The sequence below is a fragment of the Malaclemys terrapin genome, chromosome 4 (assembly GCF_027887155.1).
Source record: "Malaclemys terrapin pileata isolate rMalTer1 chromosome 4, rMalTer1.hap1, whole genome shotgun sequence".
Classification (NCBI taxonomy): Eukaryota; Metazoa; Chordata; order Testudines; family Emydidae; genus Malaclemys; species Malaclemys terrapin.
This window is the reverse complement of record NC_071508.1, coordinates 82,997,492-83,069,580: the sequence shown is the minus strand read 5'-3', so window position 1 is coordinate 83,069,580 and position 72,089 is coordinate 82,997,492.

The window sequence follows — 72,089 nt, the reverse complement described above, 5'->3', positions numbered from 1 at the left end:
GTCCCCTTTAACTCACTCTAGAGCAGAGTTGTGTTTTTATAGGAACTTTGTTCCCAGCAAGTTTCTCTGAATCTAACTCTTTACATTTGGCAGACACTAGCAGCTGCATCCGTATGGTGGCCATTTTGTAACTGCTACTGCATTCTCTTACCAGCTGATTAAGTATTCTTAATTCCTTTTATTCCCTTTCCACTTTTCCCATAGGAGATTTCACATTCGCACCTTGGTTATATACTTGGACAGAGCAAGCCCCAAGTGAATTTTGCAATATTCATTTGAATCAAGGATGTGAGAGCACTGTAATGGTATTTGTGCCTCCTTTTCATTTGATTCTGGAAGTATTTATACAAGTGAATTTGTGTTCACTGGTATGTTTGGGGGGAAAAGAGACATCACATGTACTTGTGCTATGTATCTGCTATCTTGAAAAACTGTTGTGAGTTGGAGTCATCCAATCAGGGAACAAAAACAGTTTCATGGGATGTATTGATTTAGGGCTTGTCTTCACTATAGTGTTAACTTAAGGTAGATCTCAAAGTTTTCCCCTAACCCAACTCCCATCCACACACACAAATCTCTAGGTCGAGGTAAGAGGCACTTTAAGCTCAAGGTCGCTGGACCGTCTGCTAGCTTGAGTGGCATAACTTGAGTTAACTCTTACAACAAAGGCAATACCATAGAACAGGGATAATCAATTATTTTTTGTCAAAATCCAAATTTCTTGGTCAAGGTCCAGACTCCAGCGGAAATAAAATAATGATAATAAGTAAATTAAAAGATTTAAGGGGGAGGGATAGCTCAGTGGTTTGAGCATTGGCCTGCTAAACCCAGGGTTGTGAGTTCAATCCTTGAGGAGGCCATTTAGGGATTTGGGGCAAAAAATCATAGAATACCAGGGTCCATTCAAAAGTGGTCCACCTATTGACTACCCTACCTTAGCGTGTAAGCACTTCAGGGCTGGTACTGTCTCTTTCCATGCATCTGCACCATGCGCAGCAGATTTTGGACATACAACAGTATGAATAAAATAAAGAATAAACAACTTAAGACTCTAATCACACAAAGAAAAGAAGAAGTTGCACATAGGGAATGCTTAAAGCAGTAGTGACCGTAAATAGTTTGTGATTAGTCAATAGGCAGATTGTCAAATAGTTCAGATAACAAACAAGGAAATACATATATATTTGTCAAATAAATTGCTTGCTGTGAACAATTCACCCAGATCTAGAAAAGGAACTTAGGGAGCTTTAGTCAGTTTGATTCAGACCTTCAGCAACTGTCAGATGTATATAAAAATACTACAGGTTCTCCACTTTTGTCAGGATTTGTAATAAGTATATTAATATAGATGAAATTAAGAAAGGAGAATTTAAGATGAACATCAGGCAAAACATCCTAAAAGTGATATCTATTCAGCTGTAGAATAATCTCCTGAGGGAAGCACTAAAATCCCCATCATTTGATTCTTTAATATTAGATTGGCCAAGCCCTGGAGAATACATTAGAGAGAAAAATCCTGCACTGAACTCCAGGAATGGAATTGATGTGACTTACTACTGGGTACAGCTTTTCCATCTGTAACTTGAATAATTCTCTGATGATAAGGTACCTTGATAATAAAACAGTGATAACAATGTAGGCATATAATGGGTACAGAAATTAAACACACAAGGAAGACCATGGAAGACTGTTTTTTAACTAAAACAACAAGGAGTCTGGTGGCACCTTAAAGACTAACAGATTTATTTGGGCATAAGCTTTCGTGAGTAAAAACCTCACTTCTTCGGATGCATAGCATTTTTAACTGAATATCATTCTTGATGGTCAGCTCTTCTGCAACATTTGTTAAATGAGCTCATTTTGATCATAAGGGAATGTACTGAACACTCAGGAGCTCATTAACTCATTACTTAATAAATGATAGATATCATCCAGAGTTCGGGGGGTTGGGGTGGGGAACTCACTTTATCCACACACAGATACACACACTAAAAGATGCCGTCTTCAGCCTTTATGAGTAATTCCACGAGTGCTCAAGTTGCAGGGACTGAAATCATAAGGTCCAAGATTTTTAAAAATAAGAAACTGTCGGTTCTTAAATACCTATGTAGGCAGTTATAGAAGTAGCCTGATTTTCTAAAGTGCAAAGCACTCAGTAGCTGCTGCTGAGGCAGATTTAGAAGCCTATCTTTAGGGACCCATGGGGGGAACTGGAAATCTTGGCCTAGGTCTACTTGGAAAGTGCCAGAGGTGTTTGTCTACAAAAACAAAACAAAGTAAAATGATTGCTCCTAAAATTCACTGTAGTATTCAGTGTAAAGTTTTGGGTGGAAAAAAGGAAGATTCTTGGCATGCTGACTGAAAATCTGGGAGAGATTGTGTGAAAATGTCTGTTTGTACCAACCGATTATTTAAAAGATACCTAGAAATGACAGGCAGTCAAGAGAGCTGAGTTCTGGTTCCGACTCTGCCAAAGACTTGTTGCATAACCTGTGGTTAATCATTTGGCTTTTCTGTGACTCAGTATCCTCATTTGTAAAATGGGGATAACATGTATCCAGGAGGGACATTCTGAGAGGCTAATTTTCATGGAAGAAGTGAAAAACATTGTTACTCTTCAAAGGATAATGGTAGATGATTTATGGTTACATGTGATTTTGTGTTTATCAATAGGAAATGAGCTGTTATATAATTTTATGGTTTATAAATGTGTGTGGTTTTGAGGTAGTGTAATGGGTAGTGATTCTATCTGAAAAATGACAGATCGTTTGTGCTAACAGTGGTCCCCCAAAAATGTAACCAAGTGGTTCCATGCCTCACAATAAATTTACTGGGACATGATTGGGCTTTCTAGTGACCCTCCCTGTTGCTTTAAACAAATCCATATAACCTTTTTCCAGCCATCTTGAGCGAGAATCATTCCTTTTACCAGTGCACCAACTGGAGTGAACCTTAGGATACTACCGAGGTAGTACACTACCGAGGTAAGTTGACCTACGCTACGCAACTCCAGCTACGTGAATAAAGTAGCTGGAGTTGACCCCGTGGTAACTCAACCTATTTCCTCCTTAGTCTTGTTATATCTGTTTGCGCTGACGTAGGCTACATCTACACTACAGCTGGGTTCGATGCTCCGTCTAGTGAAGACCCAAATCAACAACAGGTCGCTCTCCAGTTGACCCCTGTACTCCACCTCCGACGAGAAGAGTAAGGCAAGTCAATGGGAGAGTTTCTCCCGTCGACCCCCCTCGGTGTAGACCCCGCAGTAAGTTGACCTAAGGTACGTCAACTCCAGCTACATTATTCACATAGCTGGAGTTGCATAGCGTAGGTCGACTTACTGCGATAGTGTAGACACAGCCTAAGTCAGCACAAACAGATATAACAAGACTAAGGAGGAAATAGTGCATGAAATAGGCAGTGTGGGGCACAGCAAAGAAACTGTTAATTGGCAGGAAGGTCGCAAAGTTAGATGTATTGCCTAGAACAGGACCAAAGACTTGTGGGAATAACTTATGGCAGTGTTTTTCTTTCTTTATTTAGCATTTAAACAAAATTATGCATTATAAGTTGTTGTTTTTTAAAAAAAACTTTGATATTAAACCAACAACAAAAAAGGGGGAAAATGTAACTATAAACAATCAAGTAGTAGTAAAATTTATAGCGTTTTTACATGTGACGTTGAAAAATACCAGGACATCACACTACCGATAATCATTGATCATTAGACTCTGGAAACCTGAATAAAAATTGCACTGGTAGCGTTTCATTTGATGGTAACCTAGAGCAGCAGAGACATGCATAACATACTGAGAGTCTGATCCAACAACCATTAATGCCTCCAGAAAGGCTCCCACTAATTTCAACAGAGCTAGATCAGGCCCTTAGAGAAGAATATAGTATAAACAGTGTAGTATAAAGCTACAACCAGCACCTCTCATTCTTATTTTGCAATAAAGAAAAGAGCAGCAATGATAAGTCTGAGTTGAAATTTTGTCATTAAAAACACAACCCACAGATCTGGGGGTTTAATTCTGGCCCCACTGATGTTAGTGTGAAAACTCCCATTGACTTCAATGCGTCCAAAATTGCAACTCTTATTTCTTACTTTTTTCTCCCTTGTGCAGAATATAAATTCCCCTTTCAAGATCTAGATTAAGTTGCTTTGTAAATAGTTGCCTCTGCAGGTGAGCATGTGGATTTAGAGTCAGGACAATTCAGTACAATGTGAGAGATGAAAGTTCACCAGTGATTTAGCCAGAAAAATTCCATTAGCCTCTTCCTCCCATTATGGAATTTACAAATTTAAAAGTTAACATCGATAGCAAAGACACTTCAGCTGCTTTGTGCCTCTCCTGCAATGAAAACAGCTATAAACTAGCCATTTATAACAGGATTATGGCTGTTTTGCATCACTGCAGCTGCACAAAGCAACTAAAGTACATTGGTGATTCTTAATCGCCAGGAGAGGAAAGGATTCAAGGAGGGTGCACTCTCTGCTCCAGTACACCATAGGGCTTGCCCATCACCCTTTGCACCTTGCCGGGGAGCAAAGTACCTTGAGGCATTCAAAGGATTAAAGGATAAACAGAGCTGGCTTTGGAAAGAAGCTGTGATTAAAAACAAACATATATATAATCACCCACGTTCAGTAGCTACTCAGGCTACCTGAAGAAACAACAGACCTCAGAAACACCTCATATTCCATGCAGCTGGAGTGAGCTAGCACTCCTCTGGTAGTCTTCCTATTAGCAGGGTGGCTCTATGTTTTTTGTCGCCCCAAGCATGGCAGTCAGGCGGCCTTCGGCGGCATGCCTGCGGGCGGTCCACTGGTCACGCAGATTCAGCAGTGTGTCTGCGGATAATCTGCCAGTCCCGCACCTTTGGCGTACCTGCTGCCGAATTGCTGCTGAAGCCGTGGGACTGGCAGACCTCCCACAGGCATGCTGCAGAAGGCTGCCTGACTGCCGCCCTCATGGCAACCAGCACGCCACCCCCCAAGGCTTGCCACCCCAGGCACACACTTGCTGTGCTGGTGCCTGGAGCCGCCCCTGCCTATTAGTTAATTGCAGAGTGCTAGCAAGATGGGTACACCCACAGCTGGTGCTGTCTCCTGGTCTTGAATTGGAGGATTGTAGCAATGAGGAAGCAGAGAGAAGTTAATGTGACTAAGCATGAGAAGCAGATATAGAGGTTGGCAGGTCCCAAAAAGGCTGCAAAAGGCAGGTTATCTTTTCTTCATTAAAGTCCAGTTTTCCAAGGTACCAGCACACCTGCCACTGCAGGGGCATGGTGAGCAGTTTTCACCCTCTGCACCTAAAGTCTTAATCTGGCCCCTCGATTTTGAATTGTGCAGGCTGGCTCTTTTCTCTCTCTCATCAAGGCACTCACTGCATTTTTTGTTGTATTGCTTTTTGGAGGGGGGATATTGATCTGCTGGTATTTGTAGATTTATCTTTCCATGCAGCCTGGAGGAGATTTCCCTGCAATTTAAATGCATATTGCTTTTGTTTTAAATGATCTCATGTGAGATACACATTTCCTTCTGCAGCTTGTTTTTAAGATTATACTGTTCTGCTTTCTGATCAATATTTTTTAAAGGTGACATGAAAACCTTTGTACTTTCCAGACCCAAACTCTACATTCTCCCTTGAGTTGAGGACCTCACTTGCCCCTAAAGCAGAGCCCTGCTGGTCTAGAATGATGTGAGACGGTTTACTATGAAAAAGGTAGAGGAGATAAACTAAAAGAAAATCAAAGTGCTCAGCGACTGATGATTGTTTTAAGAGTAAAACATAAACTGACCAAGGACAGCAGAACAAAACTAGGTATTGCCCAGTGGCAGATATGGAGTCACACAGAGATGATATTTCAGGCCTCACAAGTATTACACCACTTCAGTGGAGTTACCAAAGTAAAAAAAAAAGGGATAGAAGATAAGACGGAGAATATCTTATTGCCCTTATATAAATCCATGGTACGCCCACATCTTGAACACTGCATACAGATGTGGTCTCATCTCAAAAAAGATATACTGGTATTAGAAAAGGTTCAGAGAAGAGCAACTAAAATGATTAGGGGTTTGGAACAGGTCCCATATGAGGAGAGATTAAAGAGGTTAGGACTTTTCAGCTTGGAAAAGAGGAGACTAAGGAGGGATATGATAGAGATATATAAAATCATAAGTGGTGTGGAGAAAGTGAATAAGGAAAAGTTATTTACTTGTTCCCATAATATAAGAACTAGGGGCCACCAAATGAAATTAATGGGCAGTAGGTTTAAGACAAATAGAAGGAAGTTCTTCTTCACACAGCGCACAGTCAACCTGTGGAACTCCTTGCCTGAAGAGGTTGTGAAGGCTAGGACTATAACAGAGTTTAAAAGAGAACTAGATAAATTCATGGACTTTAAGTCCATTAATGGCTACTAGCCAGGATGGGTAAGGAATGGTATCCCTAGCCTCTGTTTGTCAGAGGGTGGAGATGGATGGCAGGAGAGAGGTCACTTGATCATTACCTGTTAGGTTCACTCCCTCTGGTGCACCTGGCATTGGCCACTGTCGGCAGACAGGATGCTGGGCTGGATGGACCCTTGGTCTGACTCAGTATGGCCATTCTTATGTTCTTATGCTAAATCAATATTAGGAGGTGGAGAATTAGGCCCTGTGGACTAGAGCTTCGCTGGTTGTTTTGTAATGCTCCAGTGGTGCTAAACAGAAAGTCAGATCTACCCACCACCACCCTAATCTGAGCTCTGGTATGTGGGAAGGGGGAGTGTTGAGAGAAAAGGGACATGACTATCTTCTAATGATCCCTAGCAGCTTCAATGGCTCTTGAGTAGCTGTTGCCAATATGTGAAACTTGGAAAAGCACCAAGGCTGCTGTAAGATGGAGTGGGGGCTAAGTCCTCCTCCAGTCAGCCCTAGAGTCAGGGAGCTGTAAGAATGACATAAATCATTCTTGTGCAACCTGCCCCCCACAAGTTTGTCAGATGCAGCACCAGTGCAATCGAGGGTTTGGGAAACAACGGGCCTGATTCTCCATTGCCTTGCACCTTGTGACATGTGTGAAAAGAGAGAATAAAATGCTACCAGATCTGAATGGGTGTGTGTTTTTTCTCGCTTTTCACAGTACTTTGCACTTTTATGTGAGAACTGAAGATTTTTTTTTTTTTTTAGATGAAAGCTGAGGCTCTGGAGAATAATTGTCTGTTCACACTGTCCCCTGGCTAGACCTTCCCTTTCTCCCCTTTGCCCCTTGGATCCTACCTGATGCTTTGGAACACACTGCCTGGAACAAAGATTTGGGTCCTCTGGATCCAAAGAGTTGCAGATATGCTGACCCCTCTCCAACCTGCCCCAAAGCTTCCACACATACCAGCGCAGATTTTCACTCTCTATGACTGATTTACTCAAAATCCAACCCACATGGGGTAGAGGGCTTTGTGCTGGCTTTCTACACCATAGGTAAATTTCATCTTTCCTAACTTATTTACTGTATTTATGGCATTTGAAGTGCTCTCTTTCCTTAATATTTTAGAATTGTTAATTGTTTCCCACTAGTTCTTGGTTGAACAAAGGCTAGGGGAGAAAACCCTGAACCGAATCATTGTGAAGAAAATGTCAGGAGGTTGGCACTGCAACTCAGCTGGCCGCATTTCCTGAAACTGTGCTGCTTCCAAATGTCTTGGTTTCCAAGCATTTGGGCCTAGTCAGTACCACCAATAGGGATGTTTTGGTCCTAGGAAATCTACCATCTTTGACCAAAGAGCTGCAGAAGCTTGACGTAGACATAGCTACTCTCTTAGAAACCAGACTAGCTGACACAGACTCTGTATGTGAGATATATTGATTACACCTTTTTGGGGCATGGAAGAAGCAAACAAGGCTGTCATGAACATGGGGTGAGTTCTGCAGTCAAAAATTCATTACCACCCTGTAAAGGGAACATTCACCACCAGTACTGCCTAATGGTGAGGCAGGGATGCAGTAGGTTGTCACCCTTCCTGATGTCTCCCCTTTTCAGTTATAGTCCTGTCTTGTTAGATCTGTTCCTTCTTTTGTGGCTCAGCTACCCCCACCCCCAGCTGGATCACCCATTTCAATCCACCTATTTTGGGGTATACCAAAAGAAAACCTGATCACAGAGAAGTCTTTCAGTGCCCACAAAGGCTTCAGGGCTTTCACCTTTCTTCAGGGACTCCAGGTCTGGGCCCTTGAACTCCAGCTGGAGTGTGCACTGAGGTAAAGACTCATATTATTGTCCTATCTTTTGGAGTTGGTAGGGGAGGCCAGGCCCACAGTCTCCACTGGGCTCAAATCCATGGGCCCAATCATGGACAAGTTCTGCGCCTTAGGACACTAAGCATCTATCTCCCTCGATCAAGTCTCCCTGCAGTACCCTTTTTTCCCGTGGTACATTAAAGAACTGCAACATCAGTCACCAGTCTCTCCTTTGCAGAATTAATTAGGTCTCTGTTGCCAGGACTCAGGCAACAAGAGCTCCTGATTCCTATGGATAGGGCCCCACGCTCAAGAGTTAGGCTTCCTATATAGGGTACTTGGAGCTAGGATTAGGGTTCCTATGGGTAGAGCTCCCTGCCCTAGGATTAGGGTTCCTATGATTATGGTACTTGGAGCTGGTGTTGGGGTTCCTATGGGTAGGGCTCCCCGCCCTAAGGTTAGGGTTCCTATGATTAGAGTACTTGGTGCTAGGGTTAGGTATCCAATAAGGTTCCCTGCCCTAAAGATAGGGTTCCTGTAGGTAGGGCTTCCAGATATAAGGTTATGGTTTCTATGGGTAGGACTTCAAGCCCTAGGGCTAGGGCTCCTATGGGCAACATACTTAGAGCTAGGGTTAGGGTTCCTATGTTAAGACTTCTCCACCCTAGGATTAGGTTTCTACATATTAGAATTCCCACCCTAGGCTTCAGGTTCCTATGAGTATGGCACTTGAAGCTAGGGTTAGGATTCCTATGGGTACAGCTATGAGCCCTAAAGTTAGGGTTCCTATAGTTAGGGGTCCATGTCCTAGGACTTCATTCCCATAGGTTGGTTCTTGGAGCTAGAGTTATAGTTCCTATGGGTAGGCTCCCCGCCCTAGGGGTAACATTCCCATGGGTAGCCAACTTGGAGTTTGAGTCAGGGATCCAATGGGTAGGCCACTTGGAGTTTCAGGGTTCTCATGGGTAGGCAAGCCTGCCTTGGTGTCAGGGTTCCCATAGGTAGGGCTGTCCGCTCTAGAGTCAGGGTTCCTATGGGTAAGGCTGCCCACCCTAGTGTTACAGTTCCTAGGAGTAGGGCTCCCCACCCAAAGGTTAGGTTTCCTGCGCATAGGGCTCTCCATCATAGGGTTAGGGTTCCAGTGGGTAGAGAACTTAGAGTTAGGGTTAGGGTTCATATGGGTAGGGCTCATCGCCCTAGGATTAGGGTTCCTATGGGTAGGCCACTTGGAGTTAGGGTGAGGGTCCCTATGGGTAGGGCTCCCTGTCCTAGGGTTAGGGTTCCTGTGGATAGGTCTCCCTGCCCTAAGGTTTGGGTTCCTTTATGGAGGGCTCCCTGCCTTCAGGTTAGGAGTCCTATGGATAGGCACATCTAGTTAGAGTTAGGGTTCCTACGGGTAGGGCACGTGGTGTGAGGATTAGGGTTCCTACGGGTAAGGCTGCCGCTCTATGGTTTGGGTTCCTATGGGTGGGGCTCCACACCCTAGGGTTAGGGTTCTTATGGGTAGGATTTAGGGTTCCTATCGGTAGGATACTTGGAGTTAGGGGTATGGTTCCTATGGGTATGGCTCCCCGTCCTAGGGTTAGAGTTCCAATGGGTAGGGCTCCCCACAGTAGGGTGGAGGCTCCTATAGGTAGGGCTCCCCAACCTAGGGTTCCTATGGGTAGGGGAGCCCATCCTAGTGTTAGGGTTCTGATGGGTAGGGCACATGGATTTAGAGTTAGGGAGTCTATGGGTAGGGCCCCCCACCCTAGGTTTCCTATGGGTAGGCCCCTTGGAGTTAGGGAAGGATACCTATGGGTACGGCTCATCACCATAGATTTAGGGATCCCATAGGTAGGACTCTCCACTCTAGGGTTAGTGTTCAAATGAGTAAGGCTCCCTGCCATAGGGTTAGGGTTCAATCATCACATGTGGCAACTATGCATTGGCCACATGTGATGAAAAATGGGAGCGGGAAAAATGAATGACAGTGGGCAAAAACTGTTGGAGCTCTGAACCCACCAAGGATGGTGCATTACTAACACCAACTTCCAAGGCCGTCATCACTGGAAGGTCTCTTATCTGGACACTGGGACCATCTGGATTTAACTATCACGCACAGAAAACATCTAGAGGATGTTCCCCATACTTGCAGTTTTCACGGTTCAGACTTTGACAAAGACCATGTGCTTGTATGCAGGAAAATACACCGGGGTCATTGTCAAATACAGCAAGTTCTCGCTGAACATGTGTATCCATAGAATCAGTGTAGCTTCTGTGCCAGTAGATCAACCATTGACATGGTCTTTGTACTAAGGCAAACGCAAGAAAAGTGTTAAGAAAAAGGAAAAAAAATCTATACAGCCTTCATAGATCCTACAAAGACTTTTGATCTGGTCAGCAGAAAGGGCCTTTTCCAATTGGTAGAGAGAATTGGTTAACCCCCAGTTCCCCTCAATCTGATTTAATTCTTCCATGATGGCATGAAGGCTACAGTACAACATGGTGATGATCACTCTGACAGCTTTGAAATTGACAGTGGTGTCTCACAGGGATGTGATTTGGCACCAACATTCTTTGGTATATTCCTCCCTCTATTGCTTCATCGTGCTTTCCCAACTAGTACCAAAGATGTACATCTTCATACAAGATCAGATGGAAAACTTTTCAACATTGCATGTCTAAGAGCAAAAAGCAAAGTCAAATATTTACTGATAAGAGAACTTTTTGCCAATGACACAGTGCTTATCGAAGAGGAGCTCCAGCACCTTTGCAATAGATTTGTGCTAGCTTTAGATGAATTTCAACTAACCATCAGTTTAAAGAAGACAATGATAATGGGCAAGGTGTGTGGATTGCACCAGAAGTTTTAATAGCTAGCACCATGCTAGAGTTTTGCACAAGTTCTGCTATCTAGATCAACTGTATCAGTTAATGTCTCTATAGATGATGAGCTTAATTCTCTGATCAGAAAGGCAGCCAGCCACCTTCAGCCAACTGACCAAGCATGTGTGGAATAATAGGAAACTGATACTGAACACCAAGATAATAGAGGTCTACAAGACGGGTGTTTTGAACATGCTGTTGTATGATGCCAAGATTGGACCACCTACAGCAGGCGTAAGAGAAGGCTAAACACCTTCCATACCCACTGAATTCCAATGATCAAGTGGGAAAACAAAGTTCCTGATACCAAAGTCCATGAGAAAGCAAAATTACTAAATTAATCACTATTCTCAAACACAGACATCTCCATTGACTTGGTCATGTGCACCAGATAGATGACTGATGCATTCCAAAGGATCTCCCATTTGGAGAACTTGCGAATGCTCCAAGGCCTCTTGTCCAGCCTAGGCTCATGTTCAAGGACATTTGCAAGAGACACTAGAGGACTTTCAACATGGACTCTGCAAGCTGGGAAGATGCAGCTAGCAACAGGCTATCTTGGAGGGCTGTGCTGCACCAGGAAGTCAAAGAGGCTGAAGAGAGGTGGTTAAGAAAGAGGAAAGTGAAAAGGAAAATGCAGCAAGCCTCAAGTGTTAGTGCACCAGCTTTATCCTCTGGCCCTGTGCCTTATGCCTGCATTATAAGGACAAGGACAGTTGCGAGAGAACTGGACTTTTTAGCTACTCATGGTGCTGTAGCATGCCACACACAGTAACTGAACTGCTTCGGTGCCTACTCCATCATCTGTCCAGATGCATGTTTGCCATTCATTTAAAATACATAAGTAATTTTCAAAAATTGTGTATAATTCTTAAACATAAATATACGTGTTTTGGGGGACTTTGTTTTTTATCAGTTAAAAAAAAAAGTTTCAAATTTATCCTCTGTTTGAGGGACCAACATTTAGCACTGAACTAAAATAAGAGCCATTTGGAAAATGTTATTCTTAAAGCGTTTAATACTGTGTGTGTCCAGGTTCCGTTATCTCTCATGGAAAACCAGAAATGCTCAAAGGCTATTTCCTGTTTGCAAAGGCTTTAATGGTAAATAAAATACTTAATCCAATTCATTCCAGGCATCCTTCTCTCTCCTTCCAGTTATAACACAAACTCTAGGGAACTCCCCAGTAGGGAAATAACACTTAAAGAAACAGAATTAAAGGGAATTTTTAACTTCCCTGATTTACATAATTGTCTGATAGTATTTAAGTGTCTTCGGCTGTACTTACCTTTCCTCTCCCGATGTCTTTGCTTTCAAACTCCCAGCTCAGGTAAAGTAACTATTGCTAGTTTCTTACTCATTCTCACACTGGATTCTCATCTTTTAGAACTCAACATTAACATTCAATATCTGAATTTTGGACCCACCTGGTATTTGGCTTCTACATGTTGCCACAGTGCATGGTTCCTCATCCTGGCCCTCCTTCCCCATGTGAACAGGAACTTGAGGAGAGAGAGACAGCAGCAACTTCCTTTCTTCACACTTTCCCTAGTAGCTGCGGGTAAAGCGTAGAGGGGCTGTGTATTTCTCTCCATCTTCATAGAACTAAGGTACTGTCTCTGACCTGAAGTGGTTTCCATCATATACAGGGTTTACAGTTTGGTTCAATGACTCTGTCCCCCCACTATAAAAATTGTTCCAGCATTTCTGTCCATCCTCCTCCAATATGTATCAATAGCGGGGTGACTGATGAACACTTTTCCCTTTCCTTTCCCAGCGAAGGAACTAGGGGATTCTTCTCTCCTCTCCCCACAGAGATCAAGAGACAAGGCTATCTTCTCCCCCATCCCCACAAAGTTGTCTGAAATAGCCTCTAGGGCTTTTCTCCTCCCAACCAGTGGCGCCAACTTTCTCCGGCGCCGGTGGGTGCCCGCCCCGCCCCTTTCTCCACTCCTGACCCCATCCCAACTCCACCCCCATCGCCAAAGTCCCCGCCCTAACCCCACCCCTTCCTGCCCCTATTGGATCCCTTCCCCAAATCCCCACCCTAGCCCCACCTCTTCCCCCAGTGTGTGGCATTCCCCCTCCTCCCCTCTCCCTCCCTGCCCCACGAATCAGCTGTGTTGTGGTGCAAGGGCTGGGAAGGAGGAGAAGCAGGACGCTGTGGCGCACTCGAGGGGGAGGTGAGTTGGAGCAGGGAGGCAGGGCGGGGCCACAGGGAGCTGCCGGTGGGTGCTCAGCACCCACCAATTTTTTTCTGTGCCCACAGAGTCGGCACCTATGCTCCCAACAAAGGCTGGGGGAAGCCTGACTTGGGATGTTCTTCACCTTTCCCAGGCAGTGGGGCCTTCTTTTTGCTCCTCTTACATGGCAGGGAGCAGGGAGAGTGTGACCACCTCCAAGTGTGATGTCCCAGATATCGAATGCAGGCTGGGGAGCCCCCAGAGAGCTGCCACATCCTGGCCTCCACCCAATGGCTACTGAAACTGGGTGGGCTGAGAAGTTACTTGAGCTATAGTGCCAGCCAAGGCACCACCCATGGGAGCTCTGATTGGAGGATCACCTGGCTCCACCTATTGGTCCAAATATACTATTTAAGCCAGGAGGAGGAACCGGAAGTTTGTCTGAGCAACAGGGTGGGTTCCTGTTGTAGCTGCATTGGTTTTTCTTGTGCCTGCCCAAGGCCTAAATTCACCCGGAGCCCACCAGAGCAGAGCTCCGGTAAATATTTTCAAACCGACAGGAGCCCTGGCCCCTCAGAATTTTCTCAAACAAATGTCATAGCAATATTATTCTGGCTATTCATGGGAACATGAATATCACTGAAGTTTATGATTCAGTATGTAGGAAACACATTCAGTTCAGTCTCACTTGCCAACACCTATCACCAGTCAGTTTTACACTCTACATGTTGCTCTAAACACAACTGCAGTACTAGCCCCAGTTTTTTAATCGGGAGGTTTTCCTGGATTCTCCCCTGAAAGCATTTTACCAAGAAGAGACAATGTGTTGATTGATTGCTACGGTGATAGTCAAGTCTCACTATTGCATTGCTTTCAAACAATTCTTGCAAAAATGCTGTTTTCTAATAGAATCTGGGCATTCTGAGCTGATGCTAGCAGTCATACTTGTTATAGGTCACAAATGTCATCTTTCTTAAACTTGGTCGGACTTGGCTACTTTGCCCTGTGATTATAGCAGCTCAATAAAATAATTTGAAAGGAACCTCCAACTGTCTCTGAAGTTTAATTGGGACAACACCCAGCAGGGCATTCAGTATATTACCTCTTGGCCATTGTGAATTTGAAGTGTATTTGGTTCAGAAAAGAGCACTGTGGACAGACAGGAGGCTTTTTCTTATCCTTTCATTTTAGAAGAAAGAAATCTGAAACCTGCTGCACAGTTGGGACTGATGAAGGCAGAAGAAACGTGGTCAATCTGTTACTGTGCAGAGAACTGAAGCCACCGCAAAGGTTCTGCTGAATACTGTGACAGTCACTATGCAGGCTGGGGGAGCAAGTGATGTTTTGGCACACACAGACAGCTTCCAAAGGATGCGCTTCCTCTCATATCGGGAGAACCACTGGTGAGGAAGTTGGGGGCTATGTCTGTTCTTCCCGCCTCTTGGAGTGAAGGAAGCTATGAACATAACTGCAACACCAGCAACAGGAAGTGATCTACCTGTCCTCTCCTCTAGTAGTAAAAAGTCATGGTTCTTTGGTTTAATGAATTTGTGCCTGCTGTCATTCCCTGGATCAGGGCTGAACCAATAATCCAGCTCACTGCTAAGGAGAGCTGTGCTACTTGAGATGCCATCCATTAGATAAAAAATACTAGTAGTCAGGATCTTAACACATACAACCGTATAATGGTGAGAGCAAATGTGCGTTCTCAGTGTTCTGGGGAGCAGTGTCACAGCTCAGTCTCTCCAATTCCCCACTGCAAACAGGAGCCCTACACCTCCTTTCCCTCTCTCACAAAATGAGACCCTGTCCTGTAAGGATAGGTGTCATGTTGCTAATATGGGAGTGATTATGCCAATATCTGTGGTAAGCTTCTGAGCAATTTCAATGTGATCAATAGCTTGTCCATCTTTAGCCCACCCTATACCCCCATTAATGCTGGTAGAAGCTTTATCCCACTCCAGGAGCCCCAGAACTTCCTGCTCCCCACCTGCCATGCAAAGCCAGTGGCCCTACGTCCTTGCCCTGGCATGCTACTAACTCTGTATTGTTTAACCGTAACCCCAATCTGATCTGATGTGCCAGCATGACATGACTAACTTCCAGCTACTGGTGTGTGGCCTGGGGACTAGTAGGGCATGTGGAGCACATCAGGAGCAAGAGTGGAGAGGTAGGTGGGAACTTGCTGTACCTTACACTACTGCTCAACCCTGCTTCCAAAACGTCCCTACACCTCCCCAGGACAGAAACCACCAAACACTCTGAAATTTCCCAGAACCCAATGTTATAAACATGCAGATTTTCATGGCATTTTTCTCAACCCTACAGCTGTTAACCCAGTGATTTAGCCAAATGCTGTTACACTTGCTCCCTTGAATCCCCCTATGTTTTAATTTGTAGAGTGAATTCTCCTTCATTTCCTGTCCTAATTTTGTTAAACAGCTGTGGTGGCACTTGGCAGTGGTGGCTCCATTTGTGTAGGTTTAGTGAGTCCAGTGTGCATCATTTTTTAAAGGGATTTTAGGATGAATGACATATAAATTTAAGACACTAAACTATTATCATTAACCTGTGGTCAACAAACAGCATTTCAGGGTTGCTTTTATAGGGGGGTGAGCCAGATTCCCTTAAACCATCTGAATTTTCATTTCCCTCCTTCAGTTCTCAGAGCAACATTACAACAACCCTCCTTCTATAATTAGTGGAAATCATTAAAGGTGCTAGAATGACAGCAGGACATAAAACCAACAAGCTGTACACTGGCCTTGCAAAAGTTGAATATCCTCCCTCTGTAGTGACCATGGACCCAAGGAGTGAGGGATGATCTTATGACCTCCCTTTGCCATGCCTCTCCAAGACACAGTCTGCTTCTGCTAGCTTGCTGACCAGTCCTTAAATATATTTGTTGAACAGACCTATTCCATTAGGGAACTGACATCTCTTGCTTGAGAGTTTGCCTCACCAAAGGCCATATATCATTGTCCCCATTTTAATAGCAGCGGCTCTAACAAGTGCCAACCTAACGTTAACCCACACTGAGATTTTAAGACATTATGATTCATTAATTTAGGGCTAAATATTGGCTTCTTCCAATCCAAGTGCTGTCCTATATCCTTAGTAAAGGCAAAACAGTGAGCTATAATATTTAACCATGCCATCCCAGGCAAAAAATGTTTGCACAAAGATTTTATCACATAACCATCTCCAACTGCAACAATTAAGAAACAAGAGAGCCATAAACAGCAGGGTAGGTTATTAATGTGATCTACATATGCAAAGCCTGTCAGGCAGGCCCTGTTCATCCACAACCTTCCAAGAATTATTGCTGGATTTCTAGTAACTACCAGTTTTTGCTATACTTTCTGCTTCCCCCCTTCTTGTCAGTGTTCCTCCTGCACCAGGAAATTAACCAGGTACACTGCCTCCTCCCCCAAAAGAAGTGAAATTACAGAAAATATGAAATGCACAAATGTAACAAAGATTCAATTTAATGCAGGTCAACAAATGCAATAACCTTAGCTGAACCTCTCTGGAAAGTAGCTTTCAGAGAAGGCAGATGAGCTTGCAGTTAAAACTGCTTGGAGAAATTTCAACAGAACCATATTCTATTGGAAAATGTGGTTCTGTCAATGTCAAAAATGTTTCACAGAACCATACTGATTTCACTGCAATTTCATTTTGGAAGAAAAGCAGAAAAAAAAAGTTCAGACAACGTTGAAAAGTCCCATTTTTGACATTTTCAGAACAAAACAGTCCGATGTTTTTAGTCTAAAGTGACTTTTTGTTTTGGTTGTTGTTTATTTTCTATAATAATAAAATACAAAATTTAAAAAGACTAAATCAAAACAAAACATTTAGATTTACCTGAAATGAAAAAAATTGGGATTTTTTTTTTTTTTGTGTGGAGAATTTTGAAATTTGGGGGGATTGTTCCAATTTGGAATTAAGCCATATTGTGAAATCTCCTAATCCTTTACAAAACAGACCTTTGGTCCTCCACAGAGCTCTGCCTGGGGTTAAGAAAAAGAGTGGGAGTTAAAAGACCCTCCCTCCCCCATATGCCCAGGCAGGGCTGACCCAAGAGCACAACAGGTATGTTCATGGCTCAGCTCATTCCTAGTCCTAAACCCCAAGTACAGAAACTGTGCTGCGGGTCCTTTGGACTGTATGAATGGGAGCCCTGGTTGGTTTGTTTTTTTTCTTAAGGATGAGTAAGGTACTGTGAAGTATTGAGTCTCTCTTTAAGAGGCAGAGTAAAGATTGTACAGTTGTCTTAAGTATCACCTTCTCTCTCCATTTCCCAGTTGTGTAAAGTTTGTGTTTTCCATTTTATTGTAGTGTTAATGCTCTTTTACAGCATCTTAACTCTGTATGTACTGGTTTTCCAGTGGTTGAGTTTTGGGAATGGTATTCTCACATTCCGGAAGCACCAAGTATTATTGTGTGGCAGTGACCTTAACTCCACATTAACAAAGATTTTTTTGCATGTGACTTAAGCATTAACGATGGAGTTTCAAATCTCAGAGGTCTGGGTCATGATCCCAAAATTTAAATGCTTATCTGAAACTTGGACGAACTTTTTGAGCTTGCCTCTCTTCTCTGCATCCAGGAGTAGTTATTAAAGCATAAAAGAAAAACATCTTTTCTTTGCAATGTAACTTTAAAATGTATTTTGTATTTAAATAAATCACTGAATTATTAATATGTGAATTATGCCAGCCACAGAAAACTAAAGGAAGCAGTTTGATTTTAAGGAATGATTTTACTCAAGATTTACATGTGAAAAAATGAATGGTTCTGTAGAACATTAATATAACCATATAATATTTATAAAGTTCCTACTCTACTCAAAATGTGTCTTAAAGTTACTACTCAATGGATCAATAAAATCTGCTGTTTAATGGCAATGGTTTTCTTGTAATGGGGGGGGGCAGAACTGTACTGAATACATTTTGGAGAAGTTGTTAGGATAGAGAGTTGCCTAATAAGGAGGGACTCCAGTACAGGTTTCATTGCATTTGCTACTAGTTTTCCTGTTGTTCATATTGTCTCCTGGTCTGCTTTAATTTTATAGCTGTAAATGAATAATGTATAAAGTTACAAGCTTATTCTTCCAGAAAATGGAAATCACAGTTGTGGCCGTATCAGTAATTAAAAGCAGGTAAAGCAGATCTACTAAAAGAGACATTTAACAAAAACTAACAGACCATACCAAATCACTGGCCACCTAGCACTTCACAGCTGTCCTGTGCTGTACACCACAGCCACTTGGGATGCCACAAGGGGAGCAGGGATATAACTCAGATCTTCCTGCATGAAAGGTATAGGCCCTTCCTAGTTGAGCTAAAGGAAAGTCTCTGTCAGCTGTCTAGGGATAATGATGGAGTGAACTAGTGGAGTTCAGTAGTGTAACACACACAAACCCAGTGTAAACAAGGACTAAGTAATTGGGGTTAGAAAAACTCTCTCCCATACTTGGTTTGTGCAGGGTTTCTTGCACCTTCCTCTGAAGCTGGCCACTGTCAGAGATGGGATACTGGACTTTGGGGTTGATCCAGTCATGTAATTCTTGTCTCCTTAAACAAATGTATGATTTTAAAAAAGAATGGTCAGCCTAGTTCATAAACGCACAGCAGAACTTCCTGTGGAAGGCGGAACGACTGGAAATGCATTTAATTAAACTTTGTGTATAACATTAACACTGTTTTTATTGGTACTTTTAAGTAATTTTATTTTTAAAAGTAATTTCTCTAGTGACTAACCTGATAGAAATTAAGAGCTAGTGTCTGTATGTCTCTGGGCGGATGTGCAAAAAGAAAACGTATAGAGTGCCCCCTTCTGTGTCTTCCATTCCCACACAGGGTGCATGCACTCCCTGAATGTCAGGGAAACGTGGGTTAGTGCAAAAAGAGGCACTCCACATTCCAAAGGGGCATGGCAGGGTGGAGTTGGCATGGCCAGCACACTGGGCAATGATTAAAAGCTGGTTCAAAGGGATCAGATACTACTCCTCTCTAAAGGAGGCATAAAAAGCTACTTCCAGGGATAGTTGTCACAGCACATGTGGAATCATTCCAATAGTTTATTTCACTGTTTGATGATAATATTGAGATACAATTGCTGGCGCTTTATATTTCTTAGTTTAAAAGACATTGAAGCCTGCCCTGAAATATTTATTCCAGGCAAGGATTTATTAATTGTGTAAATTTTGTTTCTTATCATACTGTAGACAAATGAGCACAGATTTCACCCACATAGTGCTCCCACTGCTCCTTAATCCTGACCCACAATATCTCCTGGCCACATAGAGATCCATCAACGCATTTCAGTCTGGACATGCTTCCTATCTTGCTATACAAGTTTTGGATCCTGTTTCCTCACCCAGTATTCTACTAATTGTCCGTAATCCTGCCATTTCCACCTCTTGTTTATTCCAGTGCAGGGACCCTTAAATACAGCCACATGTAAATTTATACATCTAAGACCAAAGATTGTAAGCGGCACTTAAAGAATGGGGGACTCTATCCTGAGAAGCTGCGAATCTGAAAATGATTTGTGGGGTCCTGGTGGATAAGCAGCTGAACATGAACTTCCAGTGCAACACTGTGGCCAAAAGACTAATCCCATCCCTGGATGCATAAAGAGGAGAATCTCAAGTAAAAGTAGAGAAGTTAGTTTACCTCTGTATTTGGCTCTGCTGTGATCACTGCTAGAATACTGTGGTCAAGTTCTGGTGTCCACAATTCAAGAACAATGTTGATAAATTGAAGAGGGTTCAGAGATGAGCAATGAGAATAATTTAAAGGATTAGAAAACATGCCTTATAGTGATAGACTCACAGAGCTCCATCTATTTAGATTAATGAACAGAAGGTTCAGGGATTACTTGATTACAGTTTATTAAGTACCTGCATGGAGTATAAATGATCCAATGGCTGGAATTTGAAGCTAGGAAAATGCAGATTGGAAATAAGGCATACTTAACAGTGAGGGTAATTAACCAGTGGAACAATTTACCAAGGTTCGTGGCTGATTCTCCATCATTGGCAATTTTTAAATTAAGACTGGATGTTTTTCCAAAAGCTCTGGTCTAGTAATTTTGGGGGAGAAGTTCTATGGCCTGTGTTGTACTGACCAGACTAAATGATCACAATGGTCCCTTCTGGCCTTGGGATCTGTGTGCATCTGCTAGTGCACTTCAGTCATGACCTGCAACACTCCCTGCTATTGTAGTGCTAATCGATCCTCTATTGAATAGAAACTGCCAAACTTTTTGATGTAGATAAGTGGGGAGTATAATGAAATCGCCAATGCTCACTTCGATGGTCACTGCAGAAAATCTGTCTCCCTGGGTGGAAAAATAAATAACACCCTGTGCACAAGCCAAGATCAAAGACCCTCACCAAGGAATCCCATCTCAGCAGGCATGTTCTTTTCCAAATATTTTTACCACTAATGCCCAGAAACTAAAAAGTAGCAATATTGTGGCAAGGGAGCATCTCACTGGAATGAGGTAAGGACAGATTTTGACCCAGAACCTACAACTGAACCATGCACATAGGAATTCTTGATAATGCAAACTCAATCTTAGGTAGACTGGATGCATAACACACAGACTATCCATAGAAGTTAGTCATCTAGATGGCAAGGAAATGGTGGGACTGCAGCTTTGGGAAGACCTAAAGCTGGTATCAAGTAATCCTCAAGAATGACCGGGGAAGTAGTTGATTCAGAGGAAGGTGAATTAGAGTGCAAAAATGCATCATTTTAGATTTCTACTTGAGGTCCCTCGATGTCACAAGAACCAGGGCCGGCTCCAGCATTTCTGCTGCCCCAAGCAAAAAAAAAAAAAAAAAAAGCCGCGGCAGGTCCTTCGCTCCTAGCGGGAGTGAGGGACCTGCCGCCCCAGAATTGCCGCAGGTGCCGCCCCTCTCCCTTAGCTGCCCCAAGCACCTGCTTGTTAAGCTGGTGCCTGGAGCCGGCCCTGACAAGAACTTGCTGTAATTGTCTTATGAGTAGGCAGCCAATAGATAAGTAGGCAGTCAGTAAGCAGACTTTCTCTGCAACATGTTAGACATGTCGCAGAGAAAGTCTGACATAAGTATGATCTGGGCCTGTTGCAATCAATGGGAGTTTTGCTGATGACATGAACATCTGGCTCAAGTGCCACAGAAGGCTGTGACTGAAGAGGTTTTTCTTTATGAAGGTCTGACAGGTTTGGGGGAGCCTTGTTATACTTTACGGATAATACTGCTAGGTTGGCCTGCTTATTGGGATGTTTAGTATTTGAATGTTTGTTTAGCTCAACAGGAGTCAGTCAGGAAAAACAGGCAGGAAGGAAAAGAATGCCTCGAGATAGCCACCTCGCTACAAACACTTAAGGGACAATGCCAGAATTAAATAACTTCAATGATTTTGCTTCTTCTCCAGCCAGCCTACAAAACTGATTTTGACCAGAAGGGTCAGCCCAGAAACTCAGAAGAACAAAACAATTACAGCCGGCTTACCAAGGACCCTCTCTCAAAAGAGGGGCAGTAGTTGTTTGGTGTAGGGGGGAGGCACCAGACTGAAGACTCCGTGGGAGTGGCTGAAGAAGTTAGGCCTGCCTAGGTTACCATCAGGGAATGGTAAGCCACTAGGTAAAGTAGACATTTGTGTCGATTTTTGTTTTAAAATCTTTTTTCTCAACAAGCTCTGTTTCTATCATGAAAATAAACAATACTTTTGTTTTAAGAAAACTGTTTTGTCACTCTATTCACCACTGGCCACAGACTCCCAAAGGGAAGAACCACAGGTGCCTGAACTCAGTTAGGCCTGCAGGGTGGATACACAGGGTACTGTAGCCCAAGGCCAAATTTCAAAGTGTGAGAATTCCTAATTCCACCCCAGGAGATATACAGGCATGGTGGTGTGCACTCAGAGGGACCCAAAGGGGGATAGAGGTGCAGCTAGCCTGTAATCATAACAGAAGGCTACCTCGTTAATGGGAGTATTGGCCATTTACTCTATATCTAAGTCTTCTTCTCAGACCTAGTGGAAATAGGAGGAACAGCCTTTAATATCTATATACTATTTTGTCAATTTTGCATTGCCTGGAGTTGTATTTGTTTTACCTGGATTTCAGGTGATCCCTTTAACAAATCCCTTCCCATCACATGATCCAGGTGTGCATAATCTCCCTCTTTACATGTCTCTGAAATACTGTGGATGAAAATACTTATCTCACCTGTAGCTTCCTTGCAAGCACCCAAACATCTTCCTTCTCAGATGCTTACCTTCTCACTCCTACTTCCCTGCACTTGCCACACACCCTAACCACCTTCCCAGCTGCTTAAGCTTCCCCCTACATTCTGCTTCCCCCTTGTTAAGTAACTTCCCCAACCTCCCCATCACTTTCAGCTACCTGAGTGCCCTACCACTTCCTTCACATTATAAGATTTGTCTCTTCTCCCAGCTGCTTGCAAACTCCAACCATCATCCCAAAGCAATAACCCTGCTCAGCTCTGGTGAAGTTGCACGTTACTTCAGTTGCCACCACCAAACAATATTTTTTCTGGCTCCTAATCCCCCTACATCAAGTGCAACAAAATCTGAGCAATTTCTGCAAACCCCCCTGCATTTGGCACCCACTAGTCACAGCAGTTACTGAGCTGGCTGTAACACCTTAAGACCAGTGAGCCCACTATTCATCCACCAGCACAGTGGAATTTTGAGGTTTGGTTTTTGTTTTATTTTGGTTAAGCGTTGTTTTTTTAAATGTAAAGATGATTAATGATCAAATTTCAGCCACAAAAATGCTCCAGCTGGTTTGTGCTGATTTTTGTCAGACATAGGCTGGAGAATCCCCTGGATTATTCAGGTTTACTGGATGTTTTTGCTGCAAATAAGATGCAAAGAGTTTTATACATCTAGAGTCTAAAAGGTTAATTGCTTAGATACCATCTTCACTGGCAATACTAACAGAGCACGCAATACAAGTTTCTACTCATCCTTCCCTGAAAAGGCTACAAGAAGAAGAATAGCTGGCCCAGGGCATTGGAAGTAGGATATGGAACCTTTTTAACTCTACCTCACTGGCTCAAAGCCTGACCAGTTTGGTAAGAACTGAACATTACTACCACCCTGGTTTTGTTCATATAAAACCTCAACAATGAAGCCTCAGGCATTCTTTGCCTTTAATTTCTTTCTTTTTTTAAATGCTAAGGAATTACTATCTTGCATCCCTATCACACCTTCTATCCAAGGATTGCAAAGTGCTGTGCAACTATGAATGAATGAAGCCTCACATTGTCCCTGGGAGGTAGGTATTGCTAAAACTAAAGCAAAGAGAAGGTAAAGTGATTTTCCCATAGTTACAAAGGGTGGTTGTAGCAGAGTTAGGAACAGCACTTAGATTTCTTGACTCTTAGTCCTCTGCTTTAGTAACAAGGCCATCCTGACTCTGGAATTAGGCTTGCTGTGATTGTGTGTGTTCTGGAACTACATCCCACCCAGAAGTGCACTTTTCCACAGAGAGAGTAAAAAAAACCCAACCCTTAAAATAGGCAATATCAAGCTCTAGCAAAAAAGCCACTAGTTCAGCAGGTCTCCTTCCATAGCTGTTTGCCATTCTCACCCAGACACTTAAGGTGGTATTAGAAGGGCCCAGTAGTTCTTACAAACCTTTCTGCTGGTTTCTAGCACTGAGCATTTCAAATGTTGCTTGCTCTAGAATGCCCAGTGCATTCTTAGGTGCACGCTTCCCAGATTCCCAAAGTTTGACGTGAATAAGCAAACTAAAGATAGACAAGAGGCAGTAAGTCAGAGCTTGTGAGATATTACTAAAACAACACTGGGAACTCAAATAATCTGGGGAAAAAATTCAAAAACGCAAGAGTAAAAGTGGAGTAATGAGAAACGGGAATGTAAAATGAAGGCTTAGAAGACTAGGTTTTTCTCCCGTTTTTCTTACTCTGGATTCTAATGTACACAAGAAGCACAGATTGAATTGCTGGGACACTGTTCTCATAGTAGACAATTTAAACAGATCAACTTTTCACTAACAAGTACCAGTGTAGCCTCATTTGAGCAAAGTTGGTGTGGCCTGGACTTGATCCCCCAAGTCAGTGTGTTGGTCACCTACAATGTATATTTTTCAGATCACAGAATTTGTCTTCTTGTGCTTGTCGGTACAGCTCTGTGAACACACATGATGTTATAGAATAATAAATAATCATTTTCCAACCTTGTGATCATGTCATTACTAACAGAGATCTGCTGCCTGCACACTAATCACTGACCACTTACTCCCTCTGTGATGGAACATTAAGCTGGCAATGTCCAGTATCACCTCCGTGATTGTTATCCAGCTGCCGTCCTTGCAAGAGGAAATGTTTGCAATCTGCCTCTCAGGACAGCTCAGCAGAATACAGAATCACGCTGACAGTGTACAGATCAGGATCCTGCAGCAGCTGCTTGCAGACGTTTACAAAAGCATACTCGTTTTAAAACTGGTGCTCGGTAATTTTCATGTTGCATCTAAACTTCTGGGAAATTCATGTTGGAATCATAAATTCTATCCATCACCAGTGAGATTGTTCCTGAAACTGAAATGGTCCTTTAATAGCTCATTTCTAGAAACTCCTAAAGAAAAATGGCAAATAAAACAAGCAAATCTACAGGCTCTGCTTTCTTCTGCTCTGAGAAAGCATGCACAGAGCAGTTAGGGGAGGAAAAATAGAGGGGAGGAAGGAAACAGAAGAGACAGGAAAGGAAGGGGAGAGAGAGAGAAAAATTATACAGGGAGGAGAAGAATTACAGCTAGGGTGATGGAAGTGGCTGGGAAAGAAAAGAATAGAAGATAAAGAAAAGTTCCTTTTGGAAAAAAATCGCATCCCATGAAACAACTATCCCTCTTGAAGAAAGTGGCAGTGGTGTAGATGAAGCTGCCCTGTGAATGGTTGCATGCTCTTTTGACATCCCAGAGCCTAACCCGTAAAATAGGCAGAGTGTGTCCCAAAAACCAGAGAGCATGAAAGAATCATTAGAACTTGTTGCATCCTCAAGGGCATATTTGATGGAGAATTTTAACCAACCTTTGTGTCCCAAGAAGAACTGTTCAAAAATGTCAAAAATTGTCAGAAAATATTGATTTATCAAAAAGCTAAATGTTCTGTGGGAATGTGTAAATCCTGACAAAATTTTGTTTTGAAAAAAATAAAATAAAAATGAAGTATTTTGATAAGGTTGAAATGTTCCATCTAGCCTTTCACGCCAATGCAGGCATCTCCATTGCCTCCCTGTGTGATTCCATTTTCTCTTGAAAACCTCTATGAGGAGGTTTCAGCAGAGCTCAGGAACATTTGCTTTCCCCAATGTTTTTTTTTTCCATCTCCTTCTTTTGAAGCATCAGAAATGGCCATGGCTGGAGATAGGATGCTAGTCAGAGTGGGCCGGTGTGCTGCAGTTACTGATAATTCTCTTCTCAGGTGGGTCTTGCACCCATGCTCAAGATTTAACAGATTGCCACATTCAGGGTATGGAAGGAATTTTCCCTCAGGTCAGATTGGCAGGCACCTTAGGTATTTTTGTTTGTTTGTTTGACTCTGCAGCGTGCGGTATGGTTAACTTGTTGGGATTAACTGAATATCTCTCACTAAATTAATCCCCAACAATTGAAGGGGGCTTGGGCATTGGCACTCGGCCCCTTCTAGTCCCTGTCTGTGGCACGTAATAGTTTAGTCTTCTGACGGCTGTAATATGTTGGTCTAATTCTAGTTGTTGGTTTGGTAGTGGGTGGCTGGGTGGTATTTAGCGGCCTCTGAAATACTGGAGGTTGCACTAAATGATCTCATGGTCCCCTCTGGCCTTAAACTCTATGAGGCTTTGCCTGCCTCCTTTGATAGATTGTTTCGGTGTGTGGAATTCATTCATTCAAGTCATTTTCACTAATACTGTAAGAAATCTTGACAGGGAGCAATGGTCTGATCATCTATGACAAAAAGAGGTATGTGGAAGAGCTGTCTGAAATGTTCAAGAAGCACTTTATAAACACTTATTAGTGAAGCCTCACAAATCCACTGTGAGGCAAATAGGGTCACACAGAAATTGAGTTACTTGCATAAGGTTATGCAGTGAGTCAGTTGTAGAGTGGGAATAGAACTGCAGGCACCCCAGCTCCTAGTCCCTAACTCTCACCATTAGACAATATTTCTTGTATCTCAACCTTGGCATAATTTGAGTATCCTGCAAGTTCCAAAATTAAATGAATAGCTGAATTGTTATTCCATTAAAAAAAAGGCAGAGAGGAGGGCTGAACCTCCTTAAGTCAGTTCTGGTTGCTCTCTGGTGTACGTATACAGGCTGGACTGTAATAGGCAGAGCAGGTATTTCAGTACATATGATTGATATCCAATTTTAAACAACAGTCTTTCTTGAATCTCTGACAAAGCCCATGCATCATGATGAGTTGCTTCTTGTCATACAGCCTGACCGAAGCCAATCCAGTGCATTGCTCCATATCAGAAATGTAAGCCATACAGAGTCCTTTTCAGGGTGTGGAAGTAGGGGAGAATTTTTCCTCTCCTTGTGGGGACTTTCAGTGCAGTTTGAAATTTGTATTGTTGTTATATCATGAGACATGATCCCCTGACACAGCTGGGATTGCATAGGCAAAAACTGAAAGACAAACACCGCTTTGATTCACATATGATGAAATAGCTCTAATTTATGTTCCTTACTTGGTGGAAGTACATAACTATAATTAAACAATTCAGGATGACTACACAGAAAATATTTTTACACTGTTGTCTACTGCTGTCCTACCACATGATATAATGTAATAATAATACTTTATGCTGATGTCACTTTTCATCTACAGAGCTGAAAGCACTTTACAGGTGTGAGCATCTGTTTATATATGAAAACTAACACACATTGTGTCATACTGGGTGGAATCAGTCATGTGTATATGAGGCAGAGGTGACCATGTTGTTCAGCACACAGCACACCAGGAATATCCTGCTAATGTTTTTGGGTGCGTAGCATATTTTGTACCATCAGTTTGGCAAAAACTCTGGAATCTCATTTTTAGAGGGCCACATGCCTCCTCAGTTACTTAAAGTGCCACCAATATGCATGTCACACAGCAGTACTTATCCTTCATCACATATGAACATACCACTAGCACCAGGATGGTCCAGTGTTTGGATGAGATTACTACATGGAAGAAGAACAACTGGTTAAGCAGAACCTGATCAAGAAGGAGATGATGATGCTTAGCAGAAGACAAGGACTTTGCATTGTAGTTGCAAACTCTTCAATCTCCTTTGGTTTAAAGCATACACCTACTTTTGGTCAAATTCAGCCCATAGTTTAGGAGTACTCCTGGATTCCTTGATAATGTAAACTCTTGGATGGCATAATCTGCTAGTAATGTTTTCTACCATCTCCAGTTGGCTATGATACTCTCCTATGTTGGTGTGATTATCTGTCTGTAATTGTACATTACTGTCATCTCCCATCTGGGCTACAACAATGTAATATACCTGGCTATGAAACCTTTAGCCCGTAGCAAATTCCACCTACTACAGAATGCTACAGCGCATTTCCTCATAGTCACATGGACTGGCCCTTTATCTTGTGCAAAAATCTGGAGTTTAGTAGCACCTCTCTCTGTGGCATTGATGGCATACAAGATAATTTTAGTGTCAGCCTCCTCATAGGAACTATAAAGAAATGCCACAGAAAGTGTGAGCAGCTACTTCATTTTGCCATGCAACAATGAAATTCTTCAAGCAATTCTTTGCTGGAATATTTTTCCTGAAAAGCATTTGGTTATCTCATCCTTTGTGCAAGGATGAGACAGTAGCTTTTTCATTGTGACACTGGAGATGTTCATGGAGTCATTGATTTTTGTATTTGACAGGTGCAATATCATGGAGTCTCTTCTTTCTGGTAATATTTTTAATTGATTCGTTGGCATATATGTCAGACATGATGTGGACTTCATCTTAGGTGAAGTATTTTCTCTGTAGCCTTGTAATGAAGTGTTCAGTCAAATCTCGGCCAGTGTTAACAGTTTCTGGTTTGTCGAGAGCTTGTACCTCAGCCATATCATCTATAATCGATACGCTGAAAAGCCTCTGCTGCATAAGGTTCTGATAATGTGGGTGCTGGCTAAGAAGAACATGCAAGATATGCATTCATTTGCTTTTTGCCTGGCACATATGCATTGTTTCAATGCATTCGAACATCCACCGTGGTACCGTGGAGAACTTGTACTTTCCCAAAGTCTCACATAGATTAACATGATAATCAGATATGGACATGACCAGGAGATGAGCTAACAATGATCTGCATGTAGTTAGCTCTGTAATAATTGTTGGCACCTTCACTCTGATTTTCTTCTTTGCATTTAAGCACAAATTTAGTCTATTCTTGATTAGAGCCCACATATTGACAGAGCCTTGGATAATTCTTTGGACTTTGAAGGCTTCATACAAGTCATGACCCAAAGTATCCATTTGACTGATATATTTAGCTATCACATCACTGAAGAATGCTTTAGTCATGATATTAATGAGCTCTGGTCTGTCATATGCAAATAGGTTGCCAGTGTGAGCAAGCTCATCTTGTAGCTTTAAAATTGCCCCTTCTTGGCATTTAACAGCACCCAATGAGTCTAAATGGTGCTTGGTTACTTCTGAGGAAGTCATCCCAGCCATCCTTAATGTTTTGTTCAAAATTCAACAAAATTCTGGGGTTGCCAGGAAAGAGCATTGGGATGCCATGTTATGCCCACTAACCCCCAACAACTTTATTGCTCTGTTTTTGTGTTCTAGGGCTTTGTCCGAAACAAGTACACAGAAGGGAACTGCAGAAAGAACAGGAGTACTTGTGGCACCTTAGAGACTAACAAATTTATTAGAGCATAAGCTTTCGTGGGCTACTGCCCACTTCTTCGGATGCATATAGAGTGGAACATATATTGAGGAGATATATACACACACATACAGAAAGCATGAACAGGTGGGAGTTGTCTTACCAACTCTGAGAGGCCAATTAAGTAAGAGAAAAAAAATTTTTTTGAAGTGATAATCAAGCTAGCCCAGTACAGACAGTTTGATAAGAAGTGTGAGAATACTTACAAGGGGAGATAGATTCAATGTTTGTAATGGCTCAGCCATTCCCAGTCCTTATTCAATCCTGAGTTGATTGTATCTAGTTTGCATATCAATTCCAGCTCAGCAGTCTCTCCTTGGAGTCTGTTTTTGAAGTTTTTCTGTTGTAAGATAGCCACTCGCAGGTCTGTCATTGAATGGCCAGACAGGTTAAAGTGTTCTCCCACTGGTTTTTGAGTATTATGATTCCTGATGTCAGATTTGTGTCCATTAATTCTTTTGCGTAGAGACTGTCCGGTTTGGCCAATGTACATGGCAGAGGGGCATTGTTGGCACATGATGGCATATATCACATTGGTAGATATGCAGGTGAACGAACCCCTGATGGTATGGCTGATGTGATTAGGTCCTATGATGATGTCATTTGAATAGATATGTGGACAGAGTTGGCATCGGGCTTTGTTACAAGAAGGGAACTGGTGACCTTTTAACAACTCAATTTCCTTTTCAAAATTCTTCCCATATGTCAGGGTCAAATTTTTCTGCACTGCTGATTTCAGCGAGGTATAGGGCAATCATGGCAGAATAGTTGGTTAAATCTAAAGCAAAAAAGTATTTCACGAAGTCATTCAGTACTGTGAGGTGCAAATTCCAATTAGCAGTCCGGACAAATTGAATAAAGAGTAGCAAAAACTCAACCATCTTCATGAATTACCGTACCATCCCATGTGTTTCTCACCAATTCAACCTCATCAAATTGCTTGATCCAGTCTGTGATATTGCAGCTCTCCATTGTGCGCAGTAGGTTATTAAGAGCTACTAGTTGGTACTCTTCATCTCGCCATTAATGCCTAAAAATGATCAAGACCAAAGTAAAACAAGGTTTTTATAATAAATAACTTTGGGATTGTACTAAATTATGTCATGTTATGATGTGCATACTATTTATGGATGGATTCCAGTAATTTGAGGTTGGATACTGATGTCTTAACCAGTGCCCGTAACAACTCTTTCGGCATAATGAACAAAGCTGAGAATCAATATCACTGAACTGTTTCTTTTTTTGCCAGTGATGGCAAATCAACTTGAAGCATTCCTTGCATTGATAGTAATGTATACCATTAAAAAATGAATCAGGTATCATTTTCTGAGAATTAACTGATACCACAGTACTGTCAGTCAAGAGCCACGATTTAACTTTGTGAGGGCTGAATGCTTGACATGCCTGTGTTAAAGTATAAAGTATAGTTAAAGTTTTCAAAAAATATTTACTTAACTATATAGCTACATAATTGTTGTAGGTTTGTCATGTGTGGTACCATTGTGTTCATGGGAGTAAGGACTCTCACATGACACCCAACTTAACCCATTTCCGACAAAACTGTATTTTCAAAATTTCCACCAACCCGAGGATCCAGAGGGGCAGCAAGTCCCCACCTGCCATGTGCAGAGGGTGACAAATTGAAATTAAGATTCTGTTGATTTTTACAAATCAGTGACACCTCCCTTATTTTTCTATCATTAACTTGCCAACAAAATCACACATGCTCCCAGATGGTCAGTGGAAAAGCAGAGCCTAAAATTCAGCAATCCTGAATTTCAGTTCCCTGTGTCAAGCAGCACAGTATGCTACTTCCCTATCGTGATCAAACTTGGAGCAGATTTATTGTGGTGGGGTGAATTATAGGTTACCATACTATGTTAAAGTCCTAAACAATTCTACTTTCAGAGAATGTTGTGCACCAAATTGCTGTCCTCATTGATAGATCCTGGTCTGGTCACCAACCTATTACCTACCTAATGTATTAATAACATGCCAATTACCTTGGCATTATAATGGGGAAGCCAAGATATCAATAAGCAACTATTTATATCTCCATATCACAGCAGCCCGATAAAATAGGGAAACAATCCTGCAGAGACTAAATATCAATGTTAAAATATAATATAAGCATTTGAACTTTGACAACAGAACATCTGGCAGACAAGGTGAGGAAGCATGTTTTAGCTTTTCCATTCCTGAATCACGTGGTTCACCCTCAGGCACCTATTTTACTTTTCATAATAGAGGATATCTGGAGATTAATAGACTACTTTCAAGGTTGTTCATTTTGGACTATAATAAAAAAATGCCACAGTCCCATGGCCAGAAGTATCAAACTCTCAAATCTCTCAAAGGAAGCAGTAGAAATCCTGTCACTTGAGTTATTGAAAGCTAGATTGACAAAACACTGGAGAACACACTGTAGGGAACAAATCTTTCAGAAGCTCCTAAAGGTTGGATGGGGGCTAGGTCTTTTTCTGCCCTGCTGAGTATGATTTTGCGATCCTACAGTAATACGATGCTCTATGTGAGCAAACATGGAACGATGTCAGAAGAAAACCCATTTCTTGTCACATAATAGCAGATGCATAATCACAGCATACACTCAAACAGAGGGAAGATTCACTATGTGTGCACTCATACTTTCTGTTCGGGCTCCTCCTTCCCTCTCTCCCCCCACCTTCTTTTTTTCTTTGAGTCAAAGTATGAAGGCTTTGAATGCTGTAGTCTCCTAGAGATAATAGTAAATTGTTACCTGAATAGTTTCCCATCACTTTAAGTTATGGACACCACCCGGTCTGGAGTTCCCAATAGTGGCAGTTTCTAATTATTGGGAAACCTTTTCTTCTAAGGATGAGGATCATTATCTGTTATTATACAATGGAAACAGCTGATGAGAAGAATATGATTAATCAGGAAAAGGCTCGAGAAGTTAGACTCTTGGTGACAGGCTCATAATAAGAATATGCACTAAAGCAATTGTCTGATTAGTATTTTTCTGAACAGTTCTGCATACAAAGCAAAATGTTGGGGATGAACGGGAGGACAAAAGGATAGAAATTCTTCTTTTCACAACCTTACTAACATCATTCCATCTTAATAGAAACAAAACTCTAATCTCCTCCCTGCCTTCATCCAATGGAAATGCCAAATACTACACAATAGTGAACTTCCCTTTCTCTCTCTGCTGAACTACTGACAGCTCCGATTTGCTCAGTGCACTCTGCTGCTGTACCAATCGGATAGGTGTTTGTGGGAGAACACACACTCTCTCTTGCTTAAAGAAGTTGAGAGTGTTTCAGAGGCACTCTCCAGTCACCTTATCTGACTGATGTTCAATGCTAAATTCCAGCAAGAAGAGGTGGTTTATGGAACTTTGAGAGGCATGGCAATAGTATATGATTACTGCACCTTTTGTCATCCTGAACATATGGTGCAGCAGAGTTCTAAAGCTTTGTTTGTCAGCAGTCAGTTACAGCTAGAGCTAGGCTGGAGACTGAACCTAAGAACAGATTAGATGAAACTTGCAAAAAAGATCCTCATCGTTTTAACTTGATTACTTTGCTGTTATTTTATTTTAGTTATTCAGTTGTTGTGGTTAATTAAGAAGGCATATCTGTCTTACTGGACTTCAGGAAACACAACAAAGGGTCACAATGAAGTGGTGTTTCTAGAGACTTATCAAAGGCTAGGTCTACACTGGGGGGGGATCGATTTAAGATACGCAAATTCAGCTACGCGAATAGAGTAGCTGAATTCGATGTATCTGATCTGACTTACCCCACTGTGAGGATGGCGGCAAATCGACTGCTGCGGCTCCCCCGTCGACGGCGCTTACTCCTACCTGGGCTGATGGAGTACGTGCGTCGATTCGGGGCTCGATTGTCGCATTCCGACGAGACGCAATAATTCGATCCCCGAGAGATCGATTTCTACCCGCCGATCCAGGCGGGTAGTGAAGACAAGCCCAAAGAGGGGCATCCTGAAAGATCTCCAGAAGACAAACATTATTGGTGTTTCAGCTTCCAGAGACTCCTGTCATAAAGGAAGGAAATGTATCCATGTGCAGACAAACTAAAAGTCAGCAGTTATGAGTTCTACCAATTGCTCATGGGGCCTCCCACAAGTTTTCGAACTCCTCATTTTCAGTAAAACTAGGATACACAGTGTTGTAGCACAAGTGGCAAAAACATGAAACCAGTAAAGCTATTGACATAAATATCTGATAAGGGAACCTACAGAAATGGCCACTACAAATGCCTTCACTCAAGGATCAATAGTTCTGTGCTTAAAAACAGCTGGTTTGAAAACTCTTTGGGTCAGATTCTTTATTGTCCTGTACAATTTATCCTGGTGCAGAGTGGGTGTAAAATGCCATTAAACCAGAACAGTAGAATTTTAGCCTCACTTTTCCCTGGCATAAATGACTAACAAGGTAAAGAGCAATGGATAATCTGGCCCTTTATAAATATTAATTCATGAAGCCTCACAATGCTCCTTTGTGGTAGCTGAGTATTATCTGCCGCATTCTACAGATAGTGTAGTGGGCAGCGAGCAAGGTTAGTCTACTATAATCATCTCATTTTTGTTTGAATTACTTTGCTTGTCCCCCAAAACAGCTAAAGTGACACAATGTTGTTATCTCTTCACCTGGGGAAAATGAGGCCCCTGAGTTCCAGATTCCCTGCGGCAAAAAGCTGTCAATGTCACAGCACAGCATGATCAGCCAGGGAAGGTTTCCCTTGGGATAAGAAGCATGACAGCCAACAAGCTAAACCAGAAGCTCTGGGGGGGATTGTTGATGAAAGGTTAGTTTAAAAATAAACATTGTTATGTTAATCGTGACATTTCAATTGAATCCCCAGAATTAAAAAACATAAAAATGCAAGTCAGTAACTGAGTGAGAACTATTATAAGTTGCTGACAAATCTTAAAAGGTTCAGAGGTTTGGTTAAGCACTAAAGTCTGGATACTTTGCTGAATCTTAGCTAGACTTTTGAGGTTTGCAAAATTGGGCTGAATGGATACCTCATGAGAACATGCCTGATCTCTGCGCCTTCCTATTTCCAGCCTGGCCAAAAAAACCACACGAACAGGCTCTCTCATGTTATTGGGTACTATGTCTCATCTAGATGCCAAATGAGAAGGGGGGAGACAAAAATGAAAAGTAATAGGACAAAATGAAATGACCTGAGCATTTTGAACATCTCCTCAACCCCTCACCCACCAAAAAAAAATTGATTACCATTTTGGTGAAGATTTGGGCCAGTTTTTATTTTTTCTGCACTGGTTGACCCAGACCTACTGGCTAAAATTCAATCACCATTGAGCAGCGCTAGCTGGAAAAGCAAAAGCAGAGTAGACTGGTGGCACAGGTGTTACCCGAGGCTTTGCTGAACCCAAAGCTCTTGGTGAATTAACTCTTTGCAAGGCGATGGCAGGAAATAGATCAATAGGGACATGCCATCTGGCCAACTGTTGATGCAAGCAGGCAAACAAAAGTGCTTTCACTAAAGGCTTCCACGTTATTTAGTATCCGGCTCTTACACACGTCCGTAACCAGTTAGTACAGAACCCCAAATTAACCTCGGATTAATATTTACCCAAGGTCTTGAGGAGGTCTTGAGTGGATTTCTGTAGATGTCCAGTGGCCAGCCTTCCATCTGCAGGGGAACTTGAGAGGTGTTCAAGTGTCCACTGAGCTCAGATTTCTTCCTGTTTTTATACCCAGTTTGTTAGTATTGCATAGCTTGTTCATCAAAAAAACTGCGGAGCAGAAGCTAAGTAAGTGTGGAGCTTTACAGCCTGTAGTGTGGAGTTTTACAGCCTGTCAGGCAGCGAATTTTCCATCAGTTAACCAGATGTATTTCACATAGCCATAGTTCACTATTGTCAGACTCTCCATCTTGCAAAACCACATTCTCCAACTAAAAGCTCAAGGCAGGAGGGCACAGGGTCATGTTTAGTCCTCATGGTCACTCACTTGCCCCCTTTCCTCCTGGTCTGTTAGTTGTGCTAAGGCCTCAGAAATGGCCTTTCTGGCTGCTTTCATCAATGAGTAGGGCCCTACCAAATTCACAGCCATGAAAAACACGCCATGGACCATGAAATCTGGTGGTTGATTTCAGTTTGATGAAGAAGCCTGAAAGCTCTGAAGGAAGGAAGACACAATCCACATTCAAATCCAGAAGAACTGCCATTGCTCTGGAGTAAGCCTCGTGTCTCTGTTCTGAAGGTGTGTAGTGACCTAAAATAATTGTCTTCTGGTGGCTCTGAGGTGATTGAAGTGAAATGAGTTTGATAATTTCAGTCTAGTTGGCCACATCCTAACCACCACCAGCACAGCTGACACTAACAGCTCCTTTAGGACAATCTCAGTAGAGAAGCCAAGAGCAGAATGGGCTGCTGAGATTGAGTTCCTTTCTCACCCTAGAGGTGGCCAGTCTAGAGTAACATATTTATTAGCATGCAAGTATGAGGATGCTCTCTTAGCTCCTCCTCCAGCTGTGAACCAAAACGAGGGCTTCAGTCTAACGTCTTTCACTAAAGTTACATGTATTAGGGAAAATTTGTTTTTCTTGGTACATTTATTGCTCCAGTCTCTTCTAGGATATTTCAGCATGAAGAAACTGTAAAATGGATCTGAAAATACAGTTCTGAATTATCATTGGTACTTGGTGCTACCAGCTGGTGGTAGCCACCTTGTTAAAAATTGATATGGGCAATCAAACGTCAAAGACTACAATCTCAAACCTCAAATGCACCAGAGCTTCACTTGGCACACTGGGAATGGCTTGGGGCAGGAGGGAGAGAAAGATGGCTTTACACCACCTTTCCAACCATCTCCACAGCAGACCAAACACCAGAATGGCCCTTGGCACAACTTAGAGTAGCCTCAAGTAATGGTGACTTGCAGTAGCCTCATAGAAACCTTTACACTAGCTTGGGATTGCTGGAGCTCAGCATCCATCCATGCCCCACCCATCCTGGGCTCACCCTTTGTATCAGAAGAATCCTCAGCTGCTTTAACCTATGCTAGGGACAACTCTAGTGCCCCGCTGGCCACAAAATCTGAGAGATGCAAAGGTAGGATAATGACAATTTTTCTCCCCAACCCCAGTATTCCTATACTGAGCTAGTCTTGGCCTGGAACAGAAAACTGGGTCCTCAGCATTTCGTGGATTTGTGCTGGCACGAAGAGCCTAATTCAGCTCCTTGTGAAATAACTGAGGGTCTTTCAACTGGTTTCAGATGGTATTGAATCAGTCACTGACCTTCTAACTGAAAGTGTCTTTTGCGAGACATTGAGCTGTAGTCAGAGACTTGGTGGACTTTTGGTTCTACAGATATGCTTGTTATTTGAACTAGTTACATTTGCCTGAATACACAGTAAACAAAAACAAAAAAACACAATAATAGAGTTCCTGCCTGAGACTATTTCTTTGGAAACCACAGACAAGTCTTCAGAGGGGCTGTGTAGTTGTTTCATGACAATGTTCAGAAGTTAAACATCTGTTGAAATATTAACATATTGTCGATAATAGTTAAAGACAGCTTTGGGGAAGGATGGAAAGTGGTGTACAATCCCAGACAGCTTTTACTTGTAAGATTCATAAAATGAGTCAATACACATTCATCTGAAAAGCAGTTTGTGGCACACTGAAGTCTTTCCTAGACAGAGTTCTTAACACAAACAGAAAAAATAGCAAGAAAGATTAAGTTTATGCAATGCAAGCTAATTCTCAAAGAAATATACACGTCCCCAACTTTTGTCCTGTGCCTCCAATGTTTGCTTTATCCAGGTGATTGAACATTGGCTCTCCCAATATACCATATTCAATATTGACCTAAAGTAACCCCTACTATTTAATTCCTGCATCTCACGTCTGACAACATAAAAGTACAATAATTTCATTTTGTGAAGTATCTTCCGGCTTTCAGACAAAACAGCTGCAGAATTTAAAAATAAATTATAACCCAGGGAGAAAGATAAGAAAGGTTTGCTTTACTATGAAAAGTGATTCTAAAAATAGCCTGGTGGGGTTGCATTTTTACTGCATCTCAATGACTCTACATCAAATGTGCTCAGTTTACCAGGAAAAAAGTTGCTCTTTTCTAATTGACATCACTACCCCTAATAAAGGTGTCAAAGGACCTAACCAATAATCATCACTATAAAACTAGTTTGTAACAAGCTCTAGAATGTATATGCATATACACGAAAGAATCCTGAGCTAGTGAATGGGGAATTAATGAGGTAGGACTTTAGGGCCGCTGTGAGTTTATCCTGGCTGCCTATGGCCTCAAAGCTAGCTCTGGAAGTCAGGGAGTGCAAAGGCACTTTGCCCATGCTGCGGACCAGGAGTGGGGATGCCACACAATCACTATGCCAGCTCTATGAAACCCAGGGATTACTCTGATGCCAGCACACTGCACAATAGTGGGAGTGGATAAGAAATTTTGGCAAAGGGTACCAGGGCTAACTCCCACAGTTGCAATAAGTGCGAGGAGATTTTTAGTGCCTATTCAGAGCAGACAGTGCATCCAATTTTAAAGTTTCATCTGAAAGAAACTGGAAACTCATGGAGCTCTATTTATCTACTTCAGAAAAATGAAGGACTAAGTAATCTCTTCTAGGATTTGAATCAGTGGTACTACAAAATTTAGGTATTTCAAGGCAGAGATTTCAAGCCAGAGACTGGGGCCACTAAGGGTTACTTACCTATAGTGGTCACCAGTGAAGTAAACATTTACCTATAGTTACCATACAAAGACCTCTAATGTGGACCTTTCCACCTTTCCCTTGGCCTGCCTTCCCATTCCCCTGCCTCACTACAAACTATCTCCTCCTTTTTTTGTCACAGGTGCAGAAGTTTCTTGTCTGTGCTTCTCACTTGCCTGAGTGACCCCATCTCATTCATCTGATTTCCCTGGCATCCATGCTCAACTCCACCCTTACTCTTCTCCTTAAACTTACTTCCTTCAGACTTTTCCCCTCACAATAAAGAATAATAAAGTTAATAATTAATACCACCTCAGTCTTATATAGCGCTTTACATCCACAATATAAGCATCTCTGTCATCTTAAAAAAAGATAACATCACTTGCCTCTCCAACTACCACTCCATCTCCCCCGTCTCCCTTACATCTCTAAGCTCACTGAATGCACTGTTTACAATCACTGTCTGGAGTTTCTCTCCTCCATACCATCTAGGTCCTCTCTATTTAAGCATCTGTCTCTTGCACTCAACGGAAAATGCTCTCACCAAAGTCTGTAATTACCTTTTCCTGGCCAAAGCTCAAAACCAGCATTCTGTCCTCATCCTCCTTGACCTGTCAGCCACCTTTGACATCATCGACCATGCTCTTTTGTTTGGAAGCCAAGGGAGGAAAAGATTTTGAGGCACCTGGTTATCCTCCTCTCTCTCTAATTTCTCCTTCAGCTTGTCCTTTGGAGGCTCCTCCTCATCTCCCCTTCACCTTTTTGTGGAGGTTCTGTTCTGTCCTTGGTCCCCTTATCTTCTCCTTTTATACATTGTCTCTGGGTAATCTCCTCTGCAAACACAAATTCAACTACCAGCTCCGTGAGGATGATTCACAGATCTACCTCTCTACTCCAGACCGGTTTCATTCTGTCCAAATTACAATCTTATCCTGTCTCTTTGACATCTCCTTGTGGGTGCGTAGCCATCAGCTCAAGCTCAACATGGCTAAAACAGAGCTCTTAATCTTTCCCCCAAACCTTCCCCTTCTCATGCAATCACTCTGGACAACACCACCAACCTGTCTGCCACTCACGTCCATAACCTTTGTGTCGTCTTCAACTCAGACCTCTCTCTAGGTCTTCACATTCATGCTATGTCTAAAGCTTGCAAATTCTTTCTGCATAACATCTCTAAAATACAGCCTTTCCTATCCATGTACACAGCTAAGACTCTTGTCCAGGCTCTCATCTTCTCAATTACTGAAATATCCTTTTCTCAGGCCTTGACAAATGCAATCTTGCTCCACTTATATCTATTCAGAATGTTGTTGCAAAGATCATTTTCCTAGCTGTCATTTTGACCATGTCACTTCTTTCTTTGCATCTCTCCACTGGCTTCCCCTCCTCCAACATATCTAACATAAGCTACTTGTCTTCAAGCCCTTTCACAGTCTATCCCCACCCTACCTATCATATCTCATTCACTAGTGAGATATTGACTCCCATCTTAAATAGTCCCGGGATGCCAGCCACCATCACCCACTTGTTAAATTTTCCAACAAGCACCTCTGTGCTTTCTTCCATGCTGCCACTCATGGTTGGAAGAAGCTCCCCATAAACATCTGCAAAACTAGCTCATTATCCTCCTCCAAACCCTCCTTTGCCATGATGCCTACAAAAACTTGACAACAGTTAGACTGGTTTCATATTGTCTCCTTGTTTCCTTGTACTCCCCTGTACATCTGTATCCATCTGTTGTCTCTTGTCTTATACTTAGATTGTAAACCCTTAGGGCGGGGGCTTTCTTTTTGTTCTGTGTTTTTACAGTACCTAGCACAATGGGGTAATGTGTCAATCTCCCCACAAATCGGGTCCTGGTCCAGGACTAGGGTTCCTAGGTGCTACAGTAATACTAAAATAAAATAGTAAGTTCTGGGGTTGGAAGGGGCTGGATACGTACAAGGGGTATTATTGGAACGGGGGGGAGATGAAGAGAGATGGAATTATTTGTTTTATATTTTACACCCAAACACTTCTGTCTTGTCTTGTTTTGAGTTTGAAAGTAAAAAGTTATGATTCATTCTTGACAAGTAGTAAAGTTATATAAGATGTGGAAATTAGTTTGTGTGGTAAACAGTTTGACACACAATTCACATCTATATATTATTTCTACCCATTTAAAATTACTTTTACTGCAAAAATGTTCAGCGAATGGAGCCTATTGGGAGCTAAATGTCAGGAGAAGGAAGCTCTTTGTAGGTTCTGTAGGTACCAGATAATTCAAAGTTTCCACCATAGTTCAAACATTGCACAGATGCAGCTGACCTATAGGAAATTCAGTGCAATCCTTGTGATCTCATGATGTTACAATATCAAAGTGTCATCACTCTAAAGCTATTAGTGCTAGATGACACCATTGCCCCTGTGATGTCAGATAAATACATCAAAATGCCATCACTTTTCAATATATTGCCTAATGGGGTACGGGTCTCTAGTCACTTGGTCCCCAAGGCTGGTTTTGTCTAGCTAAATCCCAGCACCCCACTCTGAAAACATCCCGTTAGTGTTCACCTAAAGCATCTTTACTGGAGTGGTTGTTTTTGGATTGGATTGTACCGAGACAAGTGTTTGGCTAATGACAACAGTCTGAAGGCAAGAAGCAATGACATGTGCCCCAGTGATGCAGAGAAGATTCCACATATGAATCAGACCTGGTTGTGAATCAACGTGCAACTTTCCTGACAATTGTTCATCTCCTGAGGGTAATATATTCCCCAGAAAACGCACATCTCAGCACATTCAGAGAGCTCTGTGCATGGTGAGGAATTGGGACTGTCAACTTCTCAAATTCTATAAATTCCTGCTAGTGAGTTGGGAAGTGCAAAATCTGATGGCTCTTACAGGACGCTAACTGGACAAAGCCCTGGGGACAATTATTAACTTGTATGCAGGATTTCTCTCTTTTTTTAATGCAGACATTAAAAAGTGCACACTGGCCGCAGACCCACTTTCATGTTTAAAAAATTTTTTTTGCCTTAGCGCAGAAGCAGGCAGATGGTACCCTTGTATTAATATCTCTCAGCATAGGCAAAATTCCTACTGGCACAGAGGGAGCCCTGAGATTGCAAAGAGCACACAGGATTTCATAAAGAAGTACAATTCAGAACATCCTACCAATGCATTCTTCAGAGACACTAGCAAGGAATATTTCAACCTGGCCTTAATTCTCTGGACTCAATGAAAAAGTCTCTCTCTCTCCCCCTCTCAGTTTCTGTCTCTATCTTTTTCTCTCATTCAGAACCTTGGCGAATAGCTGGCAGCAGGTGCATTCTGAGACTCAAGCCCAATTGAACAGCTTTACGCTAGCATTTGGTCCAAGAATAAATTGCTAGGCCTGTGGTTCTTGCAATGCAGCTTAATGTTTTTTGGAAAAGCCGAGATGGGAAACACAACAATCAATGCTGAGAATTAAAATTAAAATGCTAAACCAACCGTGCATATGACTGTCAGCACCGTAAAAATGGCAAACACGTTTAAAGAGACAGCATCAGCTCCTTACAAATTAATTCTCTTTCCCATTATTGTCCATTATTGAAACCAGCAAGCTCCCTACACTGTAAACATTTTTAATATTTACTGGATTGTGGTAGGGTCCACTTAAGAATCTCTTCCCATCATGAGACAAATAATCTTGTCTACTATGTTCCCCATTCTTGAGTCCTGTATCACACTGACCCAGTATTGCAAACCCCAAGCATTCAAATATCATGAGTCAAACCCCAAAAGATCATGAGATTGGTTTCAAAATAATGAGATTGTAAAAAATAATAAATGTAGGTGGCTTGTAATTTGCCTTCTTGTGGTGGGACATTTAGGATTCATGTTTTCAGGCTTTTCTCTGCAGCCACGAGGGCTAGAAACTTTTTTTTTTTTTTAATGAAATCTGAGATTCTCAGGAAATAACCTGATTCCAGCAGCAGGGGCTCTAACAAAAAAATCAAATATTGTGAGGACTCGCAATAAAATCACACAAGTTGGCAATCACAAGACTCCTACCCCACACAGTGTCTTAGCAATAATCCCAACCTCATTTCTCCTCTAGCACATTCTACCCACTTCCTTGCTGACCCTCCCTTCCACAGAGAAAGACTGCACATGGTTCTCCCCTAGGTCCACCAGTAACATTCCCAAGATTTCCAGAAGAGCAGCTGCTAAGTGATGCAGGGTCAATGGAGACCACTAAACTCCTTTGGCTTGAGAAGCAAGGCCTTTTGAAATAAAATTAACTCAGTACCTACAGCTGCAGCCATACCTAATGGAGCTGTGAATCCATCAGATCTCAAAATCCCACCCCACAGAGTGTCTTAGCAGTAGTCCCAACCTCACTCCTCCTCTTGCAGCGTAGAGTGTCTAACACATTCTACCCACCTCCCTCCTCCCCAGCTTTCCCAGTCAGTTTGTTGTCCAGGGTTGGAGGAGTCCAAGGATTCTGGCAGGACAGTGCCCGGCTCCTAAGGGAAGTGCTGCCTGGGCTGCTCCATGGCTTTACTACCTGGCCCAACAGAAGTGATTTTAGCTTATATTGCTAAGTACAGAAGCCCACATTGGAGTCTCTCAAGTAGGCTGCTGCTACCAGTGGCTTCACCTTAAGCCTTCTCAGTGCCATCCACCACCCCAAAGCCACCTCAGCTCAGCTTTGTCTGCTGCCCTGAAGCGACTTCAGCTCACCTCAGCTCCATCCACCACCCTAGAGACACTTCAGCTCAGGTCCATCCACTGCCCTGCAGCCACCTCAGCTCAGCTCCATCTGCTGCTTCGAAGCCATCCACTATCTTGAAGTTACCTGTGTTCTGAGTCTTTAGAGAGGAATCAGTGGTATATAGACCCCTTAACAGGATCACTTATAATCAGAGAGGCACTCCCAGCAGAAGTTAGGAGCCCCTCCCCTTACCTTCCTTTTTCCCTGTCCAGGCTCCCTTACCCAATTGTACATGACTGAAACCTTGGTCAGGGTGACTCTTCACCCCAGGCACATTTGGTGCAGTTCTCTTGTCCTTGCATTTCCCAACACAAATAGTAGCATTTTATTGCTCCCAAACTCAAAACTTAAGTGTATTTTATGCAAAATGCCCCCAAACTGTCACATAACAGAAACACAAATGAGGCCTGGGCCATCAGTCATTTCCTCTTGCTCACCAACAGGTGCTGACAGAGAATACCCTCCCCTATGGAGCCCCTGCCCACCTGGAGTTCTCAAGCAGCTCTGGGCTGCTTGTCTCCCTATTCATCAACAGGTATCAATAGTGAGGTCCCTACTCTTCAGGCCAGAGCTTACACAGATGAGATTAAAATTGATGGTCACTAGAGATCCACTGGCATTTTGTCAAGACTAGAGGAATTAGCCCTAGTTTCCAGGCTAAATTCCAATTTAGGTAACTATATTCTGTATTTTTAGTTGGATTTAGTTTTCTTCTTTACTTCCTGTCTAAACTTATGTAGCATTGATATGAGTTGTTATCCAGCTGTCCTGTTCCATCCCAGGGTAGCTGTATTTTAGAGGTGGGTGAAGTGAGGTGTGTGTGTGTGTGTGTGTGTGTGTGTGTGTGTGTGTGTGTGTGTGTGTGTGTGTGTGTGTGGTTTGTAAAGTACTTTGGGGTTTCTCTGGATGAAAGTTGCTATAGAAATGTAATAATCCAATCCAAAACAGAAGAATTGTCCTATGGGTGTCTACTGGAACGTTCTCCAGACAGCAGCAGTGATAACCCCAGCAAGAACATACTTAACGGCAAAGCAGAGCCTTTTGAAAGGATCCTGTGCTGTACAGACTCTAACTAACTAATTGCATGTTGATGCAGTTCAGAAGTAGCGTATGAGTAAGAGGAAATGGGGGCTGGAGGAATTCTTCCATTGCACCTCCTGATATGCTAGTAATTAGAAACAGCAATCTTTACCTTGTTGCAGTTCCCAAAGCACCAGGACCAGATGCTCTGAACACATGTAGCTCTGAGACCCCCTGCCAAGGAAAGAATAGAACTATCATTTGCTGAATATGGTTAGGGTTCACTGATAGGATGCGCTGCTGCATAACAAGTGGCTGTACCACCTTCCTCAAAGCTCTAAATAATTTCTTAATTAAAAACACTATTACTTTTTCATGCAGATTGTCCCACTTGTATGTGATAGTGCAAAGCTGTGAATGCTAAGAGCTGGTAAGAAGGAAACAGAGCCAAGCAGCAGGAACTGGACTGATTTGGAGAAAAAAAATCTAGTCTAGCCATGAGTGGTAAAAAAATGGAGGTTACTTACCTGTAACTAGAGGGAATAAGTGGGCAGTGTGGACCAATGCTTTCCTGTATCTTACTATGAATCAGATAAGATCCAAAGCAGAGGGGAAGAAGGGTGGGTAGTGGAATATGGATAGGGACCACACATCTCAAAGAACCTCCTGTTACAGGTAAGTAACCTCCATTTCATCTTGAGTGCTGATCTTTGTGCGTATTCCACACATGAGTGATTAACAAGCAGTATTTAAACAGGCGTGGGGTGGGAGGATGCAGTTGGTATAGATGCTTGTAGTACTGCAGTAACAACAGCAGAATCTTCAGAGGAGGTTTCAACTACTGCATAATGCTTCATGATTGTATGGATGGAGCTCCAGGTAGCTGCCCTAAAGATTTCTAGTATAGGTACCTGTCAAAGAGATGCTGTTGAGATGGCTTGCACCCTAGTGGAATGGGCTCTCACCCCATCCGGGGGAGGAATATGCACCAGTTGGTAACACACGATGATGCAGCCATAGATTCACGTGCGGAGTCTTTGAGCAGATAAATGTTTGTCCTTTGGACTGTTCCGTTATAGTCTTGGTGATTGTCTAATTGGTTTTGTCCCATGCAGGTAGAACACCAGAGCTTGTCTGATGTCCAGAGAGTCTGACATCCTCTCCTGATTGGAAGCATGAGGTTTTCGGGAAGAAAACTGGTAAGTGGATAGATTGATTGTTGTGAAACTCAGAAATTACTTTCGTGATGAATTTTGGGTGAAGGTGAAGAGAAACCTTTTCCTTATGAAAAATATTGTATGGCAAGTCAGCCACAAGTACTCCCAGTTCACTTACCTTTCTGGCCAATGCAACGGCAATGAAAATGGGAACTTTTATGGAAAGGTGGAACATAGAACATGTGACCAGTGTTTCAAATGTTGATCAGGTAAGTACTGACAGTATGAGATTGAGGTCCCCTTGTGGTGAAGATTTCATCACCAATGGGAATATCCTAACTAGACCCGTCAGGAATCTAACTATTGTTGGGTGAGTAAAAACGGAGTGTACCTCTATCAGAGCATGGATGACACTGATCGCTGCTAGATGGACCCACAAGGAATCAATGGAAAGCTCTGAAGCCTTCAAGACAGAGGTAATCTAAAATCTGTAGATTCTGGAGATGACTGATTACTGATGGAGAAATGCCTTTGTTACACTGTCATGAGTGGCTCACAACTGTGAGTGCCTACCTCAGGGCAGACTGTCAAAAACAGGGCAGACACCACAAACTGGTGGTATTTTCTATAATTAGAAATATAATATAATATGATTTTCTATAATTAGTTTCTCCAAGCCAGCAACAAATCTGAACTCCTGGATCACTATAACAGTCTTACCATGGACAGTCCCCTTACACTCTCTAGTCTATCTTGCCACCCAGGCAAGCTGGACTGAATGTAAATGGTCACTTACATTAAAAAAAAATAATCACGAAATATTCAGATTGCTTTCAAGAGACCAGTCAGTACCCCAGATCAATAGGTACCCTAGATCTTACATCAAAGACCATGTCTGTAGCCAATCTTGTATTAAACTATCTAGAGGTTTATTAATTAGGAAAGAGAGAGTTATTTACAGGTTAAAGCAAGAAAATCTATGCACATATGTGTTGCAATCTAAATCCCAAGAGTGACAGAGTTGTAGTAATCTGTCAATTCAAAGTGTCTTTCAGGCCAGACCAAGGAGGTAACCTCTGGAGATCACTGGGTTCAGTTTAGTGTCTCTGGCCCTGAGAGAGTTCAAACAGCAAAGAGATGGGAAATTTTCCTGTGTCTGTTTTATTTTCTTCATTCAGGCTCCAAATCCATAGGATGAGCTTCCTTGCATGTAGCATTTCCAAGGCATGATATGGCCATTTGTCATCCTTTGTATTGCAATGTTCCTTAATAGTCCATCTGATTCTGATAGTTCTTCTGGATGGATGAAGGGACACACTCTTTCCATCTGAGTTCACAAGTTTAGAGCAAATGTTTTCAAAGTCACAAAGCAAAACTTACATATTTTCTTATAGCATGGAATACAGGCGTTACAAATAAGATGAATGCATGAAGGACTTATAAAAATTCTAGAGTCTAACCACTAAACACATTCTTATAAGACTAATACCTATTTTGAGCAAAACTAATACATAAGTGAACTGGTCTGGTTGGCAAAGCTGCGCTGGACCAGTAAAAGGTGAATCTCTTGTTCATTTGGAGGATGCAAACAGATCCCAGTGTTCCCCACTGAGTAAAGATCTCATTCAGGACAGAACTGTGCATCTCCCACTTATGGTCTGTGAAGAAGTGCCTGCTGAGATTAGCCATTAAAGAATTCTGGGCACCTGGTAGGTATGTAGCTGAGACCATTATGTGGTTTCTGATGCACAAGTTCCATAAATTGATGGCTTCCATACAGAGAGGAAGGGATTTTGCTCCACCCTGTTTATGTAAATGGCAGTGGTCATGTTGTCTGGCTGATTTGGTATTGAATAAGTGGGAGAAAAGCATTGCAGGCTATATGGACTGCTCTCAGTTCTACTCGGTGTGCATTCTGTTTTCATGAGAAGGCCAAGTGCCTTGTGTGGTGTCTACAGGGACTCCCCATCCAGTAAGGAATACATCTGTGACAATGGTTGCATCAGGTGTGGGAATGATGAAAGGAACTCGGATGCACACTTGTTCTGGGTCCGTCCACCAGTTGAGAGAAGCAATGACCCTGATGGGAATTGTCACTCTGGTATTTATGTGGTCTCTGTCTGGTGAGTAAGTGGACTGGAGCCAGGTTTGCAGGCAATGTAGGTGAAGTCTGGTGAATGATGTTACATAAGTACATGATGCTCTATGGCCTAGTAGGGGAAGGAAGACCCTTACATTGGTTCATGGATTGAAATCTTATCAGAATGCTCATGGCCTGAAATCTTTCCTTAGGGAGGTAGTCCCTGCTGAGATCAAACCTAGGGTCACTCCTATAAAGTCTATAGTCCTTGTGAGACTCAAAATGGACTTTGTTTACACAGATTTCCAAAGCTTCCAGAAGATGGAAGAACAGAGTCACCAACTGGGTATCCTGGACCTCCTCTGGAGGTCATTGACACTCTTTGCAGAAGCTCCTGATGTTGCCTGTGGTCACCAGACAGCGACAGCAAAGACGGGCCAATTGCCTCATCTGGTGAGGAAGATGAAACACCTGTTGGCACTGCTGGTACCCGGAGATCCAGCTCAATCTTCTCTTTCTCATGCTCCAGAGCTGGTATGTGTCACATGGGAGAGATGCATTGGACTCATGGAAAGATCCAGAACATCTGCTGTAGGGATCCCATGAGGCCCAATAGGGCCAAGATGAAGGGTCAACCATTTGAGGGGGACCCTCTGGCATCAGGTACCATTGGTCCCTGGGGTAGTCATATCTGGGTGGAGGACAGGCTCTAGATCTTCTTGAGTCTCTGTCTGAACTCACCTCCCCCTACACAGGGATGAGGAATTGTCTGGAGCCTCCCACTTCTCTGAAGAGATGATCAGTTCCTGTTCCACCAGTAGTGCCATTGGTACTGATGATTGAATGTTCATGCCTAAAGGCTGAGGAGGGAAACATTTCCATTTCCTCAAAGTAGCTTCCATTCCTGAGCTCATGATTGGAGGGGTGCTGCTCATTGGTTGAGGCTGGTGTACGGTCTCCCTATCCTGGATCATATTGATGTCCTTCACCATCAGATGTTTTCTCAGCCAGGACTCATGAGCCTCATGGGATCATGGGGGAAATAAGTGGCAAATGCTGAACTTAGCTGAGATATGCGTCTCCCCTCGACAATAGAGGCAGCGCTGTACTCATCACTCATGGATAAGGAGTGGGGGGCAGAAGACAGTTCTTAAAGTCTGGTGCTCTGGCTATAGTCTTTGTCCACAGAGAGAAATCCCCTGAGACAATGAGAAAACTAAATGATACTAACTATGCTAAGACTAAAACTTTAACTACACTAAAATAGTAAAAACTAGTTATAATATATTTACAGGTTTGTTAAGAGAAAGAAGCACAGAGAAATTCATGGACACAGAGAATTCCGATTCAGGCCAAGCAGTGGTAAGGAGAAACTGAAGAGGTGTCAATTTGCACCGTCCCTTATACCCTCAGGTCAGAGCACAAGGAGAACAACTGCACATGTGCAGACCAGTGAACACTACTTGCTGGAAATCTTCAAACTCAGGTGCATGGTATAAATGTGGAATACGTATAGGCACCAACAGTTGAAGAAAAACCTCTCTTTATAACATCACCTCCCATGTTTGCATGAGAAACACCCGGTCACCATGAGGGCAGCAGTCTGGCTGCGTTTGGCGGCATACCTGCGGGAGGTCCGCCAGTCCCGTGGCTTCGGCGGCAATTCGGTGGTGGGACACCGATGGCACAGCACCGTTGGACCTCCTGCAGACATGCCGCCAAATCCATGTGACCAGTGGACCGCCCGCAGGCGCGCTGCCGAAAGCCGCCTGCCTGCCGTGCTTGGGGCAACAAAAAACATAGAGCCGCCCCTGCCTGCCAGACTTTATGGAGGAAGAAGTTCTCCTATCTCCACCCATCCCCACATTCACTTCCCCCCACCATGCCCCTTCCTGCCCAACCCCACAGATAAAGGTGAAACATTACAATTTCTACAGAAGCTGAATCTCCAAATGCTTTACAGAGTTAAATATATAGGCCCAGAGTAGAATAAATTATGGAGATATACCTATCTCATAGAACTGGAAGGGACCCTAAAGGGTCATTGAGTCCAGCCCCCTGCTTTCACTAGCAGGACCAAGTACTGATTTTTCCCCCAGATCCCTAAGTGACCCCCCCTCAAGGATTGAACGCACAACCCTGGGTTTAGCAGGCCAATGCTCAAACCACTGAGCTATCTCTCCCCTTTCTATGAGGAAGAGAAATTCCGAAGCCAGGGCAAAGGAGAAAAGAACTTTTCTGAAGAGATGTGAATTGAGATGGATAGTCAACGAAGCAGAAGAAAGCACAGGGATACTGACTACAGCTCTAACACAGTGTTGAGACATTGTGAAGGGACAGAGATGATGCAGGTTCTATCTGAGAGGAAGCACTGGTGGAATGGAAATAAAAACCTGTTTCCAGGAAATCATCAAAAACAAACAATAATTCCATGCTGCCACCATGACTCCAAAGACTGCCAGAAACACCCAACAAAGATCAGCCCTGAGAGGCCCATCATATCAGAGTCTCAAACAGAAACTCACCATGCTGCTAACAAGCCAGCACAAATATTTGCGAGGCCAGCAAAGGACTCCCAAGATTTTGTAGATTATGTAAATACCCTCACCATGGAGCCACCCAATTATTGAATAACTTTAGCATTATTCTGAAAACTCTGAATTCAAGACAGTTGGATATTTTGCTAGACTATGCCAAAATCAACAATGAAAAAACATTATGCGTAGGTTCAATGGCTATAGATTCTTTTATCCTCAGCAGGCAATCAAGTAGGAATTCTCTGCCCCCCTGGACATACTGGTAGAATCCATCTCACTGGGATTCAAGGGGAGGAAATGGACAATTGCTTGGAAATGAGTCGTATCCAGAGGATATGAAGGTTACTTACGTGTAACTGGAGTTCTTTGAGATAATTCTGAATGTGCTCACTTATCAGTAATGTGCCGACCAGTGCAGACCAGTGGTAGAACCCTCTCCAAACAGGGCCCATTAGAGCACACATACGCCCCCTCCCTGCAGCACCTCTGAACATTCTGAGGGCAGGGCTATATGAGGCGGCTCTGCACTCCGCTGCCTCAGTTCCTTCCACTGCTGATCCAGAGATATCAGAATAAGACTCTGAGAAAGAGGGGAAGGAGGGCAGGGAGTATGAGTATGCAGAGTCATCTTAAAGAACACCGGCTACAAGTTTGTTCTTTGAGTTGGTCTGTGTATTCCTACTTATGGGTAGTTTGGTAAGCAGACCTGAAAACTCAAAAGGAGGTAACAGAGTTCTAATTAAATAACAACTGAAGCTCCACTTTACCAAATCAAGCTCCACTCTCAAAGCCAAATCCAAAGTATAATGTTTAGTAAACATATGGATTGACTTCCAAGTAGCAGCCTTACAGATTTCCCCAATAGAAACCTGTTTATGACAAGGAAAAAATGCTGGCACCATATCCTAGTGGAATGAGATCTCACAACAGTAGGCTCAGAGACTGGTACTAATTTGTAACATTCAAGGATCATTGTTTAACCCATCTGGAAATAGTGTGAGAAGATGCACTATAACTAAGCCTACAATTTAGTCACGGGTATTTTATATTATGAATACCCCTGACTAAATCTTTGGGGGGGGGAGGATGTTGCTGCTTGGAGGGACCAGGGGAGCCGCTGCTGTGGGGGGGGTGCCCCGGTGTGCCACTGCTGGGCGAACTGCTGGGAGGGGCCAGTGGCACAAGTTGCCAGGGCCACCAAGCAGCGGCTGCTCTGGTCGCCCAGGGACTGCTGCGGGGGCCTCCAACAGTGGCTGCTTCAGCTGCCAAAGAGACCACTGCTTAGGCATTCCCAGGGCCAGCCACACCGCCCGCTGCTCAGGTGGGCCTGGGGCCAGCTGCCTGGGGACCGCTTGAGCAAAAGCTGGTGTGGCTGGCCCCAGGGCTGCTCCAGCAGTGGCCAGTGCAGCTGGCTGCAGGGCTGCCCCAGTGACTGACTGCAGAGCAGCTCCAGTAGGCTGGTGTGGCTGTCCCCGGGGCCACCTGAGCAGCTGGCCCTGGAGCTTGGGTGGCCCTAGGGTCAGCCACACTGGCATCTGCAGAAGTCACGGAGGTCTGCAACCTCCATGACAAACATGGAGCCCTAACTATAACTTATATGATGCCTAGCATAAGAAACACAACCTAGATGACTTCCAAAAATCTTTGGTTCTATTTAAATAATATGCTAAAACCCTTTTATCAACTAAAGTATGTAATGCAGATTCCCCATTATTGGCATGCTATTTGGAAAAAATACTGATGAATTAACTGACTAATGTCAAACTCTGATACTATTTTTGGTAAAGACCTGGTACAAGGACTAAGAAATACCTTATCTTTATGAAAAATAGTAAATGGTTGGTCTGCCATCAAAGCATACAATGCACTTAACCCTTTTTGCTGATGTTACAGCCATAATAAACTCTGTCTTAACAGACAGATAAAATAAAGAGCACTCTGCCAAGGTTTCAAAAGTTGGCTTCATAAGCACAGATAAGACCAAATTAAGATCTGACAATGGAACCGGATCTCTCAAGGGGGGGTACATGTTAGATAACCCCTTCATAAACCTTTTAACCATATCATGCACAAATAATGATCAATCAAGACATGCTAAGCTAAAATACCTGCTAAATAAGCTCTTAAAGAGGAATTAGATAACTCCTGAGAATTTAAATACATCAGATATTCCAAAACACCGGGAATAAAGCTGAAGCTGGTAAATCAGATTTTCACCACATCCAATAAACAAATCTAGTCCATATTGAGTAATGATATTTCTTCATAGATTGCTTTCTAGAATGAAGTGATGCATTCTGACCCAATGAGGAACAAGATTGTTCTACGTTACTCAAAGTCTGATAGCTCAGGCCACCAGATGAAGAGGCTGAGGATCCAGATGAAGGCTCCTGCCATGCTACTGCAGCTGCAACAGGTCTGGAGACAAAGGAAGACCCTTGCAGATTCCATCTGACAGCTGAAGCTCGGCCAAGCTGGGGCTATCAGGATCACCCTGTCCCTGTCCTGATGTATCTCCCTTCCTGCTCAGAACAGAACAGGTGACATTTTTTGTTGAACCTGGTTACAAAAAGGTCTACATCAGGCTTACCTCAACTAGAGAAAATCTCTTGTATTACTTGATCCTTCAGAGACCACTCACGCATTTGAGAACTGTCTCTGCTGAGTGATCTGCCAACATATTGCTCTCTCCTACTAAATGCAGGCCACCAGACAGACATAGTGAAGAATATACAATCCCATAGATTGACTGCCTCAGCACACAACAAGGAAGATTGGGCACCTCCCTGTGTGTGGATGTAACTCATGGCTGTTGTATTGGCCATCAGTACCTAAATAATCTTCCCTTTTATGTGAAGAAGAAAAGATCTGAGAGCCATACAAATGGATCTTAATTCTAAAATGTTTATAGGCAAATTCTTTCCTTGAGAGGCCCAATGGCTTGAACTGTGAACAAACCCAGACAAACTCCCTATCCTTGGTTGGATGCAGCGGAGGTTATCATGACAGATGCTGAAGGGGGAGTCAACAAAACACCTCTGAGAACATTTGATCTGATTGTCCACCACATCAATGAATTTAGACTTTCCTAAGTCATGGTGACTAACTTCTGAAGACTGTCCCTATTCAGTCTGTAAATTGGGCCATCCAACGTTGCACTGACTCATTCTGCGTCATTCAAATGGAGTAACATAAATAGTCACCACCATAAGATCCATCAGACCCAAAAAGTAAATCACTTTCTGAGTTCAAAGTAGATGCCACACAATCCACTAGGTCATGGAACTGCAAAGCATCCTCAGAAGGAGATCACACAGAAGCCACACATATGTTCATCAGGTGACACATCAGGATCAAAATCTGTATCCACCTGATCTTGTTCAAAAAGACAAGCTATCTCCTCATGAGATAAAGTATCAGGCATCACTGTCTGAGCTGCAGACAGTTCCAGTGGATTCAGATCTGAAGATTTCTCAGCCACCAGATTCTTATCAATTGGAACATCACTTTTCCATCCATAAGATGGATGATTTAAAAACTCCTGTGGTGGAGCCCAATAAAGCCAGGGAGCCCAGCACTACCAATCTCCCAATAGCTGGGATCTGGACACATATACATAAGAGGAGGTATAAACTGTCCAGAACACTGAGGAAATCCAGACTTACTTGGCACAAATCTGGATGGCTCAGGTCTTTAAACTCTTCCTCTATCCTCTTCTAACTGAGGATATGACCTTAGACTGCTATGGATCTCACCAGATCAGCACCAGAGGATGTAGAGATATAAAAGGTGAGAAGGATCAGTCTGGTGATCTGTAGGCTTCTTAGGAGGAAGAAGGAAAGATGGATTTGGAGAAAGACACAATATTTTCTTTTCCACCCCCCTTTTCAGGTTAAGGAGGTGCAGATCTCAGAGCTGATGAAACCTTTCTCGTCCTTTGCCCCATTGGTCTCTCATTCATATCTGAGGAATACTCAGAAGCTGAACTGTGAACATCAGCCACCACAGTAATAGTCCTTTTTGGATCTGACAACAGCACTGGAATGGACAATTAATACAGATATCATCCACTTCTTCACACCAATACAGGGCAGTATATGTAGCATGAACTTCCCTCACCCTCTGAAAGGAAAGAAAAGAGCAGCAAAAGTGAGCCTGAGGACTAGAATCATAAAACAGAACTCCTCAAAGGGATGACTCACACAAGAGCTTGTACACCCCACTGAAATACAATAGATAGCCAAAATGGCAGCTAGAAAAAGACACAAGGAACTGAATGGAACTCAAAACAGAGCAGTAATTGCTCCAGCACATGTCCCATGTATCTGGACATAAGGGAAACTGCAAACAGATATTTTCCTGCTCTAAACCAAGGATATGCTAACATATTGCTGGTGGAGATGCAGGGAGGGATCACCTCTTGAAGTGAGAAGGAAGTTTCAGCTCCATTCAGTCCTCGGACTCTTTGCTGAGACTGCTGATAGCAATTAGTGCCAATTATGTGGATGCTTGTCTAGCAGGAACCAGATTATGATTCTCTTCAAATCATTCCATTTTGGACATTAAGCAGCCCTCAGAATAATGTCTTTAAGTCACAGTCCACTAAAGCCAGATTCAAAGTGGGGAATTGAAGTAAAGGGCTGTGTGTGTCATTTTCAGTCCCCTAAGCTGTCTACCTAAATACTTGAAGGGATATTTTTAGCTATCCAGGAGACAGGTGCCCTATTTAGTCATCAGCTACCTGCCCTGAAATCTTCCTATTGAAAAGGTGGTTGACCTAAATCAGGTACATAAATGTTCCTGAAGCAAGGAACAATATTTCCATACCATTTTGATAAGCACCATACAAATACTTAAGAGATAGACAGACAGTGGCTACCAGTCATTAAAGCAATTCTGAGTCAAGTAATCAGAGACCTCATTGGTGAGATCTTCGAGAAGGGCTGGCTAAAACCCAGAGAGGCACACACTACTCAACTGTGGTGCTGCCCTAGTCAAACACTTCAACACAATAGCAAAGGTGATTCTGAAGAGTCCTTCATCTCACAGTGAGCTATGAATGGCTGATATCAATGGATGGTAGGAACAGCAGTGAAAGTACTTTCTCCCTATTTTTGGCTATGGTTGGTATCACGAATAGATGACTAAGAGCAGCATAGAAGGGGCCTTCACTCCACATTGGAACCACAAATAGCTGATACAAATAGATGGGCAGGAACAGACTGATAACGTCGCATTTTACAGTAGGTCCTATTAAAAGGTTAATGTTCAGCACTGCAGAAACCTGCAAGCTGTGCAGTCTCTTCTTATACTTAGAACAGGAGATACCCATGATACATTAATCACAGCAGGATGGCAAATATTGTGTTTGCCTGGTGTACCTTTTCAACATATTAACTAATTAACAGCCAGCAAGTATAACTGATGCATTAGCCAATTTGTGTCTCATTTAGGGTCCTGAGCCCATTTTTACAAATGTCCTACCATTATATCTGCACTTTCCTGCGAACACAGACATCATTACTTTATGCTAATGAGTGATTTCCATTGGAAATGCTGGTTGATAGATGAGATTTTCAGCTAATGATATGCTGATTGCTGGAAATATGTGGAACCGCATGCCTGGTTCATTTGAATATTCTTTTTTTGAAGATACCCTCTCCTCTGAGTCCTATGGCATGCACCATGCACCTATAATCACACTGAGACGTCTCCTGAGTGACAGGCTTCCAGATTTGCCCATAACCATTATGGCTGTCCATTACATCACAGTAAGAGGATACTATGCCACCCAGTCCTCCTGCTGTGCTTAAAAGAAGAAGCGTCTCCATGCCAGCTGTATCTTTGGCTCCTTCACCATGAGGTACTGTCTCCTGGTGGTCAAAAAGCAGATTGCTATGGCTACAGCTGCCACTGGGGATCAGTGCCATCCTCATCTGCTGTGAAAATTCTGCAAAATTCTGAAAATCTCTTACATCCGCATCCCTTTCCCAAAGTGGCTTTTTGCAAGCTCCAAGCAGCCTGCATGGACAAGTGTTATCTTCTATTTTCAAAACCATAATTCTGCCCCACATGAGCTTTCAAAATTCCATTAAAAAACAGCTCTGACAAAACTGAGTGCCAAAGTCCTACTACGAGATCTTCATGATTTAAATAAAGTATAACACCTGACATATAAGGGCACTGTGAATATTGATCTTGTCTCACACACATGTATGGAGCAGCAGCAGAAGCCATCTGGGGTAACTGCATGCAGTCTGACTCTAGCAGTGGTAGCGGAAGTTGCATGGGACAGCTGCACATGGCTTGAGTCCCAGAAGTGACATCAGCCAGCAGCCCTCTATAGGACAGATATTCATTGTCCAACCCCCTATATCAGGTGGAGGTCTGGAAATGATTAGTAGGCCAATAAGCAAGGGATTCTGATCTTTCAACTTTGACTGTTTCATTTAAGCAACAAACCACTTCCCTCTTGCATTCCTAACAGCATCAGTCCAGGAGCTGGGGCAGATTTGCATATAGATCTATGAAGCATTATGCATCTGCAGAGACAGCTGGAAGTCCATACACTTCTAAATCCAACTCTAATTAAAGGGATTGAGAGAGTGGTTATTCCACAAATAGACAAGCAGATAGCTGGGAAGTGGGAATGGGTTTAACTTGAATGAAAGAATTAGCAGCAATTTTTATATTGCTACTCAGGGAGTTTCTGTTAATCCAGTGGGTGCTAAGCAATGACTAGAATGATGGATTCTATTAGAAATAGCAACTCATTCCATTTAAATAAAGTTGCCGTGTGTATCTCCCTAGACAGAGGAGGTATGGAAGCATCTATATCACTCATTTTGGTAGAGATTCAAATTACAAAGAACCCTCTTTAGCTCCCCTTGGTGTGGATCTGTGGTAGGTGGCAGTAGCCAGGAGAAACGTGGAGTGTTTCTGATACAGAAATTACTATTTTAAAGAATTGTTTGGAATAAAAATCCTGCTGATGAAAAGTGCCAGACTGAAAGCCCTGAAAACTAAAGCCCTCTAATTTATGGAACAGGTATATTATATTACAGGTTAATAGGCAGCAGGTTTAAAACAAACAAAAGGTCTTATTTTTTCACACAGTCAACCTGTGGAACTCCTTGCCAGAAGATGCTGTGAAGGCCAAGACTATAACATGGTTCAAAAAAGAACTAGATAAATTCAGGGAGGATAGGTCCATCAATGGCTATTAGCCAGGATGGGCAGGGATGGTGTCCCTACCCTCTGTTTGCCAGAAACTGGGAATGAGCGAAAAGGAACGGATCACTTGATGATTAACTGTTCTGTTCATTCCCTCTGGGGCACCTGGCATTGGCCACTGTCAGAAGACAGAATACTGGGCTAGATGGACCATTGGTCTGACCCAGTATGGTCATTCTTATGTTCTTATCTACAAACAGACAGTAGCCATACAAAACACTGCCCCACTGATATGCCTCAACTTGACCTCTAGTTTCATGGTCCACTCAGTCTGTGTTTTCTCTGCAGAGACTGACAGCAAGGGACAATACGTTTTAACTGTGATGATGATTCTAGTGATGTACACGCTTGTCCACAAAGAATTGGATGAGACCCATTAAACTTATTTAAAACAGACCACTGATGAGCCACAAGAAGATACAAATTTCAATAAGTACTGATCTGTGTATCATTTTTACACCAACCTCATTTCCATAGTATCAGAACTCCCTACAAGTTTAAACATATTTTCCCCACAGGATGAGATATTTTAAGTTTATCTCCTTCCGTCCTCCCAGATAGTATTTTTTATTTATTTTGTTTTTACTGTGGGGATGCTGAATCAAATAAGTGAGTTTTGAATGTTGCTCTGAAGATGGTGAGATATGTAGTCATTCTGATGTGTCCTGACAGTAAGTTTCACACTCTTGGGCTATCTGCCAAGAATGTTCTGTCCAAACCACTCAAGAGTCTCACCTTTGTGGCTGACAGCTCCATTGTACCAGCGGAATATAACTCTTATGGGAGGCCACAGTCACATAAAGGAGGAAAATCCTCAAGTGGTCTGAGCTAATTTCATGGAGGGCTTTTAATACTGGAATCAGAACCTAGAATTGGATTCTGTATTCCACAGGGAGCAAATGCAACGAGTGGCGCACTGGAGTGATGTGCTCTCAGAGGTCTATGTTATTGAGTAGGTGTGCTGCTGCATTCTGAATCAGCTAGAGATTTTTCATTGTCAGCTGCTTCGTTCCTACATGTAATGAATTTCTAGAATCAGTACTAGAGGTTACAAAACTATGAATTACTATGCTCAAATCAAGATCTGATAGGGTAGGAAGCACATTGATGGATGATCTACTTTTATCCATAGACAAGTGGTATACATCCATACAACAAAAAGGGCTGACGTTTGAAACTCTAAATTTGACCTGGGTGTAGAATATCTGCATTCACTGAGGACTAGGACCTTTGCTTGTTTTGATTTCAGAATAGGACTGCTTGAAAATTGTGCTATGAGAATGTCCCATCGAAATTTTTCTTTCCTCTCTAGGTGTACAATAAAACAGATGGAGTGCAGCTAGTTATATGCACAGCTGATGAGATGCACCCTTGTTGATTCAAAGGTCTTGAAGCAAGGCAAGACCAATAGCTGTGGTACAAAGAAGGTGCAAGCTGATTATATCCAGACATTTTCCCTTCAGTTTTAATTTTTTCTGCTTAAAAAACTAAGTAGTGATAGTGTAATATTAACACTGGGAGATCCAGCAATCGGAAGTCAGGTATTAACTTTTTCGCTAGTTAAACATAAACCTTTGATACACACCATAAAGTGTACAGGACATGCAAGGAGGCAAATGTAATTTTAAACATTTCTCAGCTTGTGGGTGTTGGAGATTGCAATTATGCTGTAAGCCTCTATGTTGGCACTATAGAGGCTGTTTAAAAATATATTTTGGGCCAGTTCCTCAACTACTGTAAAGTATTCAGTGAAGCCATACCCACTTACACTAGCTGAGGGCATGGCCCTTTATTTGCAGAGTTCATGCACGCGGAAGGAAGCAAACACAAAGAGTTTTGTTGGTTTTAGCTCATTTGAATATGAAGGGGAAAGAGTCAAATCAGAAAGGAAAGTGCTGATCAGGAATCAACTGTTTGTTTCCAGGTTCTCAAAAATTTGAAAGTGCAGCAGCAATAGCGGGATGATGGGAGGAAACTGCAAACAGTTAAGAATAAAAAAACCCTATAAATCAAGGTCATTTTTTCTGAAATGCCTTTTGAAAGTTGGTCTAACTGCTATAGACAATTGGAAATTTGAAGAATCTTTTCGCTTCTCAATATCCTCCTGCTTTAGCTCAACATCAAAAACACTTCCAAGGCACAATAAGCAAGACAGTCTTGTAAGAAAGATTAAATGGACGTGGACAAAAATGCACCTTTCCAATTACCCAATTCCAATTAAATTGGGGCGGGGAGAGACACAAAAAGCAGAGAACAAGCAAGAGCATGAGCAAAAGGAGAGAGGGAGACAAACGGCGATTAATCATCATCACCATGCCCCACATCCGGTGTTTAAGTACAATATTATATCAGGATTAATCACCTATTATTTTATAAAGTATTGTGACAGCTACAAATATTTAACTTGAAATGTTAAGAAAAAAGAAAGCAAAAGGAAAAAAAGAGCTACATTCACAAGAGATTTTCAGTGCATTAGACATGAAAGGCTCCGAGACAATCTGACACTAGCACTTTGTGAGGCATATCCATCAGAACTGGTGTTCTCAAATCCACTCTAATGGAATTGACATGCAGCTTTTTATTTTTTCTCCTACCAAAGCACAATTTACAATTGACTTTGGAAGAAACTGACTGGCAATGTAGCAGGGAACAGTGAAGATGCATCAGGCACAGGTAATCGGTAGTGTTTATTGCGTCACTGTTCTTCCACAATCCATTGAACTTTCACATTTACAGTATTGCAGATGGAAAAGGATCATTCCTGACATGCACAGAACAAGCTAGCCTCTGTTTTGAGGCTACTACAGCTGCTTTACATTTTTCAAAGATGTAGTAATTGAAAAACAAAATCACTAGTCTTTGGAGTAAACTGGCATGTTCAGAGGAGATGTTTCTTATGCATTGAATACAGAAGGTCAGGTGATTCCAAAAATCAAAGCAGAATAATTGCATAAAGTTGAATTGTAGGGATTGGAACCTTGAGGAATTCATCAGAAACAGAGAAAAAGTTCTCTCCCCTTCATTTCAACCAATCCACCAGACATTCCTTTCCACTTTCCATCATCAGGTTTCGAGCTGGCTTAGAGCTGAAAATGACCATTTCCAACATTGCTTGGTTTGTCCTGTGTATAGAGAATGACACAAGAGTCATTCCTGTTCAGTATTTCAGCAAACACACACAATAAGGGCCTGGCCCATCCTATGGTCTCTAGTTACATCGAGATTCTAGGGTATGCCGAATAGACAGGAGTGAGTGGTTCATGTTGGGAGATTCTTCATTATTTCATTCCTGGTGAGTGTTCCTGTCACCTTCGCTAAGGTACCCATCTGAAAAAGTCTCATCATTCTCACTAGAAGAACCCTTGAAAAGTTTTCCTTTGCTGCTCCATTCAGAGTGAACACCTGGAGTGAAATCCTCACCCCTTTGAAGTCAGTGGGAGCCTTACTATTGACTTCCATGGGACCAAGATTTCAATCATGGTGATTAAAAATATGAATTTTTTTTTCCACACCAAAAGACTATCCAGACTATCCTGTATTCATATGCCTTATCACCATGGACATGTACAACAGTAGGAGATGAAGTCTTGAGACTAGAGCTGAGACTGTCAAATGGGGATACTTACCTATCTCACGAAAGGATTCTAAGGCTATATTCATTAATGTTTGAAAAGCACTTTGAAATCCTGAAGTGGAACAGGAAAGTATTATATTGTGTAGTGTAGTGTAGTATGTTATAAAGAGGACCGTGATCAATTGTTCTCCATGTCTACTGACCGTAGGACAATAAGTAATGGGCTTAATGGGCTTAAGCTGCAGCAAGGGACATTTAAGTTTGATATTAGGAAAAACTTTCTCAATGTAAGGGTAGTTACATTCTGGAAAAGGTTACCAAAGAAGGTTGTGGAATCCCCATTATTGGAGGTTTTAAGAACAGGTTGGGCTAACATCTGTCAGGCATGGTCTAGGTTTACCTGGTCTTGCCTCAGAGCAGGGGACTGGATTTGACGACACTTCAAATTCCTTTCCAGCCCTATATTTCTATGATTCTAAGTCCTCTATACCTTCCCCTCCACAGCTTTCTATTCCAGAGTGAAAATATTGTGTGACAAATCTGTTTCTTCCATTTCTTTTTGGCATGTCCACTTTTGCTAAAGTCAGTTTACAGACATTTCAAAGTACTCCTTCCACTTTGTGTTCTTGGGTTCTCATCACCATTTCCGGGGACTGAGATTTACAGTTCAGTCAGTACCTATTACTATTGTTTCCCAAGTTAATGTGTTACTTTTTAATTTCATTGAGTACCTCCAGGAGAGAGAAAAACTGGCTAGTCTTTTCTATCATTTTCATTATTATACCTGCTCCCTCAGAAAATAGAAGGAATGGACAGGGAAGACTCTTCTAGCAAATGGACCTCTATTCTCTGCTTTTAATAAAGTTTAATGTTTTTGTCCCTCAAACGGTCCAATATTTCTCCTTCAAGGTAATGAACATTCAGCAAATTGTTACTTAAAAAATTAAAAACAGTTCAATTAAGAAGGTTACTTAGGCGATGTCTACACTACAAAGTTAAGTCGACTTCATGTAAGTCGACATTGAGCCTCCAATTTAAGCAAGTCAATCTTGCATGTCCACACTATGCTCATTGTGTCGGCAGAGTGTATCCTTGCTAGCAGGCCTTGCATCAATGCACGGAGCACTGCACTGTGAGTAGCTATCCCACAGTGCACGTAGCCAAGTGGAATTTTGGGTTGGGCTTGCAATACCTTGGACCAAAACACTGGAGTGGGTGGTTATGGAAACATGGTGTTAGCCTCCCATGATGCACTTACCTCCCTCCCTGAAATCAATGGCAAACAAACCAAGCCTGGGTTACCCGCACAGATGCCATGGCACCATAAGCATGGATCCTGCTCAGCTGTACACTGTTGTTATGAGCATTACAAACACTTCACACCTTATCCTGCAGTATTTATACAGGCGATACAGAAGCTGCCATGCCGAACAATGTGATGCCATGAAGCAACCCTGCTGGAAGACAGAATGGAGCAATTCACAGCTGCTGGTAACAGTCACACATCACCTTGACATGGTTGAGCGCCATTTCTGGACCCAGGAAACAAGCACTGACTGGTGTGACCGCATCATTATGCAGCAATTGGATAATGAGCAGCGGCTGCAAAACTTTTGAATGTGTAAGGCCACTTTCCAGGAACTGTGTGAAGAGCTTTTCCCAGCCCTGAAGCGCAGCAGTACTAAAATGAGAAGTGCTCTGATAGTGGAGAAATGTGTGGAAATTGCTCTGTGGAAGCTTGCAATGCCAGACTGCTACTGGTCAGTGGGGCGTCAATTTGGAGTGGGTAAATGTACCATGGGAGCTGTTGTGATCCAAGTTTGCAGGGCCACTAACGGACTTCTGCTAAGAAGGATAGTGACTCTGGGAAACATACAGGACATAGTGGATGGTTTTGCTGCAGTGGGGTTCCTTAACTGTGGAGGGGCTATAGACAGAATGCATAGCATAGAATCATAGAATATCAGGGTTGGAAGGGACCTCAGGAGGTCATCTAGTCCAACCCCCTGCTCAAAGCAGGACCAATTCCCAACTAAATCATCCCAGCCAGGGCTTTGTCAAGCCTGACCTTAAAAACCTCTAAGGAAGGAGATTCCACCACCTCCCTAGGTAACCCAATCCAGTGCTTCACTACCCTCCTAGTGAAAAAGTTTTTCCTAATATCCAACCTCAACCTCCCCAACTGCACTTGAGACCATTACTCCTTGTTCTGTCATCTGCTACCACTTGACATGTGAGAACAGTCTAGATCCATCCTCTTTGGAACCCCCTTTCAGGTAGTTGAAAGCAGCTATCAAATCCCCCCTCATTCTTCTCTTCTGCAGACACCCGGGACTCCTAGGCGGTATCCCTATCTTGGCACCAGACCACCTTGTCAAAGAGTACATAAACCAAAAGGGTTACTGTGGGGTCCCATGCAGAGCGGATAAAGCACACGACCAATGTGGTTGCAAGCTGAATCTGAATTCTGTTTATTACAAGCTTTCTTTTATAGTTTTTCTCAACGTTACATAACCCAATTAGGCTATAATCACACATCTAGGGATTGGACAAGAAGGAGAATCATGTGTTTATCACATGTATAGCCCCACACTGATTGGTTCAACCGTTCCTTACATAAGGCCATGATTTGTTTACCTCATTTTATATAATCCTAGACCACCAGGGGGCCTTACATAAGGCCATGATCATCTTATATAATCCCAGACCACCAGGGGGCCTTACATAAGGCCATGATCATTTTATATAATCCTAGACCACCAGGGGGCCTTACATAAGGCCATGATCATTTTATATAATCCTAGACCACCAGGGGGCCTTACATAAGGCCATGATTTGTTTACCTGGCAAGTGTCCCATCGTGACCCTTACCTCCTCATGGAACTTTTCTTTAGGTTGGTGTAGGGATGATACATCCCCACAGGTTACTTCTCAATGGCGTTGCAAGCGCTGATGGATCACAGGGGGCATTTCACCGACATCAATGTGGGATGGTCAAGAAAGGTGCATGATGCACACATCTTTAGGAACACAGGTCTTTTCAGAAAACTGCAAGCAGGGGCTTTCTTTCCAGACTGCAAAATAACCATTGGTGATGTTGAAATGTCAATCATGATCCTGGGAGGTCCAGCCTACCCCTTGCTCCCATGGCTCATGAAGCCATACACAGGCAGCCTGGACAGCAGTAAGGACTGGTTCAACCATAGGCTGAGCAAGTGAAGAATGGTGGTGAAATGTGCCTTTGGACATTTAAAAGGTCACTGGCATTGTTTGCTTACTAGGTTAGCACAAGGGTAGCACTGACAGTGCGTACATTGTTTCTGGTGCAAGGTTAATTCTTTTTTTTTTTTTTTTTTTTTTAAACCCACCCCTCAATACACTTCACTGCAAGCCACAACGTAATCACAACCGCTGGCTATCGCAAGACTCGGTTTGCTGCTCCAGCCATGGTGAGTAAGGCCAGGAAGCATGGGCGGGAGGTCTTGAGCTGCTGCTTTTGTGAAGACATCCTTGGGGACTGCAGGTTGGAACTTGAGAAAAGCCCACTGCATGAAAGCTTCCTAGAGATCTCCACGAAGGATTCCTGGGCCATCCCTGTCCACATAAACAGTCTTTTTCAGAGAGCACCCTCTGCATAGCTGGAGTGGCCACCGATACCCACTACACCTACTTTTTTTTCCAGATTAAACATAAAAACATAACATGAAACCCCTACAGTTTGATTGGAAATGTGTACTCACCAGAGGTGCCTTCCCCGATATCATGCTCTGCCATCAACTGGTCCTGTGAAGGGATGGGATCCAGGGTTAAAAACAGTTCTTAGCTGTTGGGGAGAACGGATCCTCCGCTTGCCCACCTCACATTCTCCTCTTCCTTGTCAACAATGTCCTCCTCGTTGTTGCTTGAGGTCACCCGGGACTCCTAGGAGGTATCCACAGAGTGTTTTGGGGTAGTGATGGGGTCGCCGCCAAGAATCACATGCAGCTCCTCATAAAAGTGGCATGTCTGTGGGGCAGAACCAGAACAAGTATTCACCTCCCTCATCTTCTGGTACGCTTGCCGAAGCTCCCTTATTTTCACGCGGCTATGTGTCCCTGGTATCGCCCGTCTCCCCCCATGCCCCCTATGCGCAATATTGGCATAGATGTCAGCGTTTCATCTGCTGGATCAGAGCTCTGCCTGCACAGACTCTTGTCCCTACACAGCAATAAGATCCACCACCTCTTGTGCACTCCATGCTGGAGCGTGTTTGCAACCTTGAGTCTCCATGTGCTGGCGAGCTCTCCACGCTGATCAAACAGGAAATGACAAATTTAACATGGGGGCGTCTGTTTCCTGTGTACCTGGCTGACACGCTGTGGAGTTGAAAGCACTCTACAGAGCGGTCAAATTGGAGCACTGTGGGACACCTCCTGGAGGCCAATTCTTTCGAATTACACAACACCGTGTCTACACACTATCCCCATGTCGACCCATGGCTGTCGAATCAAGCTCTACACCTCTTGCAGAGGTGGAGTACAGAAATTGACTTTAGAAGCCAATTAAGTCGACGGAAGGGACTCGGTAGTGTAGACACGTACCTTATTAGATCGACTTAACGTGGCTTATGTCAACCTAAGTTTGTAGCGTAGACCAGGCCTTAAAAATAAACATTAGCACTTGTCAACTATTAAAATGAAATTAGAAGTAGAATAAATGTAAAAGATGAAGTCAAAAACCATTAGAATCCCTCAATTATTAATTAAAAACCTTAAAATCTATTAAAATGTGTCAATTATGACATGCCATGCCATGCAAGAAAGCACAGGTATCCCTCCGTTCAGTTATTTGTGACACGTTTTGAATACTCACGTCACGCATTGGCACATTTGAAAGTTGAGAAGCAGATGCAAGGCTGATCTAAGCTAAACCAGGACAGTGTGAAGCCAGGAAGAGAACCAGGAAGCTGTAACTGGCTCCCTTTCCTACAATGAGCAGATCTCAGTTGCAGCAGAGAATCTTGCTGTCTATTAACACACATCCACAAAACAATGTAAAGCCACAAGAAGGAAGAAGCCTCTAGATTTGAAAGATGTTTAGAAATTGCAAGCATCTATTTAGACTCCTAAGATATGATGCACATTTGCATGGCCTCTCCATAATTGCAGCTGGACAGAATACTGGTTTGATAGTGATTTCTGCACTTTGTGTTCTGCTTTTATTGCCAGTATACAAACACATGACTACCTTTACAGATCATGTTTCTTTCCTCTCCCAGAGATGCTGAAACTACTATATTGGAATAGGAGAAGAGAGTGGAGAAACATCCAGTGAATCTACGTATTTATATTGTGCTTATCACTGCGATGTCTGACCTGGGTTTCCTGAATATTTCACACACACTGCTCCACAACAGCCAGTTTGGGCACTAAGCACTTGACTATGTTCTCCCACTTCCAGTTAGTACATTTAGATCAAGCACTCCTAGACTCTGCCCACAAGGAACATGCCCAACTTGGGCTCATTTCTCTTGTCACTTCAGCCTCATCGCTTTCATTTTCCAGAGACCAATATGTTTCCTGCAGAATGGAGAAATGAAGAGAGAACCACTGCATGAATAAGTGATAGTTGATGAATTAATAAACAACACTAGGAGGGTAGGGGACAAAACTGAATTAATTGGCGCTTCAGAGAGCTTTCCTACAAAGTGTTATAAATGCAGTAAAGGGACTAAAGTGCAGTAGTGCAGTGTTAAGAAAGCCCCTCTGCTAGCCTGAACAGCTCAGTAAATGTAGAAGTTATACATTTTTCATGTAATGTTCACAATTTATTTTAGCTACTTTTATTCATTGTGGTTTCACAATTTCAGCAACATTGAGTTTCAGTCACTGGAATGCTGTGCTGTGCTCATTCTCCCCCCTCCCCCCCAAACTTTTTAAAAATAAAAGCAAGGACAGCAATTTTTTTGCATTGTGACTAGGTCTGCTCTCTCACCTCCTGTCCCTTTATCCCCATTTTTTACCCGAAATAATCCACTGAAGGTTATATTTTTATTTTAGACTGCTTGGTAAAACCAGCATTGTTGGTTGTTAATGGCTGTGAAGTTTAAGGATCCCAAGTCCTTCATTACACACAGGGCTGGATATCAGCTGCCAAAGCAAGGAGAGGGAAGACACTGCATTAATGGAATCTGATCTTTCATCATGAGATATCAGGGCTCTTCCCTTGGGGCCCTCTGATTTAACTATCAGGGCTCTGCCCTACCATAATTTCAAGGTCACATATACACATACTACAAATATTAGTACCAGCCGCGGGGCAAACTTCTTTGCAGTCTTCTTTAGTCAACTGCATTTATGTAACTGAAATGGCTGTACAATTTGCAAAGAAAGATTTCTGTCTGAACCATGCTTAGCACAGCTCTCACGAAGTTGACTAAGGCAGAGGCTCCATTTTATCTGTACCTGGTAAAGCTGCTGCTGCTGCTTCCAGACCTCACAAAGCTAATGGTTTAAATTTTGTTTACATACAGGGTGCCCATACTGTCCAGCCACTGTAGTAGAGTTGCTGAAAATTGGCAAAGTCCAATCTACTGTCTCATCCTGCACACATCACAGCAGTTTAGTCTAACTACTGACTGGAGCTCAAGGTAATGTCTCATCTGAAAGTCAGCATTTCTAGTAGCATAGATCTCCCTAACACCATGAAAGGGCATCATTTCTGTATTGACAGAGAGGAAAAAAGAATGTCTATTAAATTGCTAATCCTTTTTTTCTGCAGCATCGTGGTGTTCCCTGGTAGTAAGTCATCCAGTAATAAGTTGATCAAACTGCTTGGTGTGTGACCTCTGACAGATCAAAGCATAATGCAGGAAGGCTACAGACATGAGAGGCATGGCAAAGTTAGAGTGGTCAGGGATTTAGACTCTGATCCTAACTGGTACTGAGCATCTGCCATTCACACTGACATGCATGGGAATAGAAGGTAATCAGCAACTCTCATGATTAGGCCCTTAATTAATAAGTGATGTTCCTAAGCTTTACTTATTTACTTGTGACTTTTAGAAAATATCCCCACTGACCCAGCTTCTATATTTAGAGAAAAAACACAGAGTTCAATACAGAGAAGCAATTATCCATGCAAAATTCATTCAAATTTAAAAGTAAATTAAGACAAATGTCATTTTTGTTACATTTAAAAGTCAGTGAAAAATATCCTCTCTCCTTGTTCTTCCTTTGCTGAATATACACTTATCTCAACCACTTGTTTACTTCTCTTAATTCCCTTGTAAAGTGATTAGGATACAGCAGCAACCATTGAAAAAAGCAATTTAGGAAGAGGGAAAGTGGGGCAGGTGAGCAGCTTTGGTTGCTGAAGTGAATAGCAAACCCTTATTAAGAGCTAGAAAGATAGTTTCCAGTTAGTGATGATCTGATGAAATTTTCTTCCACATAGAGCCAGAAGCTTGTTAGGGAAGGGGAAATATTTATGGCCAGATCCCACAAACATTATGAGGCATAACACCCTCAGGAGCATGTGTTTGCAGGACTGGGCCTTTAAACTTTGTACTTCTAGAGAAAAAGAAAGGTCTCAGAGTTACCAATTGAGCTAGTTACAAGAACTGAATATAACGAGATACCTCACTTCCTGTATAAACACTACTAGTAAATACATAGGATTCTCTGTCCCACGAGACATCAATCTGAAGCTTTCAGTGCTGTTAGAAGATCTTCACTCTTCACTGAAGAACTATTCTGGATAGATTCAGTTCAGTTCAGTTCATGACCACTTTAACTATGCAATGCCTGTTCTTATTAGCCATTGAGGAAAGCTGACAATGAGCAGCTGGTGTTAAAAGAGAGTTAACAGTGTATGCTCAGAAGCTAATTATTGACAAGTCACGCTTCTCTGAACAGGAGCTGTGCTTGCACACCTTCTGTTCCTTTTCTAGTTGGAAACATTTCTTATTTTTCCTGTTTTGTGGGGCAGACCTCAGCTGTAACCTAATCAAAATAAAATGTGGTTGTGACAGTGTTGTAGCCTCAAAGCCTGATCTAGTCATCATAGGCTCATGGTTTTGTTTTTTATCAGAAATCAGAATACTGCTGTAATTAAAATACATGTGTGTGTAAATCTACACAAGTGAACAATACATCCCAACCCTCCAGCTCATCATTAGGCCTTTTCTTTAGCTAGAGACTTTCACAGAGCAATAGCCTGGCATATGAAATTCAATGCAAGTGGGTTTGAGATTTTTGGCTAAACAGTTATTTCAGATGAAGAAACAAAAACGCTAAGCTCAGGCTCTCATTCAAATTATATATGTCCACTTTACAAATTTAATTTGGACAGAGTTTTCAGTTATAACCTAAATGTTTAGTATCACTGCACTGTAATTCTCTGGAGTGCACCCCATGAAAATTGTTTCTGCTCAGTCAGACATAACATTTGTAAGGAAAGCATTTCTGCCATGCATTGCCTGCTGTATTATGGGTTTGTTTTTACAGCAGTTCAAATGGAAGCTTAAGTATCAGCTTCATTTTAGTACATAATCATTGTAAAAGTGTAAGCACTGCTGGGCTGAGAGACAAACGCATACAGTTTACATTATAGGTAATGTAAGTGAGTGTTGTATTTTACAAATGAGCAACAGCCAACAGGTGTGAAATTATAATGAACTATGGGTCCCAGATTTGCAATTGACTACCACTTGCCCCAGATAGTCCTGATCCTATGTTAGCCGGGGTGCATTGAAATTGGTTAGCATTGGTAGGCGGGAGAAATGCCCAATACACTCTGGAGGAAATGCTGTGGATGTTCCAGTTATTAAGGCTATGTGCACATCAGACACCTGGTGGGTTCACCCAAAGGAGGACAATCACCGTCTTCAAACATACAAGGATCTTTACTCCCAATGGGAATGAGATAAAGTAAAAGACATGTACTGACAGCAAATATGTGAGATCTGTAAGAATCACAGCCTTAAATAACAGTAAGACAAAAAAATTAACAGGTCCTCTAACAACCAAATAATAATGATGAACCATATGCCCAACATTCTCTTCTGGAACACGTACTCGGAGAATTAAACTCTTTCCCAAAATGAAATTCTTAAGTCTAGAGGCTAAGACATCTTTCCTCAGAGATCCTCTCACACGAGAGAGGCTTCTTGTCCATTCCTGTTTGGGGCTTTTTGGAGCTTCCCCCAAAACAATCTGATTGGCTGAGGGGAGGGACTCAGCTGTCCATCTAAAACATCCTGTAATTGTAATATGTCTATTTGCATTATACCATTCAGTCACTGGATTACTCTGTGTGCTGCATAAAATTTCAGAGTGTCAGTGACCAGGACATGGACAGTCAGCTAGCACATGGAGAAGGAGTCAGGCCTCATGATTAGAGCCCGGCTTGGAAGCCAGGAATCAGAGCCCTGGGTCAGAGCCTAAATGCCAGAGCTAAGAGTCAGAGCTGAAGTCAAAAGGAATTGGAGCCAAAGGTTCAAGTTACCTGGAATGACGTGAGGCAGAAGCAGGACTGGAATAAGCAGACAGAACTATCACAGACACAAGTGAATGCTTTGAGCAGCCACTGAACTGCTGCTGCCGGGCTTCAGAGCTGGTCTGCTAACTCTTCCAACCAATCAATCAGGCAGCCTACTACAGACTACCTCTCCTCATTAGAGTGCCCAGGAGCTGATTCTGCTGCAGGCTCTGATTCCTCACATGACAGGATGTGGTCCTTGGTAAACAAGAGTGACAAAGCTGAATCTCAAGCTATATGAAAGGTTTTGCTCACATATTGCTACTGTCTGGAAAATGTGCACAGAAACACTTTCTCCCCCTCCCCTCCCCTCCCGCCCCGCCCCCCCCCCCCCCCCCGGCGTCTTCATCCGGATACCTGTGAACTTTTTCAAGCTTTCTTCACAGTGCATTTCAAATCTGAACCAGGTTCATGAGATGGAAAGTCTCCTATTAATTTTTCGTGTGTCTGTGATTACCTACGTTTGCTCTGTGCAATCAGGAGTCTGTCCAGTTCAGCAGAAACTGATTTCAACTGGTTTCTTAGCAAGAAGCTGCTGCTCAGTTGAGCTAACTAACCAAAACTGGAAATTTTCAGAAAAAAATTCTAACCCTGGGCATGTCTCAGCGTAATCTTCCAAGCATTTATTATTTACAAGAGAATTTAGATATCGCCTTGTATTTCTGAGTCTGGACAGAGGCCTAAATTACCCATTAAGCTTGTTCCACCATCTACTAGAGTTTCTTCAGTTGCCTATGAATGATTTTATTTCCTCTGATTATGGTTTGTTTAGTGTGGACAGTGTGCTCAGCACTGTACAATACACAAAATAAAGATATCCCCCGCACCAAACACCTGGCAATCTAAAAGAGAGACATACAGAATAAAGAATGCACTGGGGAAAAAACTGATGGATAATTTAAATGTATATGCAGACCTCTTTTTAGAGACATTTGAATGAAGAAAGAGCGGTGGTTTGGGAAGGGCATTCAGAGCACAAAGGACAGTTTGGAATAATGCATAGACACAGGCGTGAGGCAAGGAAGTAAAGTGGGATCTGAAGTTGTTGTCATTGGCAGAATGAAGAAAGTGAGAGGTGGGTGTAGCAGAATGTGGGAGATCATGATACACTATGGTGTCCAACACCAGCCACATGCTGACAAAGCCCAGCTCTAAATGTTTTTCATCTTAAGTATAGAGAACACCATCTCCCAGCTATCCCAGCACCTGTGATAAGAGAAGCTCCTAGATAAAGTGCAACTGGTTAAAACACACCTGGGGCAATGTTGGTAGGAAGAGGAAAACATTTTGAAGAATTAGCCATATCTATAATGTCAAGCCTCATTTGAGGGCATTTGTCCTCTGTCAAGGTGAATACACAATCTTGGGCCATAACCAACTCTATTACTCTTAGATACCCAAATAGTGACAGTGGCAGACACAGGGCTCTCCATCTTTGATTCATCTCTTCCTACTAGATGTGGAAATGACCATAGTGATCTATACATTTGCTACCTCCAGGATAGACTGTTGCAATGTGCTATGCCTGAAAATGAAAGTGGAGGCTTTGAGTAAGCTCTAGCTAGGTCAACACACTCTCTATTAAGAAACAGAGGTGACAACTGTATATCCCTCCAAAGCTCCACATATTGGCGCCCTGTCCAGTAATCTATCCATTTCTTGGTTTTGACATTCAAAGCCCTCAAATAGCTGAGTCCTGGTGACATCAGGCACTGCTTCACTTTCCACAACAGATGAGTGCAGTAGGGATTCTGAAGCTGATGGTACCAGGTTGAAGGTCACAGAACAAGACTTCTTCAGTTTTTGGCCCTTGGCAGTAGATTTCTGCTTTCAGAGCTGAATGAGCCACTTATCTGTTCTCAAAAGTCTTCCCCACAACCTTCATAGAAAGGCCTGGCCCACTTCACTCAAAACGCATGTCACATACTCCAAAGCTTAGTTTTAAAAACACGAAAACAAACTAACAAAGCTCGCAGGCATAACAGGAAGGGACAGAGCTCCTGAGACCGACTGTTTTTTATAATTTTGTTGACAGCCACCTACCATGGCAAAGGGTGCATTATAAATATCAGATTTATAGCTATGTAGAATATTAACCTAAGGGAAATAAAGCAAAATACTACAAAATAAAATTATGCTTCAGACTTGTTCCCCTGTATCTTAATATGTTTGTGCCTGTTTTACAGCTAAAGTGGCAGAAAAACAGCATACATGCATATAGGGAACCTCTTGGTAATTTTTAATTTTTGTAACATTAGAAAATGTCTCTATTACATAAACAAAAGCCTTTCAAGCAAAAACTCCTATATTC